Raw genomic sequence first — 69638 nt, forward strand, 5'->3', positions numbered from 1 at the left:
CCAAGAAAAAAAGGTAATTAAATAAAGTTGTAGATTTGGCCCCGAAAAGTTGGGCGTCGCTTTAAAATTAATTGCGAAATATTGTTAAAAAATTTAATTAAAAACTGACGTCAAACAATTTAGGGAAAAATTCAGTGTTAAAAAGGAAACAAATTGTTTCACATCCGGGCCCTTTTACCTTTTCGATTAAAAGTCCTAACACTTTTAAAGGTGACGTGAAACCGAAACCACCATGGACTTCTTTAAGGGAAAAAAGGGGATTTTGAGGGGGCAACCAAAAGCAAATAAAGCCAGAAGCAACTGTTAAAAAAAAAATGCCAAATTTTGAGAATTTATAATGAGAAAGTTCAAAAATTCTTTTTTCAAAACGAAACCGAAAAACATTTTTTTCTTTCAGGCGAAAAGTGTGAGACCCTTATCAGAAAAATGAAAGTCCAGAAGGGAAAAAACCGCTTTTTTACCCAAAATTTTTTTGAAAAAAAGTCAGCTACAAGAAAAAAGAATGTTTTTATGGAATCAAAACCAAAAAGAAAAAAAATACAATTAAAATACAACCATTTCGTCGCGAACGGAACCGTTCATCTAACGAATAAAAGGCGAAACAAAAAGGACTAAAACGATATAGAAACAAGAACCAGCAAATACAGCTGTCAAATTCATTTCATAACAAGATGCAAATACATCTAGTTAGGCAGACCCAAAAAGTAAATCTCTGGGCCGCTTCGTGCGTGAATCAATAAAAGGTGCACAAAGCCCAAATCGTGCGGTGGCTGCCTGTCGTCTTTTTGTATTAAATGTACGTATAGGTCACGTGATCATACGTTACCAGACCCATGTGGTTCTTCTAGAATGTAAACAAAATCATAAGTAAAATATAAGCATTTGTCTACTAATGCCTCTTAAGCTACGAAATTAGTTTTAAAACAAAAGAGGAAACCAATAATTGAAATTTGTTTAGCCTTGGTTCACTACTTAATGTGTCTGTTTTGTACAAATGATCACCTTGGCCTGAGAAGAGAATCCAGTTTTACCTCAGATGTTTTTTGAAGTTCAACTAAGACATGCTGAAGAAACAGCATTTGGTCTTAACAGTAACTAACATTTATATTTTGTTTTTACTTACTTTCAGTATACAAAATTAGTAAATGTCGAGTTTGGATATGCCATTTTTGTGTAATTTAATAATTTCAAGAGTGAAATTTGCACGGTTATATAACAGAAAAAGTTCACATTGGATATTGGACATATTTTCGAAATAAATGACAATTAGTTTGGCAAACGCAAGGCAATTGTACAGACGGTGTGTGGGGAGCATAGACCGCAACAGCAAAGACTGTGTGTTCCAGATAGTAGTGTAGATACACTTATAAGTATCATTATAGAAAGTATTTTGCCAGGACCAACTATTATCTTTGGCTTTTGGAAAACCTACATTCAACTGAACGAAGGGTTTCAACATCTGAAACAACATAATGTTTATATAACTCGTATTTCTCCAAGTACTGTTTACGAAAGAAGTATTTCACTAGAGTGGAAATCCCTTTTCTGGATTTTCTAAGAGTGTTGCTCATGTTTATAGACCACACCACTCTCGATTAGAAGAACAAATAAAAAAATGCAACAAATCATCCCAAACATGCTCTTAACCCTTTACCACATATATACGCGAAACAACGCACTTTCGACCCCCCCCTTTTTGGGGCCTCAAATAGTGAAAAAATGTCCTATTTGGGCCCTAAACATAAGTTTTCGTTTGAGAAATGTTGCTAAAAAAAAATTGAGCCACTTTTTCGGCGCGCCCCCATTCAAAAGATACATCAGGGGGTTGGCCAGAAGGGGGGATGTGCCCCCTTCTGTTAGGGGGGTTTGAAGGGGGGCGGAGTCCCCCCTGATCGCCAAGAAAATTTTGGGCTTGTGAGAGGCTAAAAATGACCCCAGGTCGACCATAATGTAACGTTTAACCAAAACCGCTGAAAAAAGCCTTTGACTCTATCTCAATCCCTTGAGAAGTTGGCAGCACTTTGAAATAAAATTTTTTGATGGAAAAAAATTCGAGGCAAAATAGTGGATTTTTGGGCAATTTTGAGATGTTCCCCTCGTTGCCATGGTAACAGGAAATTTAAGACTGAGCATGTCGTTACAAAGGCAATGGTCCAGTCAACATTTGTGCCAAGTTTGATTAGTATTGAAGCATTTTTCAGAGTTTCATAGCAGTTTGAACTTGTAACAGGAGGCTTGTCAGTGAAACGGCCATTTTTCACAATATGCTCATGGGGGAAAGGGTTAACTAAAAAAAATATAAATGTTACAAAAACAACAATTTCCCCCAAAATTAGGTGAAAGACCACATGTTAACATGGAAAAAGTAGTTTTTAGGTGATTCCAAAGTTTTTTCATCATTTTTTGTTAATTAACTAAAAAAAAATATAAATGTTACAAAACAACAATTTTCCACCAAAATTAGGTGAAAGACCACATGTTAACATGGAAAAAGTCAGTTTATAGGTGATTCCAAAGTTTTTCATCATTTTTTGTTAACTCCTTTACCACATAATATACGCGAAACAACGCACTTTCGACCCCCCCCCCTTTTTTTGGGGCCTCAAATAGTGAAAAAAATGTCCTATTTGGGGCCCTAAACATAAGTTTTCGTTTGAGAAATGGTTGCTAAAAAAATTGAGCACTTTTCGGCGCCGCCCCCCATTCAAAAGATACATCAGGGGGTTGCCAGAAGGGGGATGTGCCCCCTTCTGTTAGGGGGTTGAAGGGGGGCGGAGTCCCCCTGATCGCCAAGAAAATTTTTGGGCTTGTGAAGAGGCTTAAAAATGACCCCCAGGTCGACGCATAATGTAACGTTTAACCAACGCAATGAAAAGCCTTTGACTCTAATCTCTCTAGAATCCCTTGAGAAGTTGCAGCACTTTGAAATAAATTTTGATGGAAAAAAAATCGAGGCAAAAATAGTGATTTTTGGCAATTTTGAGATGTCCCCAATCGTTGCCATGGTAACAGGAAATTTTAAGGGACTGAGCATGTCGTTACTAAAAGGGCAATGGTCCAGTCCAACATTTGTGGCCAAGTTTGATTAGTATTGAAGGCATTTTTCAGAGTTTCATAGCAGTTTGAACTTGTAAGCAGGAGGCTTGTCAGTGAAAACGGCCATTTTTCAACATATATGCTCATGGGGGGGAAAGGGTTAACTTAAAAAAATATAAATGTTACAAAAAACAACAATTTTCCACCAAAATAGGTGAAAGACCACATGTTAACATGGAAAAATTAGTTTTTAGGTGATTCCAAAAGTTTTTCATCCATTTTTGTTAATTAACTAAAAAAAAATATAAATGTTACAAAACAACAATTTTCCACCAAAATTAGGTGAAAGAGACCACATTGTTAACATGGGAAAAAAGTAGTTTATAGGTGATTCCAAAGTTTTTCATTCATTTTTTGTTAACCCTTTACAAACACATATGATAACGCGGGAAACACAACGCACTTTCGACCCCCCCCCCTTTTTTGGGGCCTTCAAAATAGTTTAAAAAATTGTCCTATTTGGGCCCTAAACATAAGTTTTTCGTTTGAGAAAATGTTGCTAAAAAAATTGGAGCACTTTTTCGGCCGCCGCCGCCCCCCATTCAAAAGATACATCCAGGGGTTGCCCAGAAGGGGATGTTGGCCCCCTTTCTGTTAGGGGGGGTTTGAAGGGGGGCGGGAGTCCCCCTGATTCGCCAAGGGAAAATTTTGGGCTTGTGAGAGGCTTAAAAATGACCCCAGGTCGAAACCATTAATGTAACGTTTAACCAACGCTGGAAAAAAAAAGAGCCTTTGACTCTATCTCAAAAAATCCCTTGAGAAGTTGCAGCACTTTGAAATAAATTTTGGGATGGAAAAAAATCGAGGCCAAAAATAGTGATGTTTTTGGCCCAATTTTGAAGATGTCCCCTCGTTGCCATGGTAACAGAAAATTTAAGGACTGGAGCATGTCGTTTACAAAGGGCCCAATGGTCCAGTCAAAACATTTGTGCCCCAAGTTTGATTAAATATTGAAGCATTTTTCAGAGTTTCATAGCAGTTTGAACTTTGGTAAACAGGAGGCTTTTTCAGTGAAAAACGGCCATTTTTCACCCAATATTGCTTCATGGGGAAAGGGTTAAAACTAAAAAAAATATAAATGTTACAAAACAACCAAATTTTCCACCAAAAATTAGGTGAAAAGGGACCACAATGTTTAACATTTTGGGAAAAAGTAGTTTTTAGGTGATTCCCCAAAGTTTTTCATTTCATTTTTTTGTTAAATTAACTAAAAAAATTATAAATGTTTTAAAAACAACAATTTTCCACCCAAAAATTAGGGGAAAGGACCACATTTAAACATGGAAAAAATAGTTTTTTAGGTGGGATTTCCAAAGTTTTTTCATTTTCATTTTTTGGGTTAACCCTTTACCACATATTTTACGCCGGAAAAAAACGCACTTTTCGACCCCCCCCCCTTTATTTTTGGGGGCCTCAAATTTAGTGAAAAAATTTTCCTTATTTGGGCCCTTAAAACCATTAATTTTTCGTTTGAGAAAATGTTGCTAAAAAAATTGGCACTTTTTCGGGCCCGCCCCCCCCCATTCAAAAGATTACATCAGGGGGTTGCCCAGAAGGGGGATGTGCCCCCTTTCTTGTTTAGGGGGGTTTGAAGGGGGGCGGAGGTCCCCCTGATTTCGCCAAAAAAATTTTGGGCTTGTGAAGGGCTAAAAATGACCCCCCGGGTCGACCATAATGTAACGTTTAAAACCAACGCCTGAAAAGCCCCTTTGACTTATTCTCAATCCCCCTTGAGAAGTTGCGCACTTTGAAATAAATTTTGAGGAAAAAATCGAGGCCAAAAATAGTGAGTTTTTGGCCCAATTTTTTGAGATTGTCCCCTCGTTGCCAGGGTAACAGGAAATTTAAAGACTGAGCATGTCGTTACAAAGGCAATGGTCCAGTCAACATTTGTGCCCAAGTTTTGATTTAGTATTGAAGCTTTTTTCAGAGTTTTCATAGCGTTTTTTGAACTTGTAAACCAAGGGAGGCTTTTCATGAAAACGGCCATTTTTCACAATTAATGGCTCATTTGGGGAAAAGGTTAACTTTAAAAAAAATTATAAATGTTTACAAAACAACCCAATTTTTTTCCCCAAAAGGTGAAAGACCACCATTTAACATGGAAAAAAGTAGGTTTTTAGGGTGATTTTCCAAAAATTTTTCCACATTTTTTTTAACCCTTTACCACAATATTTACGCGAAAAACGCACTTTTCGACCCCCCCCCCCCCTTTTTTTTGGGCCTCAAATAGTTGAAAAAAATGTCCCTATTTGGGCCCAAAACAAAGTTTTCGTTTAGAAATGTTGCTAAAAAAAATTGGACTTTTTCCCGGCGCCCGGGCCCCCTTTCAAAAAGATACATTCAGGCGGGGTTTGCCAGGAAGGGGGATGTGCCCCCTTTTGTTAGGGGGTTTGAAGGGGGGCGGAGTTTCCCCGTCAATCGCCAAGAAAATTTTTTGGGGTTGTGAAGGGGAAGGCTAAAAATGGACCCCAGGTCGACCATAATGTTAAACGTTTTTAACAACGCTGAAAAGCCTTTTGGACTCTAATGCTCAATTTCCCTTGAAGAAGTTTGCAGCACTTTGAAATAAAATTTTTATGGAAAAAAAACGAAGGGGGGGAAAAAAAGGGGGGATTTTTGGGCCCAATTTTTTTAGATGTTTCCCCTTTGTTGCCCTTTTGGTTTAAAAGGGAAAATTTTAAAACCCGAGCATTTTTCGTTACAAAAAAAATTGGGGCCAGTCAACATTTTTTTGCCAAGTTTTTATTTAGTATTTTAAGCATTTTTTAGAGGTTTTTATAGCAGTTTTAACTTGTAAAAAGGAGGCTTTTTTAGTGAAAAAAGGGCCCTTTTTTTACAATATGGGTCATGGGGGGGAAAGGGTTAACTAAAAAAAAAAATAAATGTTTTCAAAACAAACCCAATTTTTCCCCCAAAATTTTGGTTTAAAAAACCCCATTTAAAAATTGGGGAAAAAATTTGTTTTTTGGTGATTCCAAAATTTGTTCATCAATTTTTTGTTAACCCCCTTACCCAACATTATATACGCGAAAAAACGCAACTTTCGACCCCCCCCCTTTTTTTGGGCCCCCAAATAAGGGCTGAAAAAAATGTCCATTTTTGGGCCCTAAAACATAAGTTTTTCGGGTTTGAGAGGAAATGGTTGCTAAAAAAAATTGAGCACTTTTTCCGGGCGCCGCCCCCCATTCAAAAAATACATTTCAGGGGGGTTGCCAGAAGGGGGATGTGCCCCCCTTCTGTTAGGGGGGTTTTGAAGGGGGGGGAGTCCCCGTCTCGCCAAGAAAACTTTTTGGCTTTGTGAAAGGCTAAAAAAGACCCCAGGCGACCAATTAAATGTAAAACGTTTAACCAAACGCTGAAAACCTTTTGGACCTCTATCTTCCCAATCCCTTGGAGAAGTTGCAAGGCACTTTGAAAAATTTTGATGGAAAAAATCGAGGGGAAAAAAGTTTATTTTTTGGGAATTTTTTAGGGTGCCCCTCGTTGCCATGGTAACAGGAAAAATTTTAAAACTGAATTTTCGTTACCCAAAACAATGGGCCCCGTCAAAATTTGGGGCCAAAAATTTTTTAGTTTTTGAAGGGATTTTTCAGAGTTTCATTAAACCGTTTTTAACTTGTAACCCGGAGGCTTTTCAGTTTAAAAAAGGCCTTTTTTTAACCCAAAATGCTCTGGGGGGGAAAAGGGGTTAAAAAAATACTTTCTTAAATCAACCCGTCAATTAACAGTGTAGATGTTTTTCAGTTTTTAACCTTTGGGAGTTCAATATTTTTTTCAATATTTTGTTGGGTTTTTTGTTTTTGTTTTTTTTTTAGATTATTTCCTTTTTAAACCCAAAATTTTTGGTTCGGGAATTTCAAAATAATTTTCCCGGGTAAAACCCCCGCCGGAAGGGGTTTTTACCCCTATATTAATCCCGAAAGAATTTTTTTATGAATTTTTGGGAATTCCCTAAGGAAAACCTACAAATACGTAGGCAACACAAATACGGTAAAAAATCAGCTTTTTAATATCAGATATTTAGTTTAAATTTCGATAGAATATTTTTTGCATAACTTGTTAAAAAAGAAATACATGCCCCATGTTCACAAAGATTTAAGGATCGGGACCAAGATCAGGATCAAATTTAAAAACTCTAATTATTCTTAATTTTTATACTCATAGATTAAATATCTTAGTTAATTCTATAAAAACTGGGCATGCAATAGCAAGTTTATATGAAATTTTTAGAATAAAGTCCATTGTTATTTTTGCAAAGTTACAGGCATTTTACAGGTTGATTTCCAAATTATTTGATCCTGAATCCTAAAATTGATCCTTATTTAGGATCTGAAATTTTGTATTTGTTCTGTTATTGTTAATTTTATCCCCAAGAACCCCAAGATATTTTGGTTTATTTGCAAATCAACATTTTTTTACATTTTTAATATTTACCATTTAATTCTAGCAAACAAGATTAATTTTAGTAACATAACACAATGAAAATAAAATCAGGATCACTTGATCCTGATCTTTTCTTTGTGAACACGGGGCCTGGTTATAAAACCGAAAACGAGGACTTAGTAAGCTACTTGCACACAACTCGGGCATTTTTTTTCAATTTAAACATTTCTTATTTGACAGATCTTTAACGTATCTCAAGTCAAACCTTGGAATTTTGTCGCAAGTACAACTAAGGAACTTGCACATTTTTTTAATTTTTTTTTACAATTATGATGACGTAGTTCCTGTCTTACGCCTAGAACTGACTTAAAATATACGTGTAACACTTGCCTCAGCTGAAAACATACCTGATTTACTTTTAACGCTAGAATTTTGATAAATGTCAAGAATATTTTGCGGAAAATTGTGGGTTTTCTTGTGTTTTTGTCTCCCAAAACAGTTTAAAAGGGTACTGACCCCAAAATTTTTATCCCAATATAATTTTCCCGGGAAATAAAAATTAAATTTTTTCTGAAAAAAAGAAAACCGCTTTCAATTTACACGTGTTTGGTAACGAAAAGCATTGGCCGGCTATGTTGGAGCTTATAATTTGTGAACTTCATTTCGGGTTAAATGATTAAAAAGGTAAGGGGCCTGACAGCAAGTTCTTAGCGTTACTTCAAATTTGCATATGATTAAAGGTCATATTCAATCAGGTCTCAGGAAGCCCCAAACGAAGAATTCTTATTTCGGAATAGTTGAAACAAAATTTCAGTGAATACTTCCAATTTAGAAAAGAAGATATTTAGTTCATAAAACTGTGAACCTGCCTGTTCGCATTATTTCTATTGATTTCAAATACATTATTGGAAACAGGTAGGCATTTCTGGACAAGGTAATGGTTTTGACAAAAAAAAAACGTAAATCTTATTTTCGTTTGCATTTCATTACATTTTAACCCAATTTTAAACATTTTCGGATTCATTATTTCCACCCAACGAAAGAAAAAAACTCTCTAAAAAGGCCCTGTATATAGGGGGGAAACGGGTTCTTTCGCGAAACTTTAGTATATTTTTCTATAAATTACTTTCCAGAATCGCAAGCCTTTTTTAAATTTTAATTTCCTAATTGGTCTCCCCTGAATTCAAAGGCACTTCTGCTTTAACCCAGTTAAGGGAATTTCCTGTTCGAAACTTTTCCAAAGTTCACCTGCAGTACCATTTATCAAGGGGCCCGGCTCTTCGAGTTCTCCGGTTTTGATAGTGAATTATTAAAAGACGCAATATTCCCCGCCTGGAAATTTACAGGGTTTGTTTTTATTCTTTTAAACCTATTTTATTCGTTTTCTGTGTACCGCTGCTAAAATGGCGAAATGTTGCGATAAATACAGGAGAGGTTTTGAGCATTTTGCCAAAAAAACCCACACCCGACGATGTGATGAATGTAGTTCATTACAATTTTAAGGTACCCAACAAGCCTGCATAAAGTATTAAAAAAGATAGTTACAATGAAAATTATTTCTCTGGTTCTGGGTATGCTTATTTTTAAAGTCAGGCTTTCAAGGCGATAATTTTATTTAACATCTGCACAGAAAAAACTCTAACCTCCGCTTGTTTCCCCCAAATGTGTAAAGATAGTTACTTTATGTAACCACCTCTTTTTCACTTGAACAATCACAGAAATTGCGTTTTAATGGTAACTGCTTCCCCAACGAAGTGTTGCTGACATGATGACCTCAAATTCAATATGGTCTGTTTTCAATTATTGATCAGAAAAGATTTTACAAATCGTCTCACTGTTAACTTGACATATGACCTTTGAAAAATTAGGTGTCATTAACTTGCCATGGTGCAAAGTACCCCCTTGTAATGTTTCAATTTTAAACGTAATGGCCAATTTCTTTACTAATTACTGACCTGAACATTGATTTTAACAACCAAATTTCCACTATGAACCTTGAACTTTGGGACCTAGTAAACCTTTAGGGACAGATTTCTTGGTCATGGTTTGTTTTTTCCTGGGTTTAACAATTTCGACTCATTCATTACACAACGACTTTACACAGTTTTTTATGTTATAGATAACCTGCCTTATGATCACCTAATCAAGGTAATAAAAAAAATTCTTGAAAAGATAACATGTATTATTAATCACGGAAATATGTAAATTTGTTGTTTATGATATCACTGTTTGTGATATAATTTTAACTAATCAAACAGGCAACACGATATGCATATGCTAAAGATGATATGCGACTGTAAAATGATTGAATCACGCATCGAATTTTATGGTGGGAATGAACATCTTTTACCACCTAATTCTAGACTTACTTTACGGCATCTTAGAAAGGATATATAAGCGTTCCACTCTAAATTTGGTTTAGTTCCGGCTGACAAGGCGGCCGATAACATAATTATCGTATGACGTATTCATTATATAATTGTTTACAAAATGAACTTAACAGCACTAATGCTTATTCTAAAAGAAATATTGTGAACAGTCAAAATTCTAGCATTTCTAACTTTATAGTACGTGTTGATGAGAAAGAGCTTAAACTTCCTATCATGTACTGGATTCCAAAATTACATAAACATCCATATAAAGCCCGCTTTAATGCTAATTTTACATCTTTATTTCTATTTTATTGACTTCTTGTCTTACTGCCATAGAGACACGTGTGATTAGAAACTGTAAAACAGTTAATGAAAATACGGGCAAAAATCTTTTTTGGTCTGTTGAAAATTAAACTAAAATTCTAGATAAGTATAAAGTTAAGAATAATCAAGCTTTATCTGTAAGAACTTTCGATTTCTCTACCCTATATACAAAATTGTCACATAATCTTATAATCTTTAATTTAAAAAAAACATTTGCAAGAGAACAGGTCACGTTTCTTGCTTGCAATTCAAAGAATGCTTTCTTTACCAATGGTATCATTAAACAATATACAATGATGACCTGTGACGAAGTTTTTCCTAAAGCACTTTCTTTTTTATTAGATAACATTTATGTCAGGTTTGGTAATACAGTTTTCAAACAGATAATAGGCATTCCCATGGGAACTAATTGTGCCCCTCTGATAGCTGATTTATTTCTTTACTGCTATAAGAGGGACTCTATGTTAAGTCTTTCCCCTACTTCACATAGGAAAGTATACATGCATTTAACAACACTTCTTGCTACCTAGATGACATTCTTAACATGAATAATCTTTATTTTGATCAATTGGTTTCTTAAATGTATCCCAGTGAACTTAAATTGAATAAAACTACTCTTCAGACGTTATTACATCTTTTTTTTCGTTTTAAAAATTTTTCTATTATTAACAATATTGTTACAAAAACCCAAACGATAAAAGATATAAATTTTTAAATTTAATATTTTTTTAAATACCCATTTTGGATGTCCTCATACTACAAAATAGGGGGGTGTATATTTCTAAAATGTTTTAAATTTTTCCTGGGGCCCTTGCAGCCCGTGTTGATGTTTTTAAAATGAACGCAATTTTTTTTAATTACAAAACAAACTTTTTAAATAAAGGGTTTTATGTATCAAAAATTTGCTTTAAAATTTTTTTAAAAATTTTTCCCAAATCGTTTTTCAGCTTATTTTTTAAAAATTTAATTGAAATTTTAAAAATTTTTTTAACGACAGGTAAAAGAAACCTGACTTTTAGGGGAAGATGGGGTTTTTATAAACTTGGGTAGGATAAATGGGCCCATAGAAAATTTTTCTGCAGTCTTCACTAAAATTATCAAACGGTTTATTAAAAGAGGTTATGACGCAATTATTTTAAGGCATACCGCATGCTTGGTGTTTCAACCCTTTTACAGTTGGACGCTACGCTTTCCTCTTTTTGTTACATCTGACGGACCAAGTGGGAGACTCTATGATGGAACAGTTTTCTTAAAGCCCTTTTGGGACTGAATTATTTTTAATGTTCGTCTTCTGCCTTGCTTCGTCGGGGCCCTTGTAAAGACGATTTTTTCTTGTTGCTCTGCCTTCCTTTAAAGCATCGGAGTACTTTGGTAATGGTCATAAAGACTGTACCTTTTCCCTACATATTTACATATTTTTTTTTAAGTGTTTTATTTATTTCGTCGAATATAACCATGACCATTTTTTAGAATTTCACTTGGCGGGGAATTCATTGAATATACATTCGTGTCATTCAAGAGACCATATTGGGGCTAAGAGTGAGGTTTGGCGCGCCTAAAACCGGTTTACCCCCCCCCCCAGGGCGACATATTAAAAATCGCACCACCCGTCTGTCCGTCTGTCTGTGCGTTTTTCGCACTTACACATCATTCGTGTCCGGACTTGTCATGCATTGAAGGATTTTAAAGTAGAGTAACTCAAATGTCAAACCACACCGTGAAGATGAATCCGCGTCTTAAACAACATGTCCCTACCTCAAAAGTCAAGGTCCACAGCCCTACAGTTTTAAATGTTTACTTCTCACAGGTACACACCTTCATGTCCGGACTGTAAATTTGGTCATGCATTGAATCATTTTTGTGTAATAGCCTAAGTGTGTATTATATCTACCACATCAAGAGACACATGTCGCGTCCAAGACCCATTTTTCCTATCCAAGGTCAAAGTCACACTAAGGGTTTTAAAGGGGTAGTCTTTTTTTACAAGAAAAAATGTAAAAAAAAAATACTTTCGTGCCGGGGTTTTTATTTTTTTCAGGGGCCCACAATTTGTTTTTACAAAAAATTAAAATATGTACGTTTTTAAGGCAAAATGTCACAAAAAATAAAATTAAAAGGGTAACATTTTGGGAGGTTAAAAGGTACCATTCAGTTTCGGAAAAATTTTTTTTACAGTTTTTGGGTAAAAACCAGGGGTTTTTTTTCAAGAAGGAAATCCTCAGCGGCCCTTTAAAATTTTTGGGTGGATTTTGGGAGTTTTAACCTGAGGTAAAGGTTTTGAATTTAAATAAAATCATAAAATAGATAAATTGAAATGGAAATGTTAAAATTTTTTTTAAATTTTTTTTACAAAAAAATTACGGGGTTAAAATTTATATGAAAATCAAAGGGTTTTTTTTCCAAGTCATATTTTTCGAAGTGAACTTATATTTTAAACCCAAAAGGGTTGGGAAAAAATTGAAAAAGAAAAATATCAAAATTATCGACACCCCATTGCTTTCCATATAAAATAAATAAACCTTTTACTAAAGGGGAGAAACTTTTAGGGGAGTCGGTTTAATTTTTGTGCTTTTTGAGCTGTATTTATTATACCCCCAAAGTGTAAAAACCCTTTGTTAAATTGCCCCTTTTTTTTTCCACGTTTTTATTTAAATTTCTCTGATTAAATGGGGATTCAAGCCCATTTTTATTTTTAATTTTCCGGACAGAGTTGTTTCTAGGATTCTTTAAAACAAAACTTAAAACACTTACCAAAAATAATTAGGCATGCAACAAAAATCAGAAAGACGACGATACCAATGACAATACCAATTATGCCACCTGTGCTCACTGGACTGTCACCATTGTCATTATTGTGTTCACTTGTCACTGCAAATTAAAAATACAGCAAATGTTATATGACATCACTAGCTGCATAACTGGAACAGAACAGAATATAGATCTATTTCGACATGTACATGGTACACAATCATACAGAGTGACAGAGAAAATCAATCAATACAATGTACATGTATTTACAATAAAAAAGTAAAAGTGAAATAAATAAAAACAAATCTTGACGCTTGTTGAAATTGACTACAATGTACATGGATTATTTTGCAACTTTGGTTAGACTTCAATGTTGAGAATTGACCATACAAACATTTCAAGAAATCGTTATTAAAAGTCATAGAGAACAGAAAAAACCTAGATCAATCTTTATTCAATCACTTCTAATGTAATACCTTTTCTTTGAAGAGTAGTTACCCATTACTTCATGTGCATTTTGTGAAAAATGGCTGTTTTCATTGAAAAGTCTCCCGTTACAAGTTCAAATTGCTTAATAAATACTATAAAAAACTGCTTTCAAAACTAATCAAACTTGGCACAAATGCTGACTGGACCATGCCCTTGCAACAACATGCTTAGACTTAAATTTTTCTGTTACCATGGCAACGAGGGGACATCTCAAAATTGCCAAAAATCACTTTTTTGCGTTGATTTTTTTTTCCATCAAAATTGATTTCAAAGTGCTGCAACTTCTCATGGATTGAGATAGAGTCAAAATGCTTTTCAGCGTTGGTTACACGTTACCTTAATGATCAACCTGGGGTCATTTATAGCCATCTCAAAAGTCCAAAATTTTCTTTTCACTGAAAGCATGGTCATGGGTTTAAACCCAGTCGGTGTGGTGTGTTCTTGTCTCAATTTTGTTTTTCTTTAGCATCATTTATCATGAATTTTCAGAAATCCTTTATGTAAAACATAGAAACTAAAAATTACGTTAATCGAAAAAAAGAAATTTTCATTTTCTAAAATTCTAGACTTTTAATGAGATGTTTTGTGTTTTTTTATGCCAGTTCAAGTCGAATAGGTAACACATGAAAGGAAATTGCAGTATTCAATTATTCTTTCCGTTCTATTAATAGTTTCAAGCTATTCATTAATAATTTCCATCAGAAGTCTTCATGTATAAGTGCATATCTTTGTATGTAGAAAAAGCCTAGGAATTGGAAACTTTCACAGACTTCTTTAGTATGATTCACTTTAAGCAACAACATCCGGGCCAAAGAATAACCCAAAATCAACTAATGTTTACACAAGTGTTCCCTTTAAATGTCCTAAATTGAAGACGACCGCATAATTACTTATTTTTCCTACGACATTTTAATTTCTTAAATCATAGCCATTTTTAAGTACTAGTAATAATTTATAATTTTTTATTCATTTTAAAGTTTTCCATAATCTTGGGTTTACAATCTTAACATATCTTTTACTATTTTAATAAGATTTTGTGTTTAAATTAAAATATTAACTTTCAATTCGATCAGCATAAGTTAATACCTTTCTCGTTTGAACACTTTGCTTACACGAACTCAAAAAGTTTGAAAAATTGCCAAGCAAATAATAACCTCACAATCACTCTTGTAGGCAAATATAAAACCTCATTTGTGTGGGTTTTAATCCTTTTTGTTTCAAAATTATTAATTTCTCATTTTCAAAAAAGGAAGAAAAAGAAAGAAAAATGAAAAAAGGGTAAACATTCCACATTATACATATATCAACATATATATGTAAATGTAGACTACCGAAAGCACAGCTCAAAACTTTCCACTGAGAATAGCCTTTTTAGAAGAGAAGATGTCGATCTTGAGTGAGATTGGGCTGTTGTAAATATAATAGCACGATTACAAACATAGTAGAACAGTTCTATGACAGTGTTTAAAGTCAAGTGGTATGTCAACGTGTCGTTCTCAAACGTCACAATTTAATAAAAAAGGTAAGCTTAAAGCAATGATTTGGTAAAAAAGTAGAAAACACACATGTTGTCCAAAATTCTTTTGCCACGTTTCATTCCATAGGCTATATATAGACGAATAATAAAAAAAAATAATGTATTGGTATAAAAATTTCAGGCGTACCTTTTTAGAGCTTCTATTAATGTGCATGACCCAGGCGCCCCATGAGTTTTGTTATCAAAATATTCCCGTTAAATTACATGATAAATAATTTGCATTTAATCATTAAAAGTGTTACTATTTATCATCATGAAGAATAATACCGTTATCTATGTTTATTTATATATTTCCTTTTACCAGAAGTTAAAACTCACATCGAAAATCGAAATTCAGTGAATACCGAATTTCGAGCTGGCTTTAAATTTCGAGCCAGCTCTAAAATCGAATTTCAAGGTTTACCAAGGCTGAATTTCAAGTCAGATTGAAGATCAAATTTCAAATATGCAAAAGCCAAATTTCGAGCTGAAGATAAACATCGAGCCTGTTCTAGCAGCGAAATTCAAAGTTATTAAAAGCTTAATTTCAAGTTGGAGTTGAATTTTCAAGCAAGCTAGAAGATAACAATTCAAAATTGGCAAAAGTCGAATTTCGAGCTGAAGTTGAATCTATGGTTAGTTTAAGCCTTTTCAACGCTGAATTTCGAGCTCGAGTTGAATTTCGAGCCAGCTCGATTATCGAGCTTTCAAATTTGGAAAAGTCTGATATTGTTTAAGGGTTAGATTTCCTGCCAGTGCTTGGAGATCAATATCAAAAGTAAGCTTAACACAAACTTCGAGCTTGAGTGGAATTTCAAGCTAGCTCGAAGATCAAAATTCAAAGCTAGCTTAAGCGCATTTGAAAAGAAAATCCAAATTCAACTACAGCTGGGAATAATTGAATTTTCGATGTTTGAGATCACTCGAAATTTATCTTTAGCTCAAAAATCGGCCTTCGCAAATTTTGAATTAAGATCTCCGAACTGGCTGGAAATTCATCTTGAGGTCGAAATGTAGCTAAAGCTTACTTCTATCTAAGAACAAGCTCGAATTTCAAAATTAACTCGAATTTTGTCCTTTGCAAATGTTAAATTGCAATTCGATCTAGCTTAAAATTCAAGTATGGAATGAAATTCGGCGTCTGTAAATATTTGATTTTTTTTATAATTTTAATAAATGTTTATTAATAAGTTTTGTGTTTTAGGATATGTTGCCTGCTTTTTAAATTTGTCTTTTGACGTCTTATCTGTGATATGCAGGCTTCATAACCTCTGATCCCCTTTCAAAATTCCATTTTATTTAGTTCCGTCCATTGTTTTCTCGTTTAGGGCACACGCTTTTTATTACTTGGGGACCATACGCCGCTTTTCATGGAATGGCACGGTAGTGTCACATTGAAGGTTCCATGATAACCGCCGTATGAACACATCTGCGGATGTTTCTAAATTCAAAATTTTACCATTTCATGTTTAAATGTTGAATTCTGCTTAAGCCGGTGCTACGGGGCGTGGACGGTAAATTGCACTTTCCAGTACCGTCCATGAACAGGCTCAATCAAACCGAGCCTGCAACATTTTCAATTTTGTCGTGTTGGGCTTTCTTTAGGGATTCTGTATTTATCTATTTGACAAAACGCAGATGACATATCTCATTATTTAATTTTTGGGGCACACCAGGACTGCAAATAAAGACATATGAGCCGTGTCACGACAAAACCAACATAATGTGTTTGCGACCAGCATGGATCCAGACCACATGCTGTTCGCTTACAAACCCTATTACAAGTAGAGAAACTGATAGCGAACAGCATGGATCCTGATCAGACTGCGCGGATGCGCAGGCTGGTCTGGATCCATGCTAGTCGCAAACGCACTATGTTGGTTTTGTCGTGACACGGTCTATATATACATTTCTAATACTGATATAGTATTCATATTGTCTATATATATATCCTATATAACCTAGTACATTGTAATAATTCGAGTATCTCAGTCTATGATAGTGATAAAGAGGACTTTGTATTTACTATCATTAGGAAGCATATAATAGTGATTTTTAAATGATGTATCAATATTTTATATATCTTCTGCACAAAACTTAACAGCTTTATTATATAACATGTATCAAGATGTAGTCTCTCTAAATGATCACCCATTTACGGAAGCTCATGCGATAATCTATTTTTGTTTGTTTGTTTGTTTGGATTTTTACGGCACGTCAACACATAACTGGCCATATCGTGCCGAATGCTATAATTGGCTTAAAATATTATGTAAAAAATTGTAAATGACAATAGAAATGAGCCAATTAGATCCTAGAATACAAGTTTATCTCTTTTAAATAATCAATTATGTTTTTTGATGGAATTGTATTAAAAAGTTCTTTGAGTGAATTTACAGAATAAAATCTATTACGGGCCTGTGAAAAATCATGACATTCAAGAAGAAAATGCTTGACAGTAAAATTTTCATTACAACCTACACAGAAAGGGGCATTGTCATTTGTGAGGAGATAAGAGTGGGTAATTTTAGTGTGTCCAATTCGGCATCTAAGAAGAACTGTTTGATCACGGCGGTTTGACAGAGATAGAGATGGTGACATATCAAGAGATGGGTTTATATCGTGAAGTTTATTAAAAACGGCATTGTCCCAATTTGCTTTCCATTCAGCTGATACGAGTTTATTTATAGCCGGTCTAAAATCACAAGCAGGTAACAATAAGTCAATTTTTTGAAAATTTAATGATTGTTTAGCTAAAGCATCTACTTTTTCATTTCCTCGTATTCCTACATGGCTTGGAATCCAATATAATTTAACATATTTTGTTTTTAGTATATCATGGAATCGTAAAAGAAGTTTCTTTACCATGATATTGTCAGATTTTTTATTTTTAATGGATATTAAAACAGAAAGCGAGTCAGAAAATATCACAAATTTATCGTGAGTATGCTGTGCTATGTATGACAATGCTAAATCGATAGCTTTTGCTTCAGCAGTAAAAATTGATGCATTATCTGGTAACCTCATACTAGATGTAAAATTATTTTCAAACACAGCCTATTTGAATAAAAAAAATGTTATATTTTAGTTTGATTTAACAAATGAATTAAAGTCAGTATGACGAGCTCTTAATGCTTTACTCATTGCGCTATATTTGTTACTTAATTTAGATTTTTGATTTAGCATTTACCATTAAAAATGTCTGAAGAACAAAATAAACTGAGTTCGCCAGCATAAAAATAAATAGCGATAAAAGAATCAGCTTCTAATAATAGAAGGAGATTTAAATGAAGATCAAAATATGATGTGTTTTAAAGAATAATATGATTAATATTATTGAGTGTCCTACACAAATAACTATACATGCACAAAGACTTCTCAGTCCAAGTGCCATAACAGATAAAATAAAATAAAATTCATTATTTTGATTCAGTTGTTTTTTTTTTAAAAAGCAAAATCAGTGAACATCTAGAGACAAATTTTAATAAAAAGGGAGAGTTTTCTACAGAAATGCCTCTAAAAGAAAAAAAGAAAAACAAACAAATAAACAAACAAACAAACAAAACATAATCTTAATATATTTAATTTTGTAAAATTGAATTCATTGATAAGTAGTGCAGGTTGGTCTTTTATTCAAAACAATAAAGGAAATAAATTTTGTCAAGACGTTTTTGTAATTGTGTAATTAAAGTCCGTAATTTTTGTATCTTGCAAAAGATTGCATTCCATCATATTACGCAGTATTAAGGTAGTGTTCGAAAAAATGGCTCTTTGATAAAGCAAATACTTATAAAGCCTCTGATCCGATTGGATAAATAATAAACATCTAGCAATCAAGCGAATAATTTGAAAAAATACTCTAGAGGCATATTTACAATAATTTACAATAGTAGCAGCAGTATCAGAAAAAAGTTCAAATGCTAGTTAATCATAATACGGGTCAAAATGGAACAAAACCTCCCGTTAAAAAAATTTATAACACATTATTTTTAACTGATATAGATAAGGAAAGTAAATAAGATTTCAGTTCCATTTCCTTTGTTAAAAATATAATATAAAACTTCTGAACTCATGTGTTAAAGATTTTATTATAAGTAAATAATAATATTCCAGTGTATTAAGAGTGAAAAAAATCTCTGAAGTACTTTTTGTATTTTCTGATCGTAAGATCAGTAAATACATAGCCAACATCCACGGTCTAACACAAAATTTCCTTACAGTCCTAACAACGCAAAGTAGTTCTCACTCAAAACTGCTTAAAAACAAGCAATTTAAAAGAAAAAATAATTTTTAATGTAGGCATTTAACGAATTACAGTGCATTAAAAGTTTAGATTAGTCAATAGAAATATGAGGTTACAATCACAAATTTCGCGGATGAATATCTTTTTTACCCAATGAAAAATGTTCGGCTATTTCCGTAAAGCTTCGGATTATCATGAATATCATTTTAATCAATGAAAATGCTATTTTTAGCTATGCCGATTACCGAATACTTCAGAGCGTAGTACACAAATAAATCTGACTGTCGAGTAGTGGAATATATACATGTCGGACTGTTTTGGCGAGAAGATTTTCGATAAATTATTTTCATCAGTGTTAAACAACACGTTTATCGTGAACAAAATACCTCGAAATTAATAAGGATTACAAACACGAAATGGAAATTCTCAATTTAGAATTACATAATGTATTCGTTTTTATTCAAGGTACATATGTATAACTTCACAGTGGTGCAGAGGTAAGCGGTCTCGTTGAGGGTGTGAGAGGCCTATGGTTCAAATCCTAGTATAGGCAATTCTATTTTCTTTCATGCAAAATTCCATATGTATCAATCTCAAACTGTTATAGAAGAAAATCAAAACGCTGTCGTTGCGTAAGATGAATTATAGTATATAAAAATAAACTTACACAGGAAAGTACATACAGAAAGTCAGTATGATTTAGATTGCAAAGATCAGAAAATACCATAGAGCTGCAGCCCTTTGATTTAGTTATCTTACGGGAAATCTGATACATCAGAATATAATTATATAAAAGAAGGTAGATAGAGTTATTGTTCTTGCACACTGCACTCCCTTCCAATGTGCTATATAAGTGTATTAAATTTCAGGAAAATCCCCATAGTACTTTATGAGTATCTTCGGACAAAATGATTCAATTAAATATGATACAGGGGTAGGAAAGGTAGAGTTGCTGTACTAGCACGCTGCTTTCCTATCAATTTACTTTGTCAGTGTACAAAGTAATAAGAATATCGCTCAAGTAATATTGAGTAATTTTATGAATAAAATGGACATGTGTACGGACTGACGCACTCACAGGCGGATACTTTTTCTGATATCCCCTTTGCTTTTGGCAGGAGGAGAAATAAGCTGGTGCAACTACCTTCGATAGATTTAAGAGAATCTTCCCTTAAATGATGAGTTGTTTCTCCGCTATAAGTACTGACGATAGGTATCTTAACATCCTGGTTAGGAACATAAAGCGTTGACATTTTCGAAAATAATTAATCCCATAACTTATGGCCAAATAGGAGTTATTCATATATGAAACAAAACATTATACTCTTTTTAAAATTGCTTTCTCAACAAACTAACTTCATGATTTTGGTCAGTATATCTATTAGTGTTCTTAGCATACATTTATCTACAATAAAACAGTCTGGGCAATAAAAACAAAGCCATATGTAGAGGACTTTTTTCGCTAACGAAACTGTGATTTGGCTTTTCTAATGAATATTTTAGTCGATAGTGGTCTTATTCGTGAGGATGTTGGCATAACGCAGATAGGTAACTAACAGTTTTTGACAAAATATTAAGCGTTAACTTTGATGTAATAAAAGTTATCTGTGGCTGCTTAAGTATAAAAAATGTCGTAAAAGAGTTGATAAATTCTGAAGATAACGATAATTAGTAGTCTATTGTTTTTGAAAATAACGTTCATCTAGACTTATCGGGTCAAACTATCGTTTGTGCTAACTTCAAAGCTCGCTCGAAAAGACCCATGTAAGTATGGGGGCTTATCTTTTACCTCTACTATGTATAAGACTAATTTCACATATTAAAGAACTCACGTTTGTGTAGCTGAGCTAAGATATAATAAAATTAATAAGGCCAAATCGGAATTTAGACGCCGTTGTCGAATTAAAATGTATCTTGTCTTCAAGCTATTTTTCAGAAATGAATATTTTACTGTTTGTATGTTGATTTGTCTAAAGAATTTGATAAAATAAATCACCAAACAATTATCGTAAGTATGCAATTAAAAGGATGTAAATAGTAAATGTCTTTGATCTTTGCCTAGTATCTATAAACGTTTTTAGTGCTAAAACATCGTCCAGAACAGGAACAAGCTACCTCGGTAATATTGGTACCAGGCAGGGTGACGTCAGTAGTCCTACGGTACTTTATTTATTGACGAGTTTATTGACAGGTTCACTTATAACTGTTAAATGATAAAACCAATATTTTGCTATGGTTCTCAAGTGTGGGGTCTAAAGTGTGTGTGTGGGGGGGGGATGTTGAAGCATTTGCCGGAAATAGAGGCAGTATATATCTCTTACTGTAAAAAGTTCTAGGTGTTAAACTATATACTAACAATACTATGGTGTTGGGTGGATGCGGAGGAATTCTATTATTTTTAAATTAGTTAATTGAGTTAAGTATTGGTGTAAATAAATACAAATGGAAAACAACAGTTACCCGAAATGCTGTTATTACATACTGTAATTTGTTATAATGTTAGACAAATGAACTGGACTACAAATAATAAAGATTTATTATTTTTGTATGGTGTTGACTTTGTATGGATGTCACATAAAGTTGGTTATACTGATTATGCTATAAGTGAAGTTAGACAGCGTCTAATTGATTGAAATATTCCGATCTGGAAGCAGTCTATTAATGAATCAAGTAGATAAACATTGAACTTTTCATTTTAATGTTATAAACAGCGAGCAAGTTCAGATTTAAATACTGTATATCTAATTATACTGACAAGTACCTCAAGGCAAAAACACGAATGTACAAAGACGAAAATGCAAATAAAAACAAAAAAAAAAAAAAACGGAAAAAAAAACGAAAAAAAAAAACAACAACATGTAAAAACGACCGTAAAAATGAGTAAACACGATGACAAAAAAAAACATGTAAAAACGACCGTAAAAATGAGTAAACACGATGACAAAAAAAAACGCGATAATTATCGACTTGGCATTTTCGTTCGCGTACTTTCGTGGTTTGGTATTGTTGCGGTTTCGTCATCGAACATTCGTATTTTCGACTTTTCGCGTTTCAAATTATTTTCATTCATAGGCGATGGCGGTAGGGAAACACCGCAAAAACTGATAGCTAGCTGCTTTTCTCGGTGGAGCTTAATGGAGGTGAGCTTAATCATAATCGGAGTTGTATACAAAAGTCCCATACCGGTTAGAACTCCAAAAATATTCAGAAGGGCTATGTCCATTAAATTATAAAATTGTGGAATACATGAAAGAAACTCAATCTTTTGAGTTCTTATCTTGACTGTAGTGTAATTGTTTGTAATGTGTTAAATTTCTCTGCCTAATAAGGAAATTGTGTTTATGTAACAGATAAACAAAAGATACAACTCATCTTACGATGAATATGAATAACTAATAACTCAGCTTTTCTCTGTTTTAAGTACATTTGTTGAAAAATTTCCAGGATCTTTAAAGGTAATTTCAGGAAACAGTTTTTAGGGACATACAGACAGACAGACAGACAGACGGACTGACAGACAAACATAGAGAGAGTAATTCTTTAAACATCCCTAGTTGTAACCAGAAAACAACATTTTCAAAAGAAGAATTCTTAAATCAAGAGGATATAATTCTTGCAATAAAGATGCTAAACTTATGAATGTCGTCATACATGATGCAAGTGAAAGAAGATCGACATTTCTGATTTTCCTAAAAGCAAGAAAATAAATGGTTTAAACAAATCTTTCAAAAGAAAAATTTGAGCAAAACAATAGGTTTTCTTTTTTTAAATTTCAATTAGTAGGTCTAGTAACACTTGTTTTTTTTTTCAAGTATAAACTATCACCATAAATGTTCAATTTTACATCTGAAAATGCCCACACGGTCCAAATTTTATTGCTGTACATCAAAGGAAGGACAAGAAAGTTGGTCACTTCTTCAAATTATCTAGGTCAACTGATCAAAGTTTGCTTTTACACCTGAGACTGTGCACATTGTGCAGTTTCCATAGTTGTACACCAAATGACAATTAAGTAGATCACTTCGTTAAATTATTTTAGTCAGCTGATATCAAAGATTTAAGGTAGGTCACATCGTCCAGCTGATATCAAAATCAATGTTTATATCTAAAATTGTGCACAGGGTACAAAACGCATAGCTGTAGGAAAAGATAAAAGAATTTCATTAATTTGACCTTGACGATCAAGGTCAAAGTCACATCTAAAATATTCAGTATGTTTGTTTGGTAAAAAAAATCTGGAAACACAAGTGATCCCTCGGAAGCATTTATCGCAACATAATTACATCATAATTGCAGACCCGGTTTGATTGAGTCCGTACAAGTTTTGTACAAGTATAAATCAAATTTGTACATAATTAAGACAATTATAAGAATATAACCTAGATTCAACGATTTGACCTTGACGGTCAAGTTCGATATAATTTCAAAGCCAAAATCAGTTCAAATTTTAAGAAAGTCCTGTCCAAAAGATTGTTTTGTTTTGTCAAAATATGAAGATAGGGCATTCATTTATTTACCGAGTTAAGTCAATTATAGCATAAATCAGTGAACATTCAATAATGTAGCCTTCAAGGTCAAGGTCATAAACGAGCCGATGCTAATTTGAATTGAATATATATATATATGAAGGTCCTATCCTAAAAAATGTTGTGTCTTAATATTAAGTCAATCTATTTATAAATAAAAACATTATAGCCATTAACAATAACAGAAAATGAAAATTTCAATAATTTGATATTTTAAAGAATATGCCTCGTTACCAACCTATTGGCAGTTCCCCTCGGGACGGATATTCAGTTCCGAACCTCAACCTTTGACAAATATTATTAATCTTGCCCCACATATGATGTAAGTGGTGATAAGAAACATAATTTTAAATACATTAAGAAGAAAGAAGTATCTTTAAAAACTTACTCGGCCAAAGTAAATCTTATTAACTTGCATATGTTATTCCTAGAATTTCGCTACAAATAGATCTGTCAGCAATGCTTGTAAAAAATGAGATAATAATTTTTTTGTAGATAAGAAAAAACAAAAACATTTTGTAAACATTATAATGAAAGTGTGGCATATTGATTTTTCTGTCTTATATAAGTAATATATAAGTATATATAAGTACTTCTGTTTTGCAGTTATGCTTAAGGTGTTCCTTTTACTTGTGTTTTACGTTTGACTTTATATGAATTTTGTTATCATATGCAATATTGATAGTATTATGAAAGGAATCACACATGAAGTATTGCAAATAGATATAAAAGGATAACGGACAGTAAAAAATCAACACACGTATTGTTCGTTAATTAAATGCAAACATATATGTTATAAAAGAAAAATATAAAACATTGTAAAATTTGTGTTGACCGATTTTTGTTTCACAAAAAAACAATGGTGATAACTAGAACTAACCCCCACAAAATACATGCATTGTGTGAGATATATTTGCACTCAATAATTTCGTTTCAGTTCATTTTTACATTCAATGTAAATTATTTTTACTGTATATACTGAACGTCATTTTAAATTTAATAGAATAACTTTAATATTGAATAAGAACGATTTTTTCCACAGACTTGCAACACAGAGGGAAATACTAAAACACACTGTACATAAATCCGTACACAAAATCGTAAGTGACATTTTTTATGGCAAAATACTTTTGTTACAGATGACAAAATAGTCAATGGTGTTATTTATCTTGAAAAATGGAACAATGTAAGATGTATGTGTTCTTCTTTTCGGTAAGTTAAACAATTGATAACACCAACATCTACGCAGTCGGTAATCAATTATACATGTAGTTATAAATAATTGATTGATATGCAAAACAAATATACGAAAATTATAAACATTACTATATCAGTTGAACACATCAGTCATTATATAATATATTTGAAACTTATGGAACATTATTAACAACGGGTACCCGATACATCAAATTTTGTGTGTGTGTGTGTGCGTGTGTGCGTGTGTGTGTGTGTGTGTGTGTGTATGTATTTCGATACTTTTAGTGTGCATGAGTAAACTTACAGGATCATAAACGTTATTTGTGGTCACGTTATAATAGACAAAATTGATAACTCAGTAAGTACAAGTGTGAAATAAACTCAGTTACTCCTTATGCAAAAAACCTTGTTCACTAGAAAATGTAACGACATCTAAACGCAGTGTAAATTGTTTTTGGTAAAAAAGAATTATTAAACAGAACTTAAATTTAAACTGAAAGTTAAAGAATTATCCTCTTTCCTGTACATTTTAAGAGCTTTTCTTTACATATTATTTCATAATGGCAAAAACTATCTGTAACACCTCATTTAAGAGCTATTCTTAAATTTTTTTTTACTGTCATCTTCCCATTATTCAAGTTTCATAGAAATATATTTAGTGCTTTTTGTGTTATCACGGGATCCAGTTTTGCGGACGGACGGACAGATGGACGGACAGAGGGTAAGCCTAAACCGGTTGTGGAATAAAATGTGTAAGTTTATAATATAATATCATGAATATGCGTTGCAGATATTCTGGATGGAATTTATTGGAGTAATATATAATTTTGGGCGGAATTATTAAGGATCGGATAGAATTCTACAAGGTGTATATAATTCTGTGTGGGATTAATCAGAGTTATATATAATTCTTGGCAGACTAAATAAAAAAGTCTAAATAATGAGTGCGGAAGTGATAAAAATGCATTTAATTCTAGGTTGATTTTATCGAAGGTGTATATAGCGGAACAAATAAGTTTTATATGATTCTCAAAGTTGAAATAATTCAGAGAATCAGATTCGTATATAATTCTGCATGAAATGAACGTTATTATTGGTGGAAATAATCTGAGTTGTATAAATTTCTAGGCGTATTCAATAAAATGTATGAAATTCAGGATCATATTAATAAAAGACGTTAATAAGTTTGTGTGGAATTTATTGTAGATGTATGCAATTGAAAAATCTTGGTTAAATTGATCGGTGGAATTGATCAAGGTTGTATATAATTCTAAGTGAAATCAATCGGATAAGAAATCAAGCATACCGTTAATATATCTTTAGTTGAAACAGTATTTAATTTATTGCATGGTAATTGCAAATATTAATTGTCGACGTAGTTTTTGCAAAGAGTTTTAGAGGCTGCCGGTTATGGGGGCGTAGGGATTTTGCACTTTTTCAATATCCCTCATGTACAGACTCAATCAAACCGAGTCTGCAATTTTCATGTAATTTTGTTGCGATTAATGCTTCCGAGGGATCCACACTTTCTCCAGATTTATAAGAAACTTTCCCAGTGTTACTTTTACTAGCTTTAAAAAAAAAAAAAAAAAAAAAAAACAGATCATTAAAACATATTTTGTTTCATATGAACGTTGTTTAATAACAATTATCTTGTTCAAGTGAATATTGCGTTTATGTCTTCAAAATATTTGTGTACACCATTTCTGTTTAAAAAATATATATAAATACAGTATAAAATTCAATTTATATTTACACTATAAAAACGTTTGATTCATGTACAAACAATGCCTAATATTAACAAAAATACAATTTCACATTTTGCACTTTGAAGTACGCATGTACAGTAGAAATATAACTGTTGTATGTTTATTTCATTTAATTTATCTTATCGGTTCAGATTATTATTTATCCTGAAAATACTAAAATCACCATTTCACAAATTCAGATTTATATATAATACAAAAGTAATTGATACTGACTGATAGAAAGACATAACGTCACATTAAATATTGCATCATCAAATTCCTCTGAGTATTGTTAATCTAGATAAGCGCACGACAAAAAGCGCAGTTTCTTGTAAAATAACAACAACAGCAAACGCGATTATTAAAATGACATTAATTGAATACTAGGAATCCGTTTATATGTTATATATAAGTCCCAAAACTTTTTCAGGAACAATCACTCGAATATGGTGAATAAAACGAATGCAAGGTTTACAATACTTGATAGGTAAACTTGAATTCATCAGTTTACGTAATGCTTTTCATTTTATATGTTGATATCGACTATCCCATCAAATTTGAATACTACATTTTTTGTTTAATATAATAGTAAAATCATTTAAATTAATGTCATGTTAACCCTGATGTCAATATCTCTAGGCATGTTTTTCATTTTTTTCATAAAGTCATTAATATGGTCGAAATGTTAAAATTATATTTTTCCCCGTTGACTTACGTTGTAACCTGACGTGACGTCCATTTCAAAATGGCGGCGCCCATATAGACGTCATTTAGGGTTCGTCTCACAATTAGCGTGAAATGTACTCGGTAATTATAAAAAAATGATTATTCTTATTTACTTACTGATCAATAGCTAAATGTTCTCATTAAAATGAAAAATGAAAACAAAGTTGGTGTCAAAAAGACAATTTTACTAGCAAACCATTATTTAAAATAATCAAAATCATTTGAAGTGAAAATATCAGTAACCGCTTTATTAATTCTAACACACAAATATTTCTATAATTACCATGACATACTGTCGCATTTTTATATTCTTTTTAAGAGAAAAAGAACAATGAAGTGATTTGATTAGATAGCTTTTCAATCAAGCGCGTATCTTGAATACCTCAACGCGTCAAAATGAATTAATATATAAATGTCAATTTTATGTATTCTGATTGACTTCGTAGAAAAAACCATAATGTAACAATTGAATACCTCATATTTGTTTATATAGAGAAAAATAAAGTATTTAAAAAATATGTGTTATTTATAATAATTACGTACGTGGATTTTTTATGTATTTATTCATTGTTATTAATTCTTTCTCTTTCGAGCTTTGTTTTTTTAGTATATATGTCGATTTTATTAAACGTATATATATTTCTATGATGTTGTTTATTCACTGAGATCTTGTGTTATTATTTATGTAAATATCATTATTATACTAAAGAAAAGAATAAAAAATATGTTTAAATTTTCAATTTTTCTTGTCTTTAATTGCATGAAAATGTGTGATAAACCACACATTAAAACCCGCGATAATTAATGTGCCCATTATACATTATACAATAGCTATTGTTCACTATATAAATTAAGTTAGCCGAAACCACTACCTGTTTTACTATATAAGATCAGTTAGACGAACCGGTAGTTAGACGAAACCACTCCCACCCGCGGGAACACTAGCTAGAAGACTATAATTTTAAAATGGTTATTCGCTAATTAATGTTTAATTTACATAATTCTGTAGTTGTCTGAATTATGCCCATTAGTATGTGTCACGTCTATTCAAAAATAATTAGAATTGACCAGGTTCGATGAGATACAAAAATATGTTACCCTTCTTATTTCGGGTGCGATGTTCGTGTGCTAAACCTTTCCTTCACAAGAAATCGCCAACAAATAATACATTATCATGCAAATCTGACAAGAAATATATAGAAAAGAGAACTGATTCACTATACGTTCAGCATTGGTTTGCTTGTAACCACAGTGTCTACTTTAACTTACCCCCTCGCTAACGAGAGAACATAGACTCGAGTCCGAGGAAAATGTAAATTATAAGAATATAATATCACGCTTTCTAGTTTGAGCAATCAAACGTAGGCCTATACACTTTAAGCTCGTAAATACAGATTTAACTTTCCGTCTCACAATTCAACAAAATGTCCAGAAATACCGGTAGTGATTTGATATTATTAAGAATAAGTTTGAATTGGAGTGTTCAATAAGCGACAATAAGTGCGGTTTTTATTGCAGACTAAGACTAACATATAATTATTATGATAATATGAAGGGGAGGTAGAGTCAAAGAGAACCTCAATAATTTTAGCCTTCCTAAAATTTGAAAAGATTCAGTGAAAAAACAATAGATCTAGCATATTTTTCGCGGCAGAAAAAAAAACGCACGCGTATTGTATATTTTGTAACTTAAAGAGTAGGATTTACAGAAGTCTTTAATAATAAGGGATAATATGTAGGGAAATCATTTCTGAGAAATATATAAAATAGTTTAAAAACATAAAATCATAACGAATGTTATATGTAATTAATGGAAGAAGTATTGTACTGTTATATAGATTCATGTCATTAAGTGTGTTTAAAATTATTTAAATGTTATCGAAAGTTTTATTATTAATATATGAATTGAAGGTGTAATTTTTACAGTTAAGTTTCAAAATTTGGGTCTACAAAAATTATTTAAAATGCAACCAAGGCATATTTATCTCAACGCTTGAAATTATTTGTTTGAGGTTACATTGGCCTAACCGCCCTCTGTCAATGCCGCAACTGGAAGCGCGAGGCATTTTTGTTACGTCATATATTTCGTAAATTGTTGTTGACGTAATAAAGTTTTTTTCGTCAGGAATCCATTTTCAAGAGTTATAAACATTGTGATGTTAACAACTAAAATTATGGGCCGTTCTTGAATTATGGATTTGGAACATGCTGAATTATGATGTGTTTCATTTGCTAACCCAGATAACTCCACAAATTTAACAATGTTTTAATAAAGAGACGGATTAACAGTTTAAAAAATCTGGATCACCATAAGTGTAGGAGTCATGTCATTCAGGAGTTCTGAAGCTACGGAACTGGATAGAAACTTGCAATGAAGGAATCTTCAGAATGCAAATTTGTGGTGACGTTCATATAAAGATCTATTTCGAAATTCATAGGGATTCTATTCAGCTTAAAAGTAAGTGCAATTTCTTTTCCTACTCCGTCTGACTCGGTGTTGTTGTTGCTTATTTTTTTTTTTTTTTTAAGTTTTCCATCATGCATTGCAACTAAACTGTTACATCTTGTAGATCCAGCTTTGTAAAATAATCATGAAACGACCCCGAGAACCTCATGTACATTTAAGAAACATAACACGTGCTTTCTCCCGTTCATCTTCAAATGAAGAGTACTTCGGCAATGGCTACGGAAAATATACAACAGAGATTTGCCATAGAGAAATCAAAATTTGCTTTCACAAGAAAAGTAGACACTTTAGAGAAAAATCCTGAAAAATCTCGAGGGTGACTTTTTTTTAGTTTACAAAAATAGTTTAATTTTTATTCAACCTCGTTTTGTTAATTCACACGAGGCAAAAGTTCATTTCCATTTTTAATGGGACAGACTATAGTTACTCTTTCTTCTCCCCTGTTTTTATAAGAAGAAAAAGGTAAAACAACGTTACCATAGAAAATATTAAAACAACAAAAGCTAAAAGAATAAACAGTACAAAATAAGATAATTTCTTGTCTATTTTCGACACAGGGGTAACAGGTGTAGTTTTTGGTAGGACTGACACTGGTGAAATGTTAAAAGGAACAGTTGTAAGTTTTGTTCCGGTACCTGTTGTCTGATTGTTTATGTCTGATTTTGTTGGTGAGTTGCTAGTGTTTGAGGTGGAAGAATGGTTTTGTCCTTTATCTGAAACGAAATAATGCTTCTATCACTTCATTATGACTGATTTTGTACAGATATGCAATTAATTTGTTTAAAAAGCTGGGTTTCCTTTACCAATATCAATTATTTCGATAACTTGAAAGAATCTAATCACCACACAAATGCTTATTACGGGTGTACATCTAAAATCAATCAATAATCAGTTACAACCCTGCTAATTATACTTTTATGGTCATTTTTCAATAAACAATATGCATATTCAAATGTAAATATTCTTAAGCCGACATACTGATAGAATTCTTTCACCATGTGTAGTTGAAAAACGTAAGCCTTTTAGAAAAAAGAAAGAAAAAATGTATTTGACAGACACTCATCCAACCTAAAACCATGCCAATCCAGCAACTTATTAAATAATTGCAATTAAGTCACAAACTCCCTGAAAATCATTACCAAGGGTCATGATCTTTTAATCTGTAAAGTTTCATAACATTTTGTAGGAGGTGCAAACATAAAGCAAAAGAAACAACATATTTTTTACAAAATCTGCTGTACCCATAATAGTATTTTTACAAAAAGTTTATTTCTATAACTTGGTTCGTGCAACTACAGAATAAGGTTAATAATGAGATTGGAACCAGGGCAATACCTATAGTTTGCGCTTCACCAAAAACGAAAGCGCACGAGTTACTATGTGTTTCGGACGTGGGCACAAGATAATAAATTCTTGCGCACAAATGACTATGTGGTCCGAAAGAGATAATTAAATCGTGCGCATATATATGAATTTTTAAATCTTTAATTTAATTCCTTGTTAAACTTTACATGCAACATTATTTTTTGCAATTACTTATAAATAATACATTTTCTGACTGAGTTATAGCCCCTTTTCACCCCCTGTGAAAAGTAGGTACACTACTGTGATAGGGTTGATCAGTACGTACCTTCTAACGGCCTGTTTTTCTTGTTCATATGATAACCTGAGAAAGAATATGCACTTGGAAGTATCTAAATAACTCGTGCACACGACATAATATTTCAGCACGACTTAAATATGTCGTGCGCACGATTTAGTAACTCATGCGCAACAACATAGTATCTTGTGCACACCACTTATTTATCTCGTGCGTACGACTAAGTAACTTGTGCGCGTGAGATAAATGAAAACACAGACACATGTCACCTCTGGCCCACCATAAGTATTGTTCATAAGGTGTAACAGTTGTTTTGCTGTTATTTTTTGTATTTGTTTCTTTTCGAAATAGGTTGAATAATGATAAAGTTTCGTACATGAACCGTGTTGTATACATGTGCTATTTTTTAGAATGGCCATATTGTCTTTCGCCGTCAGTTCTGTTCTTCAATGAGTGTGCAATATATTTTGCCGATGATTGTTTTCAATCAAGTATCTTTTTCATCACTTAAAGAAATAGTTCTTAACGACTTCTGTATATAATGTATCACACCATATGCTTGCATAAAAAATTCCACGTGTTTACAAGGCTCGCAACGTCGGTGGGGCTTTTATGATTGGTCAAAACTGTTTTATGCTTGTTTGTTCTTCTTTTGTAAAACACCTGTAAGTATGATACTTTGCAATTGGTAATTAAATCGAAAGATATTTTTTCTCACGATGAAAAATAAAAGTTTATTTTTAAGAATTTCATATTATATGATTAACAGCTGGATGTAGCTAACGACAAGAAGTCAACCTAAGGTATTTGCCGGCAATATTTCAACTTCCTTTGTAACGAGATTTTGTTTAAAAATAGTTTTTATTTGATGCAACCGGACATTACGGTGGCATAAAAGTGACATTAGCATTTTTTTTTATACTTATTTTTGTTTCGTTTTGCATACATATTTTATTTTAGTTTTTCGTACATATTTGTTGGAGGTCGGCTTGGTTTAAAGTCAATGCCCCCGCCCCCCCCCCAGCTTTTCTCAGGGTGTGGGGTTGAGTGGTGCATATTTATGGAATAATAACTTATTACCAATCAACACCCCTTTTAAATATACACTAATATAATAATTTATTATAATACAAAAAGCAATAATTAAGTAAAATACATAATTATAATTTAAAAAGTGGGCCCAAAAGGGTCGGCTTTTCGGCCGAAACCAGATTTGCCCGGCCGAAAACGACTTGGGCAGATTCCAAAAATGGGCCGAAATGTGACCAAACCACTTTGCTAGTATTGAAACCGTGTTTTATTCACAACTATGTGCTGTTATGAGATGAGAAGGCTGTTTTGATTGTCTAAAAATATGTACGAAAAACAAAAATAAAATATGTACCAAAAACAAAAATAAAATATGTATGCAAAACTAAAAAAATGTGTATGCAATACTAAAAAAAATATGTTATCAAAACTAAAATAAAACATGTATGCAAAACTAAAACAAAAAATATGTACGAAAAACAAAACAAAGATAAGTATCAAAAACTAAACAAAAAATATGCAAACAATTTTTGCAAATGTCACTTTTATGCCACCGTAAGACAGTCCTTTGGATTAGTTCATAAAATGTAACAAACATTGTATGTCACACTATTCACATTTCATCGACTATCAAAAGGCATTTGACTCTTTTTCTAGAAGTGCATTATGGTATAAGCTAATAAAACATGGAATCGACGGCAAACTTTTAAAAGTTTTACAATCAAAGTACGCAAATGTAAAATCTTGTGTGAAGCAAATAGATAAAGTATCCGACTTTTTCAGTTGTGATATAGGCGTATTTCAAGGAGAAATAACGTCAAGCATATTATTCTCTCTCTCTTCCTAAATGATATTGAAATGACCATACAAGAAAATACGCAATCTGGATTAACTATTGACCAATTAAACATTTATCTTCTACTCTATGCGCATACTATTGAGCGAAACCCCGGAAGGAATGCAATCACATCTCGATCTGTTATATAACTATTGTTTAAAATGGAGATTAACCGTCAATGTAACGAAAACAAAAAATATAGTATTCAAAAAAGGTAACGGGCGTGTGAGAGATAACGAAACATGGACATATAATGGCAACGGAATAGATATCGTCGAATCTTTCAACTATCTTGGCTACGTACTTAGCAGTAACGGTTCGGCGAAACGGGGCATTGATGCCCTTGCATCAAAGGCTGAAAGATTTACTATCGATAACAAAAGACATAGAAATGCCAGTTGAGATAAAATTCAGCATTAAACAAAACTTTGGAATAGCAGAGTATCATTGATGGAAAATAAGAAATATAGAAATGTAATAACAAAAATACGGTTGTCCTCTCATTGTTTGGAAATTGAACAAGGTAGGCATAGGAACATTCCTAGGAACGAGCGTCTGTGAAAATTATGTCTTCAACGAACAATAGAAGATGAATTCCACTTCATATTAGAATGCCCAGTGTACCATAACATTAGAAGACAGAAAATACCACATTGGTACAGAACAAGGCCAAATATGATTAAATTTATTGATTTATTATCAACCAGTGATATGCATAGTTTATACAGACTGGCAAAATATTTAATCAAAGCGTTTGAAGAAAGAAAGATTCTCTTAAATACAAATAGTTAATTAAAATACTAAACTCAAATACTGTGTCATATGAAATAACAATTACCATGTTTGACATTTCCGTTATCATAATTGTATATGAATAGTTAGAAATAGCAAAGCCGAACATGTATACATGTATATGTAGGCTTTGTATTTATCTTCTCTACATTGATTCATTTCTTGTATATGTTCTCATTACATATGTTTATACATGCATGTAAAATATTATTGTTTAATCAATATGCTGTTCGCATACGATTTATCAATAAACTTATGTTCTGTTCTGTTCTATTATTTTCGATACGTTATCTGCTTTACTGATGTTATTATGTGATTGCGTACTATTCTAGCTGGGTTTTTTTTGTGGCAAAAATATTCCATAATTCTTAAAACTTTGGTGAATATTTTATTGTTCTAAATGAAGATAAAGAACACAATATATGCTGGTTAATACACTTAGTTAAACTGCATAATAAGATCAAGTATTTCATATCACCACAGAGACAACCTTTAAAAGTCAAATCATATGTCATTGAGTACACATTTTAGCCGACTTCACCTAATGAACGCAAAAAAGGTAGAGCTGTCATCGATAGAGACGATATATATGCATCGTTGATAATTGTTTTGTCGAACAATAATCAATACACAATTTTTAAAAAAATCGATAATGTTGATTAATTATTTTAATGTCTACAAATTATGGAAAATCACCCAAGAACATTTAAAAGCAGGTGACCATGTCTGACACTAAGCTTTTGTTACATAATGGACACATTTCATATCAGTGATGGCTAAAAATGGTTAGGTAATCATGCAAAGGACATTTATAAGCAGGTCACATCATATTTGTATGAACAGAACATATATTTTGCTAAAATCATTTAAACAAGTATGAGAGTCAAATATATTCAAGAAATTAGAGAATATATCGATATATCAGTGTATCGGTGATATTTGTCATCTGATATCGATGTTTATTTTATACTTATAAATGAAATGTTGAGAAATATTGGTGAAATAAAATGCTTATTTTCATTTTCCGTATTTTCACTATAAAATTTATTTTTCACTGCAGCAGTGAAACATATTTTCCGAAATTTTACTGGTGTGTTGCCGGACTACTTTCTTTGAAATTCTGCCAGTACACAAAATTTCAGGGAAAGTCTTTCAAATTAAGGAGAAAAATGTATATAATAAACAGAAAATTCAAGTTCTTTCTATAAATAAATGATTTATTTTCATTTTGTGGCATGAAAATTACCATACCGCCACTCATGAAATATTTATTTTCATACCACTCGATGAAAATAAATCATGTATTGATAGAAAAAACTTGAATATCCTCTATATCGATGTATCGTCAATATGCTTTGCTATGAATCAATGACACCTCTACAAAAAGGAAAACGCCATACAGTTCGTCACGGTAGGGAATTAAGTGCGCGTGGCCTAAACACCTCGCTTCACATGTGTTTTTCCGATAATTCTTAATTATATCCCTTTAACTTACTACAGCATATGCGGGACACATAATTGTTGTCTCATTTTCTCTTCGCAATCTCGACGTAGTTTAATCAAGTTCTTAAAAACAAATTGTGTGAATGTTACCCGCCAAATAATTGTCCTTATTGAAAATTCCTGTTGAATTTTTGAGTGTTTGTAAAAGTTATAAGCACAGGGGTGGAAAAAAAGGTATAGGCGACAACAATTCTTTATTTCGCGTAGGCTGCAACAGGTCTCGTATGTAAGTAAAATGGATATAAATATATTTATTATTGTTCTATGTTATAACTGAAGTCATGTTTTGCATGAGAAATTACCAAATATGGTAATTATAACGGGTAGCGGTTTATATATAAACCGGGTTGTAACGTGTTAAAGTCACTTTGAGGTCAGATACAGGCAGTAAAACTAAACTTCCCCACCTACCCGCCCATATTTTAAGATTACTGTTTTGATTCTTTGGAATTTGGTTACAGTAAAGTTTTGATTTAACAACAACAACAACAACAGTTTATTTGCATACATGTTTTAACAACATTACAGCTATATACATGAAATGATATACAGTGCTTCAAATTTAAAATATAGTTATTCAAATTTGTTTCATGTTTTATCATGTTAATTTATCTATTTCAGATCAAATGAATTGTCAAATTTTCTGTAAGATTGAAGCAGAGTGAAAGAATATTCATCCATATGTAAAGGATTTAAATAAGTGTTTGAGTGTAGATGGTTTCTTGGACATTGAAAAGTGATTTTTTTTCCTTCTCATCTTTTGTGTTTAGAGATGGACTCAAAAGACCATATTTCTGGTCATTGTTTTTTTTGCGTAGAAACCATCGCAGTGTGCTTGTGTTTTGTAATTATCAATGAATAAAAATGCCTGTATTGACCACACCTATATAAGTGTTTGTTGTTTTTTCAAAACAAGGTTATAATATTGTTTAATTATAAATGATTTATGTTTGTCTGAAGGAACTGAAAGAAAACATAATAAAGAATTACCTGATAAACACATGTGAAGCGAGGTGTTTAGGCCGCCATATTGTCTTTACGTGTTACCATTAAAGTCACGTGATTCCCTACCGTGTTGCAATGACACCATGGTATGTGGACTTAAATAATAGTTTGTTCAATCGTTCAGATAAAACATACAAAAGACATTTTTATTTATTTTTTCTTGATTTAATTTAAACATAGAAAATTAGTAGCACAAACATTTTTAACTTAACATAGCCAAACATATCTTAGATGGTCAGTTAATTTTAAAACTGCCTGCTATATGACAATTTTGACAAAGCATTCAAATACAAAAAAAAGGTTTAGTACCTTAATTTTTAGAAGGGGCAACTGCTAAAGAAATCATGACAGTATGATTTTATTTTTCTATTTTCAGCAAAAATTAAAATGACATTTTAAAGTAATGAATATGGAAAAGAAGGACAACCTAACTTCAACAAGGATCACCCCGTGGTTCGATTGCCTACCTGCTAAAAAGTAAGTGTCGAGGCATAAAAGGTTATTGCTATTATCTTCAGAAAAGTAAAGATTTATAATTTAACCTTCTTTCAAGTAAAACGATAACCCTTTACATTTATAAATTTCAGAAAACTTCTGCTTTGTAAATGTGAGCTACATGTGTTTGTTATAAATTTTATAGTTTTTCTTATCGGACATTATAAACATTATTTTATAAGCAGTGACTTTTACGTTTTCAAATTTAATTAGTTCCCTTCATATTAAATAATTAGCACATTGCATTAATTTTTGATTTAGCTTTATTCAATTAACTCAATCTAAACCATTGTTTTAGGTTCCTACATTGTTGAGAATAAAGCATGACTCAAAGATTTAATGTGCGATTGTAAACATGTTTGACATAGCGGGACAATAATTTCAATGGTACGATGAAAAAGGGAGTAACAATGTAAATCTGTGAAAAATCTCAATTATTCTAATTACCAATAGAAAACTACCAACTTGAAGCAAACAGTTTGAAAAAAATTAAGATTAAAACAGACACCTTAGATTGAACCTAAAATAATAAAGCGTTTTAGCCATTGTGATGTGTTTAATTTATACAATTCTATATGGTATATGGGTATGTTAGCATAGGCAGGACAGAGAGAATAACTTAGATCTTTAATATTAATGAAAGATTACAAAGATTTTAGAAAGAATTTGCATGAAATTCAAATTACTAAATTCACATATATATATTAATCTGACACAAATGCAAATAGACCCCATATTTAAATGGTTTAGTAAATGTTGACAATAAAGATGAACATACTATACCAATTTTTAAACTACCCAAATGAAAAGTTGATTCTAATCAGCACATGATAATTAGAGTCACGCCATGACAAAACTAACATAGTGCGTTTGCGACCAGCATGGATCCAGACAATGCACGTCAGTAATATGGTTTGTAAGCGGACAGATGGGTCCTGATCAGACTGTGCAGGCTGGTCTTGATCAATTCTGGTCGCAAACGCACTATGTTGGTTAATCATAGCGCGGCTCATTACATCAAAATATTTATAACAAGAGCGATCATTGATCACATATGTCTCCTCATGATGGCCAATTTCATGTTGGGTCAAGTTTTGTGACAGACGGACAGACAGACGGACAGTGCACAACTAGACTGGGTACTGATCATTCCTGTAAAGTTTGGATAAAATTGCACCAGTAGTTTATGAGGAGTAGTCCGGACAAGCTTTTGTGTATCTGGCAACACACAGAAAAAAAAACACCTTTTTATCAAAGGGCCATAACTCGGCCAAAAATCATTCAACCGCAAAACCCGTGCAATATGCCCAAGGACTTGAGCTACAGATCAATCCTGTAAAGTTTAATTGAGATTGAGTTAGTGGTATAAGAGAAGTAGTCCGGACAAACTTTAAAAATAAAAATTATTAAAGGGCCATAACTCTTAAAAACATCATTTAACCGGAAGATGCTGACAATATGCACAACTAGACTTGGTACTGATCATTCCTGTAAAGTTTGGATGAAATTGCACCAGTAGTTTATGAGGAGTAGTCCGGACAGGTTTTGTGACGGACGGACAGACGGACGGACAGACAGACGACGAAGAAGTGATCCCTATACTCCGTAGAGGCGACACAAAAAAGGTTAGTTATTAATGATATATTATTTCTCCGAACCTATATCATGACGGGATATATAGAGGATATTTGTTTGTTCGTGTGTAAGATGAAAGAAAATTACATTTTACACAACAAACAAACACATTTTCATTTTATTGTATGCTTAAAAACAAGTTTAAATGAAACTTCTTTTAGATTAACTTCTATATTAAAATCTGTTTTTCCCACTGGTAGCCTCATTTTAGCCTAATTTCTCATAAAATACGAGAAGTCTTGGGCTGAACAATAAGTTCGACAATTAACATAAAATGGCGATGATATTATTTATTTTATTAAAGAAATATGAATGTTCACTTGTTTTAATAATAAAAACAAACAATTCTAGCAGAAGAAAAAGTCACACCATCCGACCTTATTTCCGTTACTTAAGGCGAATTTATATTAGACCAGGCTTTGTTTAATGTAAGCGGCCGCCTGTAGTTAGCGGTTTATTCACGTCCGAAATATGCTTTATACAGAAAAATCTAAGTTCACCTTTTTTAATTTCCGTTCTTCGGTAATGACAGTGCCTATAATATAGATATTTAGTAGACAATACATTTACATATAATGCAATAAAGGTTCCTTTTGTAATAGCTGAAGTCCGAGAAGTTTTTGCAAAATCACAAGAACCGTCACAACTCAAGCATAATAGCTATTAATAAATGTGGTATTCGGACATAAATCACTCGTAACAACTCTAGTCACATGCATTTTAAAACATAATATTGAAGACGATAATTTTTCAAGCGTCATGCCAGAAGGTAAATATAAAAATGCACACTTAATATTTAGAAACCTCATTCCATAGAGTACACGTTGTTTACAGGAACAAATAAAACTTTAATACGAGCAGGCCAGTGGAGTATTTTGTAACTGGAAACGGCTGAAATTTAATATCTTTTTGCTGGTATGTCCACATAAGCGCGAGTTTAGAAATAAGTTTAAAGAGCACGATGACGGCCTTTATTTCGCTCATATGATTATAAGGCCTTTTTAAAGATATTTTGGCTTTCTGTATCCTCTAGAGAAGTAGCACTTTTACCTAGGTTTTGACTCAATATGTCAAATATTCTAAACCGACTTCGATATCATCAAAAGAAAAACCTCTGTAACTAATTTCCAAAATAGTTGATCGGAAATTCAAATTTGAAATTAAAAGTGTTTTCCAAGGTTTTTCCATTTTTTTGTTCATTGGCATAGTTTTTGTGCAGATGACCTCATCATAGAGCTAGAAATAAACAAACAATCTTTCTGACAATTTTCAACAATATTTGAACCTCTAACAATCGTTTTTCAAACTTTTGCTTCTGTAACCTAGATTTCGACTCCAGATAACCAACATTTATTTTTTAGCTGGAAATCATAGAGTAACAAATTCGGACAAATTCCATTATATTTTCGCTGAACATGTTACCTCTTGAGTAGAAACAAGGTTTTCCATATTTGGGCCGTGTGACTTTGAATTTGACAGATAATCCATATAAGAGCTTGAGTTGAAAATCATACAACCAATTAAATTTCAAATACATTTGGGCAGAAAATTTTACCACTAGATTATTCACAAGATTTTCCATATTTAGATTCTGAGATGGCTCAAAGTTAGAACTCATTGAAACAACTTTTCTGACAAATTCCAAGGTTGAAAATATAACCTGTAAAGTGTTAACACGTTTTGTTTTTATATTTGGAGTCCGTGACCTAGTTTTTGACCCCAGATAAAACATATTTAAACTTGAACTGCAAACCATTAAAATTCCCTTATGACAAATTTCCAGTTTATCAAGGAGAAACTGTTATCTGAAGACGTTTTACACGATTTTCCGATATTATGGCTCTGCGATTATGATTTAAGATGACCTATATCGGAACATGAGCTACAAGTCTTTAAAACAACCTCTGAGACAAATGTCCAAATGTTTTGGGCTGAACAGAAGGTTTTTACATATTTGAGTTCTGTGACCTAGTTTTGACTCCAGGCGCCATGTTTACTAACAAAAGATCATGATCAGGACCAAACGATTCTGATTTTATGAAAGTAAATTTGATTGTATTTTCCTACAATAAAATGGTACATAAACAAATTGAAAATTAGTGCTTACAGTAGGGTGAACGTTTCAGTTGTCACAAAGTGCGTTTTTTTGTGCGTGCGTTTTTCGTATATCGTGCGTGCGTATATCGTGCAACGTGCCATGTTGAAACGCTTTCTCAAGCGTGCATCGTTTACAAACGTTTAACGTTTATTGTGTATCGTTTATCGTGCGTTTGAAATTGTGCGTTTGTTATTCCCAAAAACGTTTTGCGTGCGTCTGTGTTCGTCTAAACGTTTAAGTACCGTGTTTTGCGTCTGTTACTATTGAGAGAGAAGTAAACGAATTTCTCAGATAGATATATTTTGTAAATTTCGGGTTTCTTAAACATGTAAAAGATGTTCATTGTCTCTGTCAAAGAATAAAAATATTATATAAAGAAGTATTATTGTGATATTTACATTAAAGTTTTAAAGTTTGTGAACTCGTGGTGAATACCAGATTCCTACGTGCTTTTCGCTGAAGATTAGTTTTATGCCTATTTTACATACGCTTTAGATTTAATTACTGTTTAATTGCAACATGTTGTATATTCAATTCAGAGGTTAATATGCATACCAATATATCCGATATAAGGTTCGTCAGACATCATATGTAATGGTTATCAGACTAGCACCGCCCCCTTTACCAGTTCATCTCCTCACGTTTCTTCAAAGACTGTCTGAATCCTATTTTGGGTGATATTTAATTTAGACAGTTCCTTCCCATTTTTCTTAACAATATGTAACAGGCTGGCAGGGACTCGAACCCCTTACACTCGGAATACCATTCCTCGGCTGTTTCCTCTGAGCTGTTCGGTCGCTTACACATTTTATGTGTTTAAATACTGAATAGTTATAAACCCTCTGTGATATTTCTTCGAATTTGCCAGGGTTACTTAGCAATGTGAATTTATTTCTAGCTGGGCTATATGTCAGTCACAGGGTAAGACAAATGTGCAGCCTGACAGTTTCATTATCTATACATTGTACTATTTCTATATATTTGTACAAATAAAAATAGCTAGCCATTTTTCTAGATAAGAAAATTCTATGGTGGGTAATATGTACCATGTTGTCCTTTTGCTTCCCTAGGCACCAGGCGCAAACATGAAAAGTTTTGTTCTATTTTTGCCCGGCGCCCATGGCATTTTGTCGTTTTTCCGGGTCGTAAAAAGTTCGTAAAAATTAACAATATACATGTTTATATAACAAAAATTTATTTTTAATCTGGTCCGATACATCCCATACATAACTATAAAGTGTCTAAAAGTTTGGTCCGAAGTGTCCACTGTATGGGCCAAAGTGTCCAAATATCTGGTTCGAAATGTCCAATAATCTGTTCCGAGGGGTCCCAAAATCTGGTTCGACGTGTCTGGTAGGAAAAGTCAATTGTCTGGAATGTCCCATTACAAACTCAGCTACCATAAAATTAAGTCCACAAATTTATTCAACAGTGCAAGCAAAACACCTACTCTATTATTAGGAGTCTGCAGTGGGATTGACTCTGCCTGAGAACTTGATGTTGAAACCAGTGGGTCTCCATAACATACATGTTACAAATAAGACATAAATAAAATCATTAAGTCAAGCTGTCCCAAAGTTAGACATGTAATCACAACAGACAGGCTAAGCCACCCTTCACAATATTCACAATATTCCCATAACTGTCAGCTCATAATCAGGGCATAGACTGCTTTTTTTGTATGTGGCCTGGGCTTTTAAGGACCTTTATTTTGTTTCAAGACTACTTGTCTGACAGACATATTGATGTAATGTAATTACTTGTGATATCTAATAAATAAATGTTTTGTTAAAAAATGATACCTTGATTAGGTATTCCCTTTGTAATGCTGTGTTTCTATTAAATGTGTAATAATCGACAGTATTGCGATTGTAATTTTCATTGTTCTATGAATACTGCCTGCCTTTTTGGTATGCTGTTCGGTCAAAATATTAGTATAATCCAGTTTAATTTATCCATCCGTTAACAAATATTATTCTTATTCTATATTAAATTCACCCCAGCTGGATTTCTATGAATTTAACCAGATCAATCAAACAAAAAGAATACAAATAATATAGCAATAACAACAAATACAATTATTATTTTAGCACTCTTTTAAAATTGTCAATACTTCGTTTCCCATCCCGTTTGGTGTTTACATGTAAAAAGTACATCTTAATCTTAGATGAGGTCCATATTATAACCCACTTTGATAAACATATATAGCTCTCTTGATTTTTATTTTCTGTACATTATCTCATATCACTTTAAAGGTTAATCGATCCGTAATCATTACTTAACATAATACCCCTTTGAGATACCCGAGATGAGCCCGTGTCGCACTTTGCTAACTTAAAAGTAACTATATAACCTGTCCATATACGAATAACCATATAAGTCTTTGAAGATTTTTCTCAGTTAGGGAGCTAGGTATGCTGTAACTCAGAACTGTTTACTATTGAGGGGAGAAGATGTGCAAGCGGACTGATAGCTAAGTCGGGCGTCAGCTGCGGCATAGTATTCCAGGGGTCCCTTGCTCAAGTCCCAGTTAGGCTTTATATTTTTCTCACCCTTTGACATTTGAATTCCAACATTTAGTAATAAAACAATGTGAAATTGGCCTTGGAGTTTCATACCATCACCTCTTCCAAAGGGGACTGTGATGGATGGTATAAAACTCCAAGTCAATTATTTTCTTCCCAGGGGTATTTCATTATGTTTATGATCGAAAAATCTTCTTTAAATCAATCATGAATATAATTGTTTGCAAGTATGTGTTATATTCTATATAATATTATAACCCATAATGCATGGTATTTTTTTTATATATATTTATTAAATTTATAAAATCTGCCGAAAAGACCAGGGTTTTGTGGCCGAAACGTTCAGGGCCGAAACGTCCAGAAGGTGTGAAGTCCTGAAACATATAGATTTAGCCCTTGTCTTGAAAATATGTTGGGCTGCCGGTCTGCAATGTATGTTTTCTTTTGTTTAAAAATGCCATATTAATTTCGTTCGCTTCTATGTAAATGACTTGATAATTTGATCGCTGATTTGCTAAAGTTTCTACCATTCGTTTCATTTACGCCAGAAACGGTGTCGACGTAACCAACGTCTATCTAAGATATTCCTGAGCTAAAGCAAAGTATTTCTTTCAGAAATGTGCATAAAGACGAACCCGTTAAATTATTTTTTTAATATTAGCGCATGATAGCTTATAAAATCATTTGTTGAGGCTGCACGACAAAAACTAATTTGTGCCAGGTTGAGTGCATTACAGCTCTAACATAAACCCGTTTAAAATACATGATTGTGTAGCTATCATTAAATCAATCGCTAAACGATCTAGCTAAAGTTGTTAAAATTTATATGATAAGGATATTTTATTAAATGTTTTCTATTTTGCGTTAGTTTTAGCGTGCGTATATCGTTTAGCGTATATCGTTTTGCGTGCGTCTACGTAGAAGGTTTCGTAAAGCGTGAGTGTAACGTTCGTTCGTATAGCGTGTAACGTGCGTGCGTTTTTTCCGAAGCGTGCGTTTTGCGTGTAAACTGAAACGTTCACCCTACTGTATTTGCACAGAAATAAGCCTATAGTGGGATATATTGACAAATTACAAAGGAAATACAAACAATAATCGGATCAAAATAAGGATCCAATTTTAGGATCAGGATCGATATTTTGATCAACTGTAAAACGTCCATAACTTCTAAACAACAACAACAACAACAACAACAACAACAAAAAACAGCAACAACAACAACAAAAAAACAACAACAATACATTTATTTTAAAATTTCATTAACATTACATCCAATTCTACTAATCAATATTAAATATTAATTCAATAACTTAAGGATAGACCATGGAAAATATTTGAGTTTTTAATTTTTATCCTGATCTTGATCCTGATCCTTAAATCTTAATGAACACTGGGCGTGCAGACCCATATTCAAACATGAAAATAACCAGTTTGACATATTTCTAGGAAATTTGTTGTAATTTCTATGGTGTTACCTAGGTTTTTCAATATTTAAGCTCTATGACCTAGTTTTTGACCGTAGATGATCCATAATATAAATTTAGCCACTCAACTTCTAACAAAGTAGCTGAAAATGTTACTTCTAGAGTGTTGATAATATATTTTGTACCAGATTCGATCTATATGACCTTTTAAAAATTCTAAATGACACATAATTGAACTTGAGCTACGAATCATTCGCACAACTTTGTAATTACAAATTCCCATGATATCAACACATTAATGCCAAAATGGTATTTGTAGAGTGTTAACAACTTTTGTTTCCATAATTGGGCTGTATGAGCTACGTTTTGACCGAAGGTTACCCATTTTCTATTCAATCAACAACGTTTTTTACTACGCGGGGTGTTAAAATATATGTGTATCTAAGCTAATATGTCGCTTTTAACCACATTGCGTACGAACTATATACATGTATCGCATAGTTGTGTTGTGTAAGCTCTCAATGGATACAATACATGTGTACATCAGTTCAGTCTAGTTTTTACAACGAGTCCATTAACGCCATCTGCATACTGTACACTAAAACTAAAATGGGAAAAGGTCTCCTTTCACTGACCAAAAACAGTCCTATATCAAAAACCGCTGTATTCATGGTATGCAGGCGAAAGACATTTTTTTAATGAAATATGTCGTGTTAATGGGAACCTTTCTTTTTCACCTGTTACAAAGTGGTGTAAGATATTTAAAAGTGATGACGATTCAATTAGAGATACACCCGAAAGCTGCTACTTTGCCAAATAGGGTTGAAAAAGTAAATGATTTGATTGCTACTGATACAAAATTTACAACTAGGTATACAACTAAAAGCGTTTGTATCTCTGTAGGAGACACTAAAACAGTTCTCAGACGTGATTTAAAATGAGAAGAATGAGTGCCAGATCTCCCCACAAAAGAGCAAACACTTGCTTGGGTTAGAATCGCAAAACAATTGATTGTTGAAACAGTTCCCTAACTATAATAATCACTGACGAGAATACATGGGTTTACTTTTATAAGATCAAACGAATGATACATAACAAAATATGGGCAACTGAAGGAAGACAAAGACCTTGCATAGCAAAACGCACCATGAGTGTCACAAAGGTCATGTGTGTAATTTTCTTTACCAATGAAGGTTCTTTTATTCAAATTGCCGTACCGAAGGGTAAATCTGTAATGGTAGGTTTTACAAAGGCAAGGTTCTTCTTAAATTAAAGAAAAATTTAAAAAAACATCGACCAGCAATTGGTATCCATGGTTTAAGGTTGTTGCACGACAATGCTTTGACACACAAAGCGGCCATTGTACGAGAATATCAGAAACAATAAACAGGTTGTCGAGCTTCCTCACACTCCTTATTCGCCAGATATTGCCCCTTGTGACTTCTTTCTATTTCCGAGGCTCAATAAACACTTTGCTGGAAGAAAATATCAAACGCGAAAATATCTCATTTTGGCTATTTTCCAGTGTTTGTGTTTGAACAGTATACCTCGAAAAGATTATGAAAACAAATTTAAAAATTTGATTAAGGCTAAAACACATGGTTGTGAGTATTTTGAAGGCTTGACAATAGCCTTTAGAGTATTTACAAGATGTGTTCTATCATTTTGGCCATGTGACCAGTTATTTCTGGGAAAAACATTCTGACTAACGTTTGTGGCAACTGAAACAAAATTTGATCACTAGAGTATTAACAAACTACGTTTGGAAGGACTTGGACCTACGACTGACTTTCATCGATCGTAAATAGCTATCTATGAGCCATCTCAGGTGAATATTTTGTCGTTGTCAACAATTAAAGTTTTACGTCCACGATCTCAAGTAAACTGTAAAAGCTTTATCTTTATTCTTATACAACTACGGAGTAATAGCGTTTATAAAGGACTAGTAACGCAAAAAGGCGTTATAACGACAAAAAGTGGTACTTAATGGAATAAAAGGAAGAAGTAGTAACGCAAAGAAGGCCTAGCAACACGAATAAAGGCGTAGTTACGCGAATAAAAACGTAGCAACGCGAATCTTAAAGAACAAAAACGTAATTCAAAAGGCTTAGTAACACGAATAAAGACGTTATAACGCGGATCAAAAGGCGTAAAAAGCGCAAATCAAAAGACGTAATGAGGCGAATAATGACGCTGTAACATGAACCAAAAGACATATAAACGCGAATCAAAATAAATGCTTATAAACGCGAATAAAGGTGATATAACGCGAACCATACGGCATTTTAACGCGAACTAAAGCATTATAACGGGAACCAAAAGGTGCAATAACTTGAGCCAAAAGGCGTTATAACGCAAAACAAAAGGCGTTATTACGCCAATTTGATACCATATTAATACAAATGGCCTAGTAATGTAATAACGGAATAAGAATGTTGATCCAAATTAATTGGTCATTGTGTGCGTTTTATTTCCAATTCTTTACGGGTATGTCGTTATGCCAAAAAATATAATAAACAAGATCAACAAGGAAAGGCGGCGTTCAATGAACGCAACCCCCATATGACCCAGCAACAAGAACTAATGGCAAGGAGCCCAGGCGGACCCCAAACATAAACAGGACAGGGCAACGACACGTTTAATCATTAAATGATAAATAATTTGTAACTGATTAGGAATTCAAAGAAAATAATAATAGGCCCACACAAAGGGGAAGGGGACCGCCTGGGGGGGAAGGGGGTGGGGAAAGGAGGGGGGGGGGTAATCAAAGAAATAAAAAACTAGAGGCAATGGGGAAGATACTTACCGTAGACGAGAAAACAACAAGGGACACAACAAAAGTGTCACCAAAACAGTATGAAACAACATAGACATACATCTGAGGAACACAGTGGGGCGCCGCCTTGGAACGGTCAGCATATAAGTCTTGATATTTGATATCTTATTAGGAAATACTTTCACCGAATTAGAAATTATCAATCACCAACAATAGGACTTTTAGCTAATTTGAACAGTCGTTTACTTACAAAGACCAAGAAGATAATGTCTCCTAAATATGACTTAACTTAAACACTATCACCCTTTATGGCGTACCAATCACATGAATAAGATGCACTTTCATCCTTATGTGACTTTCTTTTATTTTACGTTTTCCAGATATTTTTACCTATTGCCTTTCCTATAACCTAAATAGCAGACACAATCACAAAATTAGTAGTTACCCTCAGATATTTACATAATTATACAGGGTTGTCTGTAGATAATTGAACATATGACGCCGTATAAAATAAGATAAAGTAAGAAATTTATTAACTATATAGTGTAGCATCAGTGATGTAATACTTATGAATTCAGAGTTACTTTTGTAACTTCATTTACTGTAACTGCAGTCAGAAATGCTTTTATCCAGGTAAAAAAATTGCAAGTTTTTGTTTGAAAGTAGCCATATGTACGTCAGAAGTTCGATGTGAATATGTTCTGTAGTTGTTGTCGCGATTGCTTTTGCGCACAAAAATTGAAGTAGGAACTGTTAGTTTCAACGGGATGTAATGCTGTCTAAATACATGCAAGTGTTATTGACAGTCGTGCACAAAAGATAATTTATTTATGATCCTAAAACGATAACTACTCAGATCTTAAGATTGAATAAGATTGACCTGTCACATTTATTACAACCAGCATGCTATTATTCAAAAAGCCTAAAATTAAATGAAAATACATGCTTGAGTTATATACATTGGATAGTGTGATTAATGACATGACTGCATACTTTGAGAATTAAGATATATTAATTTTGACACGCACAGGAAGGTTTCTCTGTGCTGTTGTTTAGTACTTTACTCTTGTTGTCCTGTTTGATCAAACTTTATATGTTTGTTATATTTGCATTACAATCTTCTATTTTCAAATTAAAAGGATACTTTATACAAACTTAATTTCAAACTGACATTTTCATAGACACTGATTTGTGACCAGAATGTGATATATTTTACCTGTACCATATTATAATAGTAGGAATCCAGTAAGACAGTTCTGCAATTTTTTTTGTTTGTTTTTATTTGAATTTAAGTCACACAAAGACTTTTGAAGGTCAAACAGCGACTTTCCAGCAAAACAGGGGGAAGAAGACCTCAGGTAACCAATCCTTATTAGATATGGTAAAGTTACAATAGAAATATAACGTAAACTAGAAATTATAGCTATTCAAATAAACCGAAATCATGTTTTCTTTATTGTTGAACAAATAATAATGATATTTGTATAATGCCGGCACATAACAATGCATTATAATGTGAAACAGTACACATAATTATAGCAATTTCAACTGTTAAGTAATGCACTTTTCAGACTATGGTATTTCAAAACGTCGTTTGTAGTTGATTCAAAATTTTCTTTTGCAAAAAAATACCAAAAGATTATATGTGATCCATTTAGAATAGAAACATTACCTGTTGTAACATTAAAAGAAATTGTGTCTCTCTGTGTTCCATCGTCGCAAACAAATGTCAGATTTGCGTGAGAAAAATTCACTGAACTTATAGTGAGGTTGAATACCCCTGCAGTTTCATCAAAAGTGTATTGGAATGTATATGGTTTGTTTGGAGAAGGGCCACATGTCCCTAGAAAACAGTCGGCGTAGGGGACATTGTCAACATACCAAGTCATCTCATTATTATAAGAAGTTATTGTGCAAACGAGTTCCACTGTAGAGTCTATTAAATAAGTCGTCTTTCCATCAGATGTTTTAAGCGAAACATTTGCCTCTGAAAAAAATATTAATACAGCATGAATGAATATAAATGACTTTTTCTGTTTGAAATTCACAATTCAATAAATTATTCAGGTTTTAAAGTTGCATTCATTAAGACTATCATGACCACATGTATAAAACCTTTTAAAGACTTTTACATGGTTACATAGTTTAACAAAAACAGGACAGCTTGCCGCCTTATCATAGTGCGTGATTGTAAATCAAGAACCTGGAAAATGTCATTTTTAAGTGATAAAAAGGCCATGATTTTGTCAAGATCCTTGTTAGAATTACGGGCCATGGACATTGACCTATAAGGCTCTCAAAAAAGTATGTAAGTTTCAACCCATAATGTAAAGTCATTTTTGGTGGTAACAATTTTGACGCAAATACTCACCAAAGGTAACGTTCACAGGACGCAGCCCCTACACATCCACGCAGGGGGACCCAAAAGGCAATAAACCAAAACCGGGAGTGGACATAAGGGCGGCGAAAGGAGAGGAAGACGTATTTAAAATAATAAAAACTAAAACGGGCCCATATGGGACTAAAATGGATAAGACCTTTAAATTTGAAGGGGGGGGGGGGGGAAAGGGGGGAAGAGGGATGTGGTGAGAAAATACCTACCGTCAACGACAATCTAAGAAGACAGTCATCCCAAAAAACGCAAAGAAGACAACCAAGACAATCCATATTAATTTTACAAATGTCAAAATATAAAAATATGAGAAAAAAGATCAGCAAGAAGTTGACCCTAATTTGGTGACTCATACGATCCTCCTTTCATTTCCACAAGGTAGCTATGGGGAAAATAAAAAAAGTCGGCATGTACTAACTAAGCAATCGGAAACATTATCCTATTCTTTTACACATAAGCCTCGATTTAGTAAAACAACGTAGTCAATTATCACTAAACATATTTAAAATGGGATTCTTTGCTTAGTAGTTTTATCAAACTCTTCTGAATACCTTAGTGATCTTTTTTGGCGGAAGTCAGTACAGAAACTATTTTTAAACGTTTTACAACCTATACCCTGTAAATTATTGATAACAATCCAGGCACCAGTAAGGAAAATCGGTATTTCGTTTAATTCAAGTACAAATGCATGAATTACTTGGTCATTTGTCATTAATCGTTAATTTTTTTTCATAATATGAAACATAAATACTGTACATCGTTTATTAATGTCTCCAAATTATAACGTTATGATTTAAAGATTATTTTTGTTGCAATAAAATAATATTTATTAGATGTCAGATATCACTGGGTCATAAAGAGGTGTTACAGAATGTTTCCACCTATTGCAACACACTTAGGTGCAATAGTTGCTGTTATGCAATAATCTAGCATGAAACGATGAAGTCTAAAAGAGAAAGGCTTCGTTTCGGACATATGTTGAAGTGGCATATCATTTAATAATTAAATAATTAACATGACTTTGATACGACAATTTAAAATTATAATTATTTTTTTGTTTAAAGTCAAGTATTTACAAAGACATTAAAAAAAGTTATTTTCTATCAAGATTTGAGACATTTAATGCATAAAAATTAAATAAATAACTTTTTTTAAAGTTGGTTTAAATGAATTTATCGAAGTACGAGTGTCGTCTTAAAAGTGTATGAAATACAAAAAGTTGAGTAGAAAGAAGCTAGAGCTGAACATAAAACTATTACTTTTTGTGACTACATCCAATTGGTAATTATTTACTAGTTTTCTGTCATTATTAATTTTAAAACATAATAATACCTGACAACTATTGCATCACATTAAGTGACTCTATATGTACACCCGACTTTAGAGATTGCTTATTATTTTTTGTCAAAGAGATTTAATGTAAGTATATATTTAACTACAACGTTCTGCCAATATGCTCACTTGACTAATAATCAAATTGAAAACAGGTTATAGGTTATCTGGTCAAAACATTTTGATACAGTTTAAACTTTACTTTATTTTTTTGTTAGGTCACTGAAACAGACCAATCTTTAAAACAGCAAAGCTTACCCTGAATCTTATGTTAGCCAAAATCTGATTTTCTGATTTCATACAAAATTTTATCAAATTAGCAGAGAAGTGGTATGAAATCCAGTTGTAAAATCATGATTTCTGCAGCTAAATGATGAAAATTGTTGCAAATGGCTAACGGCAGGTCTAGTATATGTGTCATTATTATGCACTCTACCTTAAAATAGAAACTATAGAATTAAATTGTAAGAAAGAATGTTTTCCTACTGAGAGAAAGCAAAATATTAAAACAAGATTTAAGGCCTCAACAGACGTTAGGATATTGCAGTACAACACCACTTAAAACTAAATTGTACAAACAAATCTAAATGTGTGAAGGCTACTTTTTCTTGAATTTATACAATTGAATACTATATTTATAGGATAGGACATGTTCTCTCTCTTAATACAAGTTGCACAGATTTCCAACGATGACAGGTGACATATATCTCAATTATCCCCTAATAATGTGTTTAATGAATGAAATTCCAGAACAATAAGGGCTAAAAAGTAAACTTTGTAGTAAGATGGGGTAAAAATGATGTTGAAAAAATCGTCAGAAGGATGTTGAAATAATCGTCAAAAGGATGTTGAAATAATCGTCAGAAGGCCCACAGTTGTGGTATGTTCGAATCCCAAATTATTCAGAAATTGAAAATATCACAGCTATTCCTTAATAAGGCGAGGTAGTTTGTTAGCGGCCAGATAGCTCAGTTGGTTGATCCTCTGTATGGTATTCTAAGGGTCCCAGGTTCGATTTTTGATCGGGCTGCACATTTATATCAACCTGTGACAATTATAGACTTAAAAGAAGTAAAGTATGTAAGGGATCAATTGGGAACTGTTATTTTAGGGAACCTGATGATTCCTACAATGCAGAATTACAGTCTGAATGCAAAAATTGTTACGTATAGATTTTAAAATTGTACATCATATCTCTCATTAGTTTTGTACAACTAAATCCTTCCGTCTGTTGAGGCCTTTAGTGTGCATAGAGAGTGTCAAACATTAAGCCATTTCTGCCAAAAAGCTTATTATGATAAAAAAGTAGTAATACTAGGAGCATTTAAAACAAGAGGGCCATGATGGCCCTGGATCGCTCACTTGACACAACCGCATCCAAACAATGTCTTAAACAAGCATCATGGCCAAGTTCGATGACAACTGAGTCAAACATGTGACCTCTAGTGTGTTATAAAGATTTTTCCATATTTGGGCAATGTGACCTAATTTTTGACCGGACACGACCCATATTCAAAAAAGAAATCATCAAAACAACCTTCCTGACCAATTTCCAGGAAATTTGGATCAAAACTGCAGCCACTAGAGTTTTAAAAAGATTTTTTCTATTTTAAGCTCCTGTGACCTAGTTTTTGACCGGACATGACCAATCTTAGCACTTGACCCAGAAAACATCAAAACAACCTTCTGACAAATTTCCAGAAGATTTGAATCAAAACTGCAGCCACTAGAGTGTAACCAAGCTTTTTCTATTTTTAGCTCCTGTGACCTAGTTTTTGACCTGAGATGACCCATCTTCGAACTTGATCCAGAAATCATCAAAATAACCTTCCTGACAAATTTCCAGAATATTTGAATCAATACTGCAGCCACTAGATTGTTTACAAGCCTTTTTCTATTTTTAGCTCCTGTGACCTAGTTTTTGACCGGAGATAACCCATCTTCGAACTTGACCTACAAATCATTAAAACAACCTTCCTGACAAATTTCCTGAATTTTTGGATGAAAACTGCAGCCCCTAATGTGTTAAAAAGCTTTTCTATTTTTAGCTCCTGTGACCTAGTTTTTGACCGGAGATGACCCATCTTCAAACTTGACTTAGATATCATCAAAACAACCTTCTTGACAAATTTCCAGAATATTTAGATAAAAACTGCAGCCACTAGAGTGTTAACAAGCTTTTTCTATTTTTAGCTTCTGTGACCTAGTTTTGACCGGAGATGACCCATCTTCGAACTTGACCTAGAAATTATCAAAACAACCTTCCTGACAAATTTCCAGAATGTTTGGATGAAATCTGCAACCATTAGAGTGTTAACAAGCTTTTTCTATTTTTAGCTCCTGTGACCTAGTTTTTGACCAGACATGACCCATCTTCAAATTCGACCTAGAAATCATAAAAACAACTTTCCTGACAAATTTCCAGAATATTTTAATCAAAATTGCAGTCACTAGAGTGTTAACGAGCTTTTTCTATTTTTAGCTCCTGTGACCTAGTTTTTGACCGGAGATAACCCATCTTCGAACTTAACCTACAAATCATCAAAACAACCTTCCTTACACATTTCCAAAATATTTGGATGAAAAGTGCAGCCCCTAGAGTGTAAACAAGCTTTTTATATGTTTAGCTCCTGTGACCTAGTTTTTGACCGGACATGACCCATCTTCAAACTTGACTTAGATATCATCAAAACAACATTCTTGACAAATTTCCAGAATATTTAGATGAAAACTGCAGCCACTACAGTGTTAACAAGCTTTTTCTTTTTTAGCTCCTGTGACCTAGTTTTTAACCGGAGATGACCCATCTTCGAACTTAACGTAGATATCATCAAAAAACCTCCCTGACAAATTTCCAGAATATTTGGATGGAAACTGCAGCCACTAGAGTGTTAACAAGCTTTTTCTATTTTTAGCTCCCGTGACTTAGTTTTTGACCGGAGATGACCCATCTCTGAAGGAAACTTAGATATCATTTGAACAACCTTCCTGACGAATTTCCAGAATATTGGGATCAAAACTGCAGCCCCTAGAGTGTTAACAAGCTTTTCTATTTTTAGCTCCTGTGACCTAGTTTTTGACCGGAGATGACCCATCTTCGATCTTGACCTAGATATTATCAAAACAACCTTCTTGACAAATTTCCAGAATATTTGGATGAAAACTGCAGCCACTAGAGTGTTAACAAGCTTTTTCTATTTTTAGCTCCTGTGACCTAGTTTTCGACCGGAGATGACCCATCTTCGAACTTGACCTAGATATCATCAAAACAACCTTCCTGACAAATTTCCAGAATATTTAGATTACAACTGCAGCCACTAGAGTGTATACAAGCTTTTTCTATTTTTAGCTCCTGTGACTTAGTTTTTGACCGGAAATGACCCATCTCTGAACGTAACTTAGATATCATCTAAAGAACCTTCCTGACAAATTTCCAGACTATTCGGATAAAAACTGCAGCCCCTAGAGTGTAAACAAGCTTTTTCTATTTTTAGCTCCTGTGACCTAGTTTTTGACCGGAGATGACCCGTCTTCGAACTTGACCTAGCTATCATCAAAACAACCTTTCTGACAAATTTCCATAATATTAAGATGAAAACTGCAGCCACTAGAGTGTTAACAAGCTTTTTCTATTTTTAGCTCACGTGACCTAGTTTTTGACCTAAGATGAGCCATCTTCAAACTTGAGCTATATATAATCTAAACAACCTTCCTGACAAATTTCCAGAATATTCGGATAAAAACTGCAGCCTCTAGAGTGTAAACAAGCTTTTTCTATTTTTAGCTCCTGTGACCTAGTTTTTGACCGGAGATGACCAATCTTCGAACTTGACCTATCTATCATCAAAACAACCTTTCTGACAAATTTCCATAATATTTGGATGAAAAGTGCAGCCACTAGAGTGTTAACAAGCTTTTTCTATGTTTAGCTCCCGTGACTTAGTTTTTAACCGGAGATGACCCATCTCTGAAGGTAACTTAGATATCATCTAAACAACCTTCCTGACGAATTTCCAGAATATTGGGATCAAAACTGCAGCCCCTATGGTGTTAACAAGCTTTTTCTATTTTTAGCTCCTGTGACCTAGTTTTTGACCGAAGATGACGCATCTTCGACCTTGACCTAGATATCATCAAAACAACCTTCCTGACAAATTTCCAGAATATTTGGATGAAAACTGCAGCCACTAGAGTGTTAACAAGCTTTTTCTATTTTTAGCTCCTGTGACCTAGTTTTTGACCGAAAATGACCCATCTTCGAACTTGTCCTAGATATCATCTATACAACCTTTCTGACAAATTTCCAGAATATTTTGATGAAAACTGCAGCCACTAGAGTGTTGACAAGCTTTTTCTATTTTTAGCTCATGTGGCCTAGTTTTTGACCTGAGATAACACATCTTCAAACTCGACCTAGATATCATCAAAACAACCTTCCTGACAAATTTCCAGAATATTTAGATGACAACTGCAGCCACTAGAGTGTAAAAAAGCTTTTTCTATTTTTAGCTCATGTGACCTAGTTTTCGACCGGAGATGACCCATCTTCAAACTTGACCTAGATATTATCAAAACAACCTTCCTGACAAATTTCCAGAATATTTGGATGGAAACTGCAGCCACTAGAGTGTTAACAAGCTTTTTCTATTTTTAGCTCCTGTGACTTAGTTTTTGACCGGAGATGACCCATCTCTGAACGTAACTTAGATATCATCTAAACAACCTTCCTGACAAATTTCCAGAATATTCGGATAAAAACTGAAGCCCCTAGAGTGTAAACATGCTTTTTCTATTTTTAGCTCCTGTGACCTAGTTTTTGACCGGAGATGACCCATCTTCGAACTTGACCTAGCTATCATCAAAACAACTTTCCTGACAAATATCCAGAATATTTAAATCAAAACTGCAGCCACTAGAGTGTAAACAAGCTTTTTCTATTTTTAGCTCCTGTGACCTAGTTTTTGACCTAAGATGACCCATCTTCGAACTTGATCCAGAAATCATCAAAACAACCTTTCTGACAAATTTCCAGAATATTTAAATCAATACTGCAGCCACTAGAGTGTTTACAAGCTTTTTCTATTTTTAGCTCCTGTGACCTAGTTTTTGACCGGAGATAACCCATCTTCAAAGTTGACCTAGAAATCATCAAAACAACCTTCCTGACAAAATTCCAGAATTTTTGGATGAAAACTGCAGCCCCTAATGTGTTAACAAGCTTTTCTATTTTTAGCTCCTGTGACCTAGTTTTTGACCGGAGATGACCCATCTTCAAACTTGACTTAGATATCATCAAAACAACCTTCTTGACAAATTTCCAGAATATTTTTATCAAAACTGCAGCCACTAGAGTGTTAACAAGCTTTTTCTATTTTTAGCTCTTGTGACCTAGTTTTTGACCTGAGATGACCCATCTTTGAACTTGACCTAGAAATCATCAAAACAACCTTCCTGACAAATTTCCAGAATGTTTGGATGAAAACTGCAACCATTAGAGTGTTAACAAGCTTTTTCCTTTTTTAGCTCCTGTGGCCTAGTTTTTGACCTGACATGACCCATCTTCGAACTTGACCTAGAAATCATCAAAACAACCTCTCTGACAAATTTCCAGAATATTTGAATCAAAACTGCAGCCACTAGAGTGTTAACACGCTTTTTCTAATTTTAGCTCCTGTGACCTTATTTTTGACCGGAGATGACCCATCTTCGAACTTGACCTAGAAATCAATAAAACAACCTTCCTGACAAATTTCCAAAATATTTGGATGAAAACTGCAGCCCCTAGAGTGTAAACAAGTTTTTTTATATTTTTAGCTCCTGTGACCTAGTTTTTGACCGCAGATGACCCATCTTCAAACTTGACTTAGATATCATCAAAACAACCTTCTTGACAAATTTCCAGAATATTTTTATCAAAACAGCAGCAACTAGAGTGTTAAAAAGCTTTTTCTATTTTTAGCTCCTGTGACCTAGTTTTTGACCTGAGATGACCCATCTTTGAACTTGACCTAGAAATCATCAAAACAACCTTCCTGACAAATTTCCAGAATGTTTGGATGAAAACTGCAACCATTAGAGTGTAAACAAGCTTTTTCTTTTTTTAGCTCCTGTGGCCTAGTTTTTGACCTGACATGACCCATCTTCGAACTTGACCTAGAAATCATTAAAACAACCTCTCTGACAAATTTCCAGAATATTTGAATCAAAACTGCAGCCACTAGAGTGTTAACACGCTTTTTCTATTTTTAGCTCCTGTGACCTAATTTTTGACCGGAGATGACCCATCTTCGAACTTGACCTAGAAATCATAAAAACAACCTTCCTGACAAATTTCCAAAATATTTGGATGAAAACTGCAGCCCCTAGAGTGTAAACAAGCTTTTTATATTTTTAGCTCCTGTGACCTAGTTTTTGGCCGGACATGACCCATCTTCAAACTTGACTTAGATATCATCAAAACATCATTCTTGACCAATTTCCAGAATATTTAGATGAAAACTGCAGCCACTAGAGTGTTAACAAGCTTTTTCTATTTTTAGCTCCTGTGACCTAGTTTTTGACCGGAGATGACCCATCTTCGAACTTAGCCTAGAAATCATCAAAACAATCTTCCTGACAAATTTCCAGAATATTTGGATGGAAATTGCAGCCACTAGAGTGTTAACAAGCTTTTTCTATTTTTAGCTCCTTTGACTTAGTTTTTGACCGGAGATGACTAATCTTCGAACTTGACCTAGATATCATCAAAACAACCTTCCTGACAAATTTCCAGAATATTTGGATGAAAACTGCAGCCACTAGAGTGTTAACAATCTTTTTCTATTTTTAGCATCTGTGACCTAGTGTTTGATTGGAGATGACCCATCTTCAAACTTGACCTAGATATTATTAAAACAACCTTCCTGGCAAATTTCCAGAATATTTGGATCAAAACTGCAGCCTCTAGAGTGTTAACAAGCTTTTTCTATTTTTAGCTCCTGTGACCTTGTTATTGACCCGAGATAACCCATCTTCGAACTCGGTCTGTATTTCATTGTGACAAACATTCTGACAAAGTTTGATGATGATCCAATCAAAACTGTGACTGCTAGACTGTTAACAACCAATTTGTTAGAGTGTTAACAAGCTTTTTCTATTTTTAGCTCCTGTGACTTAGTTTTTGACCGGATATGACCCATCTTCGAACTTGACCTAGATATCATTAAAACAACCTTCCTGACAAATTTCCAGAATATTTGGATGAAAACTGCAGGCTCTAGAGTGTTAACAAGCTTTTTCTATTTTTAGCTCCTGTGACCAAGTTTTTGACCCGAGATAACCCATCTTCGAACTCGATCTGTATTTCATTGAGACAAACATTCTGACAAAGTTTGATGATGATCCGATCAAAACTGTGACTGCTAGACTGTTAACAACCAAATTGTTAGAGTGTTAACAAGCTTTTTCTATTTTTAGCTCCTGTGACCTAGTTTTTGACCGGAGATGACCCATCTTCGAACTTGCACTAGATATCATTAAAACAACCTTCCTGACAAATTTCCAGAATATTTGGATGAAAATTGCAGCCTCTAGAGTGTTAACAAGCTTTTTCTATTTTTAGCTCCTGTAACCTAGTTTTTGACCCGAGATGACCCATCTTCGAACTCGATCTGTATTTTATTGAGACAAACATTATGACAAAGTTTGATGATGATCCAATCAAAACTGTGACTGCTAGACTGATAACAACCAAATTGTTGACGACACACGACGCATGACGACGGACGCCGGACATAGCCCCATCACTATACCTCACCTTGACCACTTCGTGGTCAGGTGAGCTAAAAAGACAGGACAAATTAGGAGTCACTATAGAGCCTGATGAAATGAAAAACGCATTAGGCAACAAGTCGACATTTTAAAAATCAGCTGTTTTTTATGTTAAGGCATTTAGTGTTTAACATTTAACTGAGCACTCATCTCAAAATATTTAAATATTTAAAACTACAACATCATTTAGAGAGAAAAAACTGGATTGCGCATCAAAACACAGAATAACCCCCTGTCTTTTCACCTAGATAGATCGACGTTCGCTAATTTAGATTTTATCATATTTTCAACTTATGTATAATAATGGCCAAAATAAAGTCTTAGTGACTTCATTGATATAGATTTCAAAGATCATTACCTGTGATTGAAATGTACACTCCAAATATACAACTTTTGAGAAGGAACCATCGCATCGAACACATCACGCAGTAGCTTAAGAACAAGAAATATTATATCAATATTGCTTTTGAAACAAAAATTGAATGCTTCAAATAAAAAAAACGTAACGGTTTTATGATCCGTTATGCAAAAGAAAAGCAATCATGTTTATCTTAAGAATTTTTTTAGAGTTATCTATATTCATGTAATAACATTTTACATATTATTTAATAAAACAATAATCAAATACATGTTATATATGCCTTTCAAAATTGATAATACTTAAAAGATTACTTACTTTTCTAAAACTAGAAAATTATAACTGTTTTTATTCTTATAATATTAATATCCAGTTACTTAGCTAAAAGACAGACGTCATAACTTAACACAGACTGTACACAAACACGATTGATAATCGATACACACTTTAAGTTAACTACCGTCATACATCGTAAAAATCTACTACAATTTACCCACATTCATAATAAAACACATGTAAAGGCGATTCGATAAATCTAAAACGTCAGCCCTGCCGGAACTTTAAAGAACATTTTATTTCAATTATTGAACCTATAAAAAACTTTATGCAGTCCACATTACCTTCAAAGATTTATATTCAAGCGACGACCTTAACAATAAAGATTATTGCATACGTTGGTCAGTCGTACGATAATTCAACTTCGGTTTTGGGGGTCTTATTGTTGTAAGGAATCTTAATATTTCGGTAAAATTTATTCTTTATATGCCTACATTTTTAGAGAGGTATAATTACTTAAAAGTTACCATTAGGTTTCTGTGATTTACTTTGATTCTGACAATTTAAGGACCACTTAAAACATACACATTCGATGCCAAATAAACTGACCAGCCAAAGAAATACAATGAATATCTCTTTTGATTTTTTAAAATTAACAGTGTAAACGACATTGTGACCAAACAACTTTGACCTACTTATTTATTGCTTTGCTGGAAGATCTATCATTATCTATTATTACTTGTATTCTTGTAATCAATTTGAATTTGTGTGGGAAAATTTGTCACCCAAGGTTAACGGGAAACTGAATAAATGGTACGTAAAATATTGTAGGGATAGTAGATGAAAAACACATATTGACTTTGTGTATATTTTCCTTAAATAGGGCGACAGTCTAAATTATCCAACGTGTGTTCGAATTCAAATCTCGACTTTTGGCGGGTCAAACATGAATTTATGAATTCAACATTATTCCTCTTGGAGGAATTTTATAGTTTCCATTGCTATTGGCATTATTCTGTTGAAACATAGTAATATTCGGATTCCTGTCATTAAGTGGGATAACGTGCCTCACAGAAATCTCGTCGTAGACCACCTCCGTGCAGACGATTGCGTTCTGTTTGTACATATATTCATTTATATGCACCAGCGGTGTTAGAAGTAGTGGCAGCTGAAAAGTTTGTTTAGGCATGTGTTCGTGGCATATTTACCTTTGTATCGCCATACCAGCATTAATCATTCAAATGGCAAGTTCATGAAAATTGAGTGGAATTCAACGCATAACAAAAAGAATGAAATCTTAATGAAATCGAGTTTATTCAATGTCTTTTTATTATAACTGGTAACTAAGTTTATAGTTTATACTGAAATTTAAGATTATAATGGTCCGAGCATGCACCAAAAATTGAGTTTAGATGTGTTTTAGTGTGTGTTTGTGTTTTTGTATAATTAAGTTATAAGTAGTTTTAATTTACACATAATCGTTCACCCGAACATATGTAGAGCAGTGGACAATTATTTATTTTCATCACAATAAAACAATATGTAAATATGAATAGAAAATTGTACAAATTTGATTAAACTGTACCTTCTCCCATAATCTTCAACGGTTTGCAGTAGATATAGATATCCGTTACATAGCGTCTGGACTGAGGCTAATAAATACTTTCAAAGATGCAGTATTGAACAAAAATTCAATTTATTTCGTTTATCTTTCATTAATTAAAATTCAGAACATAAGCATTGCAGCAAAATAAAATATGCTTATAATTAAAATATATCATATTAACATTTTTTTTATTATTTTTATTATTATGAAGAACATGATAATTTTGACACTACTCAAGATAAAAAGAAATTGGATTCAACAGATTAAGCTACACTCATAACAGACACACATACTTTGGAATGAAAACAAAACTGTTCTCTCAATTATACAAATATAACTTCTTAAGGAAGTGAATACCGGTGATTTCTAGATGATTATGGTATTTGATGATACACTTTGCGTACAGTATTGTCAGTTGTAACAGTGTACATATAGTGCTTATTGGATTAATGCGGACAAAGGTCCAGTACCTCATTTGTGGTTACTTTAAAATATAGATTTGTTAAGATGAAACCAAGTATTTAAAGTAATCATAATACTATCTTACTTAGAAAGGTTTGAAAAATTTTTTTTTTTTTTTTGGACTTAACTTCATGTTATCCTTGAATTTGATTTCATTTTAGTAATTTCGAGTTATCAGAACTTGAATTTTTAATTTTTCCTTAATTTTAAGTACATTGAGGATAGATAACTCACTATTAAGGTTAGCAATGGTTTTCTTTCTGCATTTATATATCAAAGTTCACTTCAAATGTAAATGTAAAATTTCAATAATTTCTAATGAGAAATCACTTTACTTTTTCTTTTGGTTATTTGATAACAGAAATATGCCACCATAATTATCCAATATTGATCTTCGATAGTTAAAGTTTTCTTTTCCCAGATAGCTACTGGCATGCGAGCAGTTCCCGTACAAAAATCATAGTTACTTAAACATTATTTTTTATTACGCGCACTCACCAAAATTTGAATGTTACACATCAATATTCGGCTCGTCACACAAATCATGGAAATCCCATTATGTTCTAAACATAGAATAACCCTTACTTATGAGGCCTGATATGGGGTACCGAAATTATCCATTATTTTGTATGAAGAGAAGTAGTTCCCGTACATAAAATCTAATCCATTATAATTATTCAATTTTATTATATCGGACCTATTTTTCATTTACAATTGTTGAACAGACCATTATCTAAGAGATAAATAGGTGTAATTCAGGAAATAGAGCGTAGACTAAACGCGGGTATCTATTACCCGGTACCGTTACCCCAACGCATTCACATGCAATAGCATGCTTGTATGCATGATATTTTACGCATCAAAGCCATAAATAACTGATCAATTATCATTTTATTAAAGGTGTATCATGTCAAAGCATAGTTCTAACTCCGACCAAGGCATACGTCGATATAAACGAGACCTTAACGTTAAACTGTACCTATATTGGCTACACAAATGTTAAAGGGACAAAGTGGTTTGTAAATAACCTGTATACACCATCTATAGTAAGACATGAAGATGGCATTTGTAGTGGTAGTGGAATCTTCGCTGATGACAACATTTACAGAGTTGGTTGTCCCTCTGATACATCTTTTACTGTAACTATATTACGTGTACAGCAAAAGGATCTTAATACCCAATGGCAATGTTTTGAGCGTAACAGAAGTAGCAATACTTTCAGAATATTAGTAAAAGGTGAGTTAATATACCTTTACGTTTTTACAATACAAAATATAATAATATATCAAAAACCATTGTGTAGGTCAATTTGACACTTGCATCATTGGCACCATTAAATGGTTAGGTGTACAATTTTAATTTGAAGATTTTACTTGAACAGTTTAAATATAACAACGTCAAGTGGGAATGTTCTGATCGACATTTGGACAGTTAATTTGTACTTTTATTAAGGGCATTGAATTGAAAAAGACGTGTGTATGATAATTGTAACTAAATTTTCTTAAGGAAATCCGTTTTTCTCCAAGTCTTAGTAGATGATTTTGTTATTGCTTTTCCTTTAAGAAACCGAGATTGCTATGTTCATTTGACTACATTTTGGTTTAAAATCTACATGATCATTTCAGTAATCTAGTTATTTCGTTTTCTGTAATAATGACAAATTGATAAAAAAATACTTAAGTAGGGATTCATTTCTTTAACCTTCTATCGTCATATGTTAGAACATATTTTAGAGATTAGATGTTCATGCACATACAACCCGTATTATCACCAAAGTAGTATTGTTGCTGTTGACAAATCATTGAAAAAGCCGCGTTATGTTCCTTTAAAAGTATGTCTGTTATTAATGATATACTCTTTGTTTCTTAACTTTTCAAAAAAGGTCATGAAATCAATTTTATGAATTAATGTTTTTATAACTTCACAAATGTAGCTTCAAAATCAACTTCAAGTATTATGTATGTTAAAATCGTAAATTTATGAATTTGAAATTGTAAATCCATGAAGATGAACCCGGTAATTCTAGAAGTTGAAATCTCACCGCCGGTCTTCGTTTTGATATTAAAGGTAACGCTGTATAACAAGTGCACATATCAAGGGTTGTCAGTAGGACAGAGAGCTTCACTATTAGTAGTGCTTGATATTAAATCAAGAATCTGGTTAATGAAGGAATTAACACAAAGGACGATTGAATTCAAAAGGCGTGGCATAATTTTGAGTCTTGGATAAGGACCAGAAAATTATAATGTTTTAGTTCAAATAGTTAAAGGGCATTTTTTTCAGTCAAATTCCATTTCAAAGTCTTGGGCCTTGTACAGTAACTCCTAGTTATAGTCACAAAGAGAAATACATATATTATAAGTTTCAAGTGGGTTCCTTTATTAATAGTGAAAATTGTTCGGGCAAGCAAAACTTAAACCCATGTGTCTTTTGTTCACAACGGATCATAATTCAGCCAATATTTATGCCAGATTTACGGACCCTGGAAGGCAACCTCGAATTATAATATCGAAAGTATGATATTTAAAAGTTCAGCACTTTCAGATATCGATCTTTCATGCACAACTTAAACCAGAAACTGTTTTAGTTCGCAAAAGGCCATTCTTCTGTAAATTCCATGCCAGTTTTATGGGTTTTGAACAGCTATCAACTTTTATGATTTCAAATATTTGTGAATTTCGAAGCAACTCTCCTCTCTTCAGCGGTTGATTAAATAAGATATTGTACATGACGTTAATGTTGTTCAAGAAGTTGTTAGTAAAACTTTCACCAAACTTAAGTCTAAACGCCGACGCTGACACCTAAGTGAGTAGGATAGCCCAACCAAGCTCTGTACATTAAGCACAAAATTTGTATGCCCTGTCAAAATAATTTTTTAGTAAATAAACGCTTGTTCCATCCCTTAAAAAGAAAAAAAAGCATTATTTTCACCATTTACAGAGCAAAGGAACAGATTTTGAAAATGATTGACAAATTAATTTCAAACAACAGACAGTGCAGTTGATAACAAATATACATTTGCTATGCATATTTGTTAGAAGATGAATCAAATCCGTAAATCAATTACAGTTAAGATCATTTAAGCGGAAAACAATTATTTGACCTTGACGGAATAGGTCATTTAAAGGTCAAGCACATTTTTGTTTTAATTTTCCAAAATGTCGGTTCTTTAAGAAAACATTTGTTCAAGTATGATTCAAATTCAAGTCAAAGTCGTATAAAATTATTCAACATGTGCATTTTGTCATTGTGTTTGTTCAAATATTATACTGTTATGCAAATAAAAAACAAAGTAATGACAGTTTAGGCAAATTTCAATAACTTGACATTGACGGGAGTATTATGGATTTGATATATTCATATTAAATTAGTAATCTCACATTCTTATCTTTATTGCACAGCAATGGTCACCGACTCTCCAGGGATCCAATAATTTTTAGAAATATTCCAGCAAAATAGAGAATACTTGCCAACTTAAATATATATATTTTTACATAATGATAGTTCCTTATAACGGAAGTAGCATTTCACGCATGAGCATTCTGCGAACGACAAAGAAGGATAACCGAAAGAACAAATTTTATCAGCAATAAAAAAAATAAATGATAATTTAATAGAATCAAAAGGAATATTCAATATTTAAAAAGCTTAATTGTGACAAAACACTGATGCAAAGATGAATATAAGTAATAAATTTAATATTTTCTGCATTTTGATTTGCATTTGAAGACCCCCACCCCGATACAGTCGATCAAGACATGTGAACCTATGCATACCACTGTCTTGCGTTTTAGTGTGTTTGAAATGAATAACTGGATATAGGGCACCAATCTTCTTATAGACATTTTCAGATAAGGTGTACGAACGAAGTTTTGCGCCATGATTTAAGCAATGAACTCCTAATTTAGAGTTTGTGAATGCGAGTTTTATTCGCAATTCTCATACTTAACCCTTTCCCTCATTAGCATATTGTGAAAAATGGCCGTTTTCATTGAAAAGCCTCCTGTTACAAGTCCAAACTGCTATGAAACTATGAAAAATGCTTCAATACTTATCAAACTTGGCACAAATGTTGACTGGACCATTGCCTTTGTAACGACTTGCTCAGTCTTAAATTTCTTGTTACCATGGCAACGAGGGGACATCTCAAAATTGACAACAATCACTATTTGGTCTTGCTTTTCCATCAAAATTTATTTCAAAGTGCTGCAACTTCTCAAGGGATGGAGATAGAGTCCCTTTTCAGCGTTGGTTACACATTACCTTATGACCGACCTGGGGTCATTTTTAGCCTCTCACAAGTCGAAAACTTTCTTGGCGGTAAGGAGGACTTCCGCCCTTCAAACCCCCAAAACTTCTCGCAACCCCCTGATGTATCTTTTGGATAACGGGCGGCGCCGAAAAAGTGCTCACCTTTTAAGCAACATTTCTCAAACGAAAACATGTGTTTGGGGCCCAAAAAGGACATTTTTTCACTATTTGAGGCCTAACAGAGGGGGGGGGGGGAATCAAAAGTGTGTTGTTTCGCGTATATTAGGAAATGGGTTAAAGGTTTATATCATTTCAGGTTATCCCATTAACAAAACAGTCGTTTGGCATAAATCTTAGTACCAAAAATGTAATATGATAAACAGTTAATGATACAATAGATAATAAGTTAAACAGATGTAAGAAATTATGCAAGACTTGATTTAAACCAACATAGGACTTATTCAAATGCGTATACGCCCTCTGATAAAACATTACAACACTAAAACAGTTTGATCTATCAGTCATTAAATTTAAAATAGTAGGGTATTTGAAATCGCAAATTACGTAATATTTCATAATCAGTACTGTACACTTCTTTTGAATTGCTAAGTGGATAAGTGTCAAAAAGATGAATTGTGATCGGTTGTTTACAATATAATTCGGACGGGGCGTTCTTTCATAATGAAGTAGTTAACGTATATTATGATAATTCATTTGTCATTTTGATAAGTTTTATTAGTCTTTGGGATTAAACATAATATATTGAGTGCTAAACTGTAGCGTACAATAAACTAAATTTTTTGGGTGGTTACTGCTATGTGTCAGGAAAGACAGACTACATAAATATGCTTTATTTTCGTCAACTGTTAAATTGTTTGTAAAATTAATTAAACCTAGGCATCACAATTAGTAAACTAAAACTTAAAAAAAAGTCATGTACACAATTATCTCTTTTTTTTTGGTTTAAGAATGCTAATACAATTTGTTGTAAATCTTTCTCTTCATATTTGTAGTGAATTGTATACTTATATACACGGAGGCAGGTAACATGTAATATATGACCAATTCCTAATATTTCGAGAAAAAAAAGTACATGTTTAGTATACTTTTTTCTTTCTAAAAATTGAATTCCAATATTTTTAAATAAAATTCAAATCTGACAGAGTTGCAAGGGAGAATTCTAAAAGAAAATAGTATTCATCTTTTCAATTATTTTTTATGACACACTTGGCCACAACGCTTCTTGTGCTTTTGTTGTTAAGATATATGATTTTAGATATATATTTTAAAAAACTTAAACCGTCACCTTAAGCGCCATTATTTATGAACGTCTACTACATGTCCATAGTGGGAAGTTATCACTCGGCCTTACGCAATACCTCATCCGGTCCGATTTGAACAGCATATAAGGGGTTGCTTGAATATAGGAAGATAAATTTTAGACGTCAGTTTAACTCAAAAAAATTGTTTCATTTTCATTTTTTTTTGTAGAATTTACCTCAATAGGGTCCGTTTCGGACTATTTTTTTCTTCTTCAAAAAATGTAATTTCTCATTTCCAAATATTTATTGGGATGTTGCAAAGGTATGGTATTTTGCTTTTGAATGTGTTAAAAACTATTATTTGAAGAAATGCTCTGCTGACAATGTAAATATTACGGCGTACCAGTTATGGTTTTTATAAGATAGATTTGTATTCATTGTGGCACTTGTCCAATTTATTTTTAGTATCAAGTTGCAAATGATTCAATAAAAAAATACATTTGTGATTTTCGATATTGTATTTACTCAACTGGGTAAATTAATCTTATACATGTAAAGTACTCGGCACAACCTAAAAGTAATTTTCTTACTCTTAGACTGCAGAATAATGAATGGCCTTATGCATATATTTGTTTCAATATATTTCATGAATTCGTTTTTTAATGTCTGAAGGATCTCTTAAAAGAGTTTTTTGTTAATATATGCATCTTTTATGCATAAAAATATGCACAAGATATTCGCTAGATTGATATCATTCTAGCTTTTATTTGAATATATTTCAGTTTCTGTAGCAAATGTAGTACTTTCTGGACCAAATTCTAGTTTCATAAAAGAGCATTTCCGACATACAATCAAGTGTAAGACATCACCTTGTCGACCACAACCAAGAGTAAGTTGGTATCTCTATGAAACTATTGAAAGCGTAAAACATAAGATAACTGTAAATTCGTCAACACAGATACTCAATGATAGCAAGGATGGTATTGTAGTTGTCGAAAGTACCTTACAATTTTACCCAAATAGATCGATTAACAACTGGATGTTGAATTGTGAAGCGAGGACAGACGACGAAACCAGAGCAGTTTACAGCAATAGTTTGACTTTGAATGTTGCTTGTAAGTCTTCTTTTGAAAGAATTGATAAATCTGTTTTTCATTGATATAGTTAAAATAAGGCTATTCTTTTTAAAGCAAATCTTTAACAATTGCAAGCTTTTTTGTTGAGATAGTTGTGTTCGTTAAACGTCATTTGTTTTCTACATTCAATTTACTAAAATACTGTATTCCGACATTTGCCGTTTTTTATTAATAATGGATTTTGATAAAAAGATAGGGCTCACAACAATCAATAAATGTGAAGTCGGGAATGAAGCGTACATAACGGGAAGCTAATATATTCAATTCTCAAAATTCATCGGTCCTCAGTATGTAATTTATGAACTTATTATGCAGAATGTGCTAATATTTAGCAATCAAAAAGACCAAAACATATTTCCTTTTGTACTGTTACAGACAAATTGTATTTACTAAATTTCTAAAAGATTGTTGAATCACCACTTTTAATTTTGCCGACCGAAAACAATATGTATACTCATTCAAAGCATTTTTTAAAGAAATAAATATTCATTTCCTGGCCAAACGATATTCATACGGTAAGCAGTGTATAAAGTGCAAAATACTGGCCATATGAGTATGTTTTAGCATGGCATAAATGTTATTTGTCTTCTTGATTTTGCTGTCTCACTCTTAACTCTTTCACTTTGTAGAAAAGGTTTCGTTTGAAAAAGATATGAAAATATTAAAACATCTCTATCTTGATATAAAATGTACCAATCTTATTTCATTTAAATAATTTGTGCTGTCAAGTTAAAACAGCGATACATCTCAAAGAATTTAAGGAATGTATTGAAAATGTCTATAATAAGAAGTTATATGTACAGTAATAAAATATTTGTAAAGTGGAGTTACAAGACATCAATTACATTTTTATAACTCTCGTCAATTTTAAATATTTGATTTTTTGTTGAAAAGATTTTATCAATCATTTCAAGATCCCCCGGAGAAACCTGTAATTATGGGATTCACAGACGGTGAAAAATATTCACTTATAGAATCTGAGTTTGGCAAACTGTCTTGTTCGTCACATGGCGGAAATCCACTAGCTAATTTGACATGGAATTGCTATAACAGTAAACCAACATCTATTACCACTGAAGACAAAACAGTTTCCAGCACTGTTACATGGTCTGTGGTTCGTGGTCAGTCATCTTGTCTGTGTTTTTCACATCATTCGTGGTCTGGAACTACGCAAACTACAACTGTAATGATTGATC

At 32.9% G+C, this 69638-nt stretch overlaps 1 protein-coding gene across 1 annotated transcript; it reads right to left on the reverse strand.

Moving 5' to 3' along the window:
* Positions 1 to 28314: 28314 nt before the first annotated feature.
* LOC132724291 (uncharacterized) lies at positions 28315 to 59898 on the reverse strand. The gene is made up of 4 exons (XM_060709128.1): positions 59768 to 59898; positions 59450 to 59523; positions 49231 to 49545; positions 28315 to 30551 (listed from the first exon to the last, which is right to left on the reverse strand). The coding sequence occupies exons 2-4, from the start codon at positions 59511 to 59513 to the stop codon at positions 30262 to 30264; spliced, it is 669 nt and encodes a 222-aa protein (XP_060565111.1). The 5' UTR covers positions 59514 to 59523; positions 59768 to 59898; the 3' UTR covers positions 28315 to 30261.
* Positions 59899 to 69638: the final 9740 nt, after the last annotated feature.

This window comes from Ruditapes philippinarum, unplaced genomic scaffold, assembly GCF_026571515.1.
Source record: "Ruditapes philippinarum isolate M1 unplaced genomic scaffold, ASM2657151v2 ctg5135_1_1_1_1, whole genome shotgun sequence".
NCBI lineage: Eukaryota > Metazoa > Mollusca > Bivalvia > Venerida > Veneridae > Ruditapes > Ruditapes philippinarum.

What these genes read in the sequence shown, in the direction of transcription:
- LOC132724291 (XM_060709128.1), bottom strand. Translation starts at nt 59,513, where the DNA reads ATGTGTTCGATGCGATGGTTCCTTCTCAAAAGTTGTATATTTGGAGTG. An exon ending in AGTGTACATTTCAATCACAG is followed by an intron (nt 49,546 to 59,449) that starts GTAATGATCTTT and finishes TATTTTTTTCAG; the next exon opens with AGGCAAATGTTTCGCTTAAA. An exon ending in TTCTTTTAATGTTACAACAG is followed by an intron (nt 30,552 to 49,230) that starts GTAATGTTTCTA and finishes ATTTCGTTTCAG; the next exon opens with ATAAAGGACAAAACCATTCT.